The sequence below is a fragment of the Daphnia magna genome, unplaced genomic scaffold (assembly GCF_020631705.1).
Source record: "Daphnia magna isolate NIES unplaced genomic scaffold, ASM2063170v1.1 Dm_contigs259, whole genome shotgun sequence".
Taxonomy (NCBI): domain Eukaryota; kingdom Metazoa; phylum Arthropoda; class Branchiopoda; order Diplostraca; family Daphniidae; genus Daphnia; species Daphnia magna.
Window position 1 is genome coordinate 19,396 of NW_025533208.1, and position 72,089 is coordinate 91,484.

General features: G+C 33.7%; 1 pseudogene; it reads left to right on the forward strand.

Moving 5' to 3' along the window:
- Positions 1-40,204: 40,204 nt before the first annotated feature.
- On the forward strand, positions 40,205-41,200 carry LOC123468002 (annotated as a pseudogene).
- Positions 41,201-72,089: the final 30,889 nt, after the last annotated feature.

A 72,089-nucleotide genomic window follows, 5' to 3' on the forward strand; every position in this document is an offset into this window, starting at 1 on the left:
CATATAGAAGTAAAAACTCATGGTATAACAGTGTATTCACATTGAATACAAGTATATTTGATGCAGTATACATATAGAAGTAAAAACTCATGGTATAACAGTGTATTCACATTGAATACAAGTATATTTGATGCTGTTTACATATAGAAGTAAAAACTCATGGTATAACAGTGTATTCACATTGAATACAAGTATATTCCATGCAGTTTACATATAGAAGTAAAAACTCATGGTATAACAGTGTATTCACATTGAATACAAGTATATTTGATGCAGTATACATATAGAAGTAAAAACTCATGGTATAACAGTGTATTCACATTGAATACAAGTATATTTGATGCTGTTTACATATAGAAGTAAAAACTCTTGGTATAACAGTGTATTCACATTGAATACAAGTATATTTGATGCTGTTTACATATAGAAGTAAAAACTCATGGTATAACAGTGTATTCACATTGAATACAAGTATATTCCATGCAGTTTACATATAAAAGTAAAAACTCATGGTATAACAGTGTATTCACATTGAATACAAGTATATTCCATGCAGTTTACATATAGAAGTAAAAACTCATGGTATAACAGTGTATTCACATTGAATACAAGTATATTCCATGCAGTTTACATATAGAAGTAAAAACTCATGGTATAACAGTGTATTCACATTGAATACAAGTATATTTGATGCAGTATACATATAGAAGTAAAAACTCATGGTATAACAGTGTATTCACATTGAATACAAGTATATTTGATGCTGTTTACATATAGAAGTAAAAACTCATGGTATAACAGTGTATTCACATTGAATACAAGTATATTCCATGCAGTTTACATATAGAAGTAAAAACTCATGGTATAACAGTGTATTCACATTGAATACAAGTATATTCCATGCAGTTTACATATAGAAGTAAAAACTCATGGTATAACAGTGTATTCACATTGAATACAAGTATATTCCATGCAGTTTACATATAGAAGTAAAAACTCATGGTATAACAGTGTATTCACATTGAATACAAGTATATTCCATGCAGTTTACATATGGAAGTAAAAACTCATGGTATAACAGTGTATTCCCATTGAATACAAGTATATTCCATGCAGTTTACATAAGGAAGTAAAAACTCATGGTATAACAGTGTATTCACATTGAATACAAGTATGTTTGATGCTGTTTACATATAGAAGTAAAAACTCATGGTATAACAGTGTATTCACATTGAAAACAAGTATATTCCATGCAGTTTACCTATAGAAGTAAAAACTCATGGTATAACAGTGTATTCACATTGAATACAAGCATATTTGATGCAGTATACATATAGAAGTAAAAACTCATGGTATAACAGTGTATTCACATTGAATACAAGTATATTTGATGCAGTATACATATAGAAGTAAAAACTCATGGTATAACAGTGTATTCACATTGAATACAAGTATATTTGATGCTGTTTACATATAGAAGTAAAAACTCATGGTATAACAGTGTATTCACATTGAATACAAGTATATTCCATGCAGTTTACATATAGAAGTAAAAACTCATGGTATAACAGTGTATTCACATTGAATACAAGTATATTTGATGCAGTATACATATAGAAGTAAAAACTCATGGTATAACAGTGTATTCACATTGAATACAAGTATATTTGATGCTGTTTACATATAGAAGTAAAAATTCATGGTATAACAGTGTATTCACATTGAATACAAGTATATTTGATGCTGTTTACATATAGAAGTAAAAACTCATGGTATAACAGTGTATTCACATTGAATACAAGTATATTCCATGCAGTTTACATATAAAAGTAAAAACTCATGGTATAACAGTGTATTCACATTGAATACAAGTATATGCCAGGCAGTTTACATATAGAAGTAAAAACTCGTGGTATAACAGTGTATTCACATTGAATACAAGTATATTCCATGCAGTTTACATATAGAAGTAAAAACTCATGGTATAACAGTGTATTCACATTGAATACAAGTATATTTGATGCAGTATACATATAGAAGTAAAAACTCATGGTATAACAGTGTATTCACATTGAATACAAGTATATTTGATGCTGTTTACATATAGAAGTAAAAACTCATGGTATAACAGTGTATTCACATTGAATACAAGTATATTCCATGCAGTTTACATATAGAAGTAAAAACTCATGGTATAACAGTGTATTCACATTGAATACAAGTATATTCCATGCAGTTTACATATGGAAGTAAAAACTCATGGTATAACAGTGTATTCACATTGAATGCAAGTATGTTTGATGCTGTTTACATATAGAAGTAAAAACTCATTTTATAACAGTGTATTCACATTGAATACAAGTATATTGGATGCTGTTTACATATAGAAGTAAAAACTAATGGTATAACAGTGTATTCACATTGAATACAAGTATATTCCATGCAGTTTACATATTGAAGTAAAAACTCATGGTATAACAGTGTATTCACATTGAATACAAGTATATTCCATGCAGTTTACATAAGGAAGTAAAAACTCATGGTATAACAGTGTATTCACATTGAATACAAGTATATTTCATGCTGTTTACATATAGAAGTAAAAACTAATGGTATAACAGTGTATTCACATTGAATACAAGTATATTTGATGCTGTTTACATATAGAAGTAAAAACTCATGGTATAACAGTGTATTCACATTGAATACAAGTATATTCCATGCAGTTTACATATAGAAGTAAAAACTCATGGTATAACAGTGTATTCACATTGAATACAAGTATATTTGATGCTGTTTACATATAGAAATAAAAACTCATGGTATAACAGTGTATTCACATTGAATACAAGTATATTTGATGCTGTTTACATATAGAAGTAAAAACTCATGGTATAACAGTGTATTCACATTGAATACAAGTATATTCCATGCAGTTTACATATAGAAGTAAAAACTCATGATATAACAGTGTATTCACATTGAATACAAGTATATTTGATGCCGTTTACATATAGAAGTAAAAACTCATGGTATAACAGTGTATTCACATTGAATACAAGTATATTCCATGCAGTTTACATATAGAAGTAAAAACTCATGGTATAACAGTGTATTCACATTGAATACAAGTATATTTGATGCAGTTTACATATAGAAGTAAAAACTCATGGTATAACAGTGTATTCACATTGAATACAAGTATATTTGATGCTGTTTACATATAGAAGTAAAAACTCATGGTATAACAGTGTATTCACATTGAATACAAGTATATTCCATGCAGTTTACATATAGTAGTCATGTGTATTGTACGTATGTTTTAACAGTGTATTCACATTGAATACAAGTATATTTGATGCTGTTTACATATAGAAGTAAAAACTCATGGTATAACAGTGTATTCACATTGAATACAAGTATATTCCATGCAGTTTACATATAGAAGTAAAAACTCATGGTATAACAGTGTATTCACATTGAATACAAGTATATTTGATGCTGTTTACATATAGAAGTAAAAACTCATGGTATAACAGTGTATTCACATTGAATACAAGTATATTTGATGCTGTTTACATATAGAAGTAAAAACTCATGGTATAACAGTGTATTCACATTGAATACAAGTATATTTGATGCTGTTTACATATAGAAGTAAAAACTCATGGTATAACAGTGTATTCACATTGAATACAAGTATATTCCATGCAGTTTACATATAGAAGTAAAAACTCATGGTATAACAGTGTATTCACATTGAATACAAGTATATTTGATGCTGTTTACATATAGAACTAAAAACTCATGGTATAACAGTGTATTCACATTGAATACAAGTATATTCCATGCAGTTTACATATAGAAATAAAAACTCATGGTATAACAGTGTATTCACATTGAATACAAGTATATTCCATGCAGTTTACATATAGAAGTAAAAACTCATGGTATAACAGTGTATTCACATTGAATACAAGTATATTCCATGCAGTTTACATATAGAAGTAAAAACTCATGGTATAACAGTGTATTCACATTGAATACAAGTATATTCCATGCAGTTTACATATAGAAGTAAAAACTCATGGTATAACAGTGTATTCACATTGAATACAAGTATATTTGATGCTGTTTACATATAGAAGTAAAAACTCATGGTATAACAGTGTATTCACATTGAATACAAGTATATTTGATGCAGTATACATATAGAAGTAAAAACTCATGGTATAACAGTGTATTCACATTGAATACAAGTATATTCCATGCAGTTTACATATAGAAGTAAAAACTCATGGTATAACAGTGTATTCACATTGAATACAAGTATATTTGATGCTGTTTACATATAGAACTAAAAACTCATGGTATAACAGTGTATTTACATTGAATACAAGTATATTCCATGCAGTTTACATATAGAAGTAAAAACTCATGGTATAACAGTGTATTCACATTGAATACAAGTATATTCCCTGCAGTTTACATATAGAAGTAAAAACTCATGGTATAACAGTGTATTCACATTGAATACAAGTATATTTGATGCTGTTTACATATAGAAGTAAAAACTCATGGTATAACAGTGTATTCACATTGAATACAAGTATATTTGATGCTGTTTACATATAGAACTAAAAACTCATGGTATAACAGTGTATTCACATTGAATACAAGTATATTTGATGCTGTTTACATATAGAAGTAAAAACTCATGGTATAACAGTGTATTCACATTGAATACAAGTATATTTCATGCAGTTTACATATAGAAGTAAAAACTCATGGTATAACAGTGTATTCACATTGAATACAAGTATATTTGATGCTGTTTACATATAGAAGTAAAAACTCATGGTATAACAGTGTATTCACATTGAATACAAGTATATTCCATGCAGTTTACATATAGAAGTAAAAACTCATGGTATAACAGTGTATTCACATTGAATACAAGTATATTCAATGCAGTTTACATATAGAAGTAAAAACTCATAGTATAACAGTGTATTCACATTGAATACAAGTATATTCCATGCAGTTTACATATAGAAGTAAAAACTCATTATATAACAGTGTATTCACATTGAATACAAGTATATTTGATGCTGTTTACATATAGAAGTAAAAACTCATGGTATAACAGTGTATTCACATTGAATACAAGTATATTTGATGCTGTTTACATATAGAAGTAAAAACTCATGGTATAACAGTGTATTCACATTGAATACAAGTATATTCCATGCAGTTTACATATAGAAGTAAAAACTCATGGTATAACAGTGTATTCACATTGAATACAAGTATATTCCATGCAGTTTACATATAGAAGTAAAAACTCATGGTATAACAGTGTATTCACATTGAATACAAGTATATTCCATGCAGTTTACATATAGAAGTAAAAACTCATGGTATAACAGTGTATTCACATTGAATACAAGTATATTCCATGCAGTTTACATATAGAAGTAAAAACTCATGGTATAACAGTGTATTCACATTGAATACAAGTATATTTGATGCTGTTTACATATAGAACTAAAAACTCATGGTATAACAGTGTATTCACATTGAATACAAGTATATTCCATGCAGTTTACATATAGAAGTAAAAACTCATGGTATAACAGTGTATTCACATTGAATACAAGTATATTCCATGCAGTTTACATATAGAAGTAAAAACTCATGGTATAACAGTGTATTCACATTGAATACAAGTATATTAAATGCAGTTTACATATAGAAGTAAAAACTCATGGTATAACAGTGTATTCACATTGAATACAAGTATATTCCATGCAGTTTACATATAGAAGTAAAAACTCATGGTATAACAGTGTATTCACATTGAATACAAGTATATTCCATGCAGTTTACATATACAGTCATGCTTGGAAGTTTCTTTAGCAGGCTAATCGGTCTATATCCTTCTATTTCTTTTTGATGGAGGGGATACTTTGGTGCCTACCGTACCCCTTTATGCTATTCCTATTTCTCTTTCTTTGCAACCCGCGAAAAAAGTGCAAAATTAAAAGTAGGAAAATTGACTGAAACGTAGAGGAAGAGAAGAATGGAAAGAAAACGAGGTTATGGCAGGCATCATAGTATCCCTTCCGTCCAAACAAAATGAAAGGATATAGACCTATTTGCCTGCTAAAGAAACTTGCAAGCATGACTGTAGAAGTAAAAACTCATGGTATAACAGTGTATTCACATTGAATACAAGTATATTTGATGCTGTTTACATATAGAAGTAAAAACTCATGGTATAACAGTGTATTCACATTGAATACAAGTATATTTGATGCTGTTTACATATAGAAGTAAAAACTCATGGTATAACAGTGTATTCACATTGAATACAAGTATATTTGATGCTGTTTACATATAGAAGTAAAAACTCATGGTATAACAGTGTATTCACATTGAATACAAGTATATTCCATGCAGTTTACATATAGAAGTAAAAACTCATGGTATAACACTGTATTCACATTAAATACAAGTATATTCCATGCAGTTTACATATAGAAGTAAAAACTCATGGTATAACAGTGTATTCACATTGAATACAAGTATATTCCATGCAGTTTACATATAGAAGTAAAAACTCATGGTATAACAGTGTATTCACATTAAATACAAGTATATTCCATGCAGTTTACATATAGAAGTAAAAACTCATGGTATAACAGTGTATTCACATTGAATACAAGTATATTTGATGCAGTATACATATAGAAGTAAAAACTCATGGTATAACAGTGTATTCACATTGAATACAAGTATATTTGATGCTGTTTACATATAGAAGTAAAAACTCATGGTATAACAGTGTATTCACATTGAATACAAGTATATTCCATGGCAGTTTACATATAGAAGTAAAAACTCATGGTATAACAGTGTATTCACATTGAATACAAGTATATTTGATGCTGTTTACATATAGAAGTAAAAACTCATGGTATAAAAGTGTATTCACATTGAATACAAGTATATTTGATGCTGTTTACATATAGAACTAAAAACTCATGGTATAACAGTGTATTCACATTGAATACAAGTATATTTGATGCTGTTTACATATAGAAGTAAAAACTCATGGTATAACAGTGTATTCACATTGAATACAAGTATATTCCATGCAGTTTACATATAGAAGTCAAAACTCATGGTATAACAGTGTATTCACATTGAATACAAGTATATTTGATGCTGTTTACTTATAGAAATAAAAACTCATGGTAAAACAGTGTATTCACATTGAATACAAGTATATTCCATGCAGTTTACATATAGAAGTAAAAACTCATGGTATAACAGTGTATTCACATTGAATACAAGTATATTCAATGCAGTTTACATATAGAAGTAAAAACTCATGGTATAACAGTGTATTCACATTGAATACAAGTATATTCCATGCAGTTTACATATAGAAGTAAAAACTCATGGTATAACAGTGTATTCACATTGAATACAAGTATATTTGATGCTGTTTCCATATAGAAGTAAAAACTCATGGTATAACAGTGTATTCACATTGAATACAAGTATATTTGATGCTGTTTACATATAGAAGTAAAAACTCATGGTATAACAGTGTATTCACATTGAATACAAGTATATTCCATGCAGTTTACATATAGAAGTAAAAACTCATGGTATAACAGTGTATTCACATTGAATACAAGTATATTCCATGCAGTTTACATATAGAAGTAAAAACTCATGGTATAACAGTGTATTTACATTGAATACAAGTATATTCCATGCAGTTTACATATAGAAGTAAAAACTCATGGTATAACAGTGTATTTACATTGAATACAAGTATATTCCATGCAGTTTACGTATAGAAGTAAAAACTCATGGTATGACAGTGTATTCACATTGAATACAAGTATATTTGATGCTGTTTACATATAGAACTAAAAACTCATGGTATAACAGTGTATTCACATTGAATACAAGTATATTCCATGCAGTTTACATATAGAAGTAAAAACTCATGGTATAACAGTGTATTCACATTGAATACAAGTATATTCCATGGAGTTTACATATAGAAGTAAAAACTCATGGTATAACAGTGTATTCACATTGAATACAAGTATATTAAATGCAGTTTAAATATAGAAGTAAAAACTCATGGTATAACAGTGTATTTACATTGAATACAAGTATATTCCATGCAGTTTACATGTAGAAGTAAAAACTCATGGTATAACAGTGTATTTACATTGAATACAAGTATATTCCATGCAGTTTACATATACAGTCATGCTTGGAAGTTTCTTTAGCAGGCTAATCGGTCTATATCCTTCTATTTCTTTTTTATGGAGGGGATACTTTGGTGCCTACCGTACCCCTTTATGCTATTCCTATTTCTCTTTCTTTGCAACCCGCGAAAAAAGTGCAAAATTAAAAGTAGGAAAATTGACTGAAACGTAGAGGAAGAGAAGAATGGAAAGAAAACGAGGTTATGGCAGGCATCATAGTATCCCTTCCGTCCAAACAAAATGAAAGGATATAGACCCATTTGCCTGCTAAAGAAACTTGCAAGCATGACTGTAGAAGTAAAAACTCATGGTATAACAGTGTATTCACATTGAATACAAGTATATTTGATGCTGTTTACATATAGAAGTAAAAACTCATGGTATAACAGTGTATTCACATTGAATACAAGTATATTCCATGCAGTTTACATATAGAAGTAAAAACTCATGGTATAACAGTGTATTCACATTGAATACAAGTATATTCCATGCAGTTTACATATAGAAGTAAAAACTCATGGTATAACAGTGTATTTACATTGAATACAAGTATATTCCATGCAGTTTACATATAGAAGTGAAAACTCATGGTATAACAGTGTATTCACATTGAATACAAGTATATTCCATGCAGTTTACATATAGAAGTCAAAACTCATGGTATAACAGTGTATTCACATTGATTACAAGTATATTTGATGCTGTTTACATATAGAACTAAAAACTCATGGTATAACAGTGTATTCACATTGAATACAAGTATATTTGATGCTGTTTACATATAGAAGTAAAAACTCATGGTATAACAGTGTATTCACATTGAATACAAGTATATTTGATGCTGTTTACATATAGAAGTAAAAACTCATGGTATAACAGTGTATTCACATTGAATACAAGTATATTCCATGCAGTTTACATATAGAAGTAAAAACTCATGGTATAACACTGTATTTACATTAAATACAAGTATATTCCTTGCAGTTTACATATAGAAGTAAAAACTCATAATATAACAGTGTATTCACATTGAATACAAGTATATTCCATGCAGTTTACATATAGAAGTAAAAACTCATGGTATAACAGTGTATTCACATTGAATACAAGTATATTCAATGCAGTTTACATATAGAAGTAAAAACTCATGGTATAACAGTGTATTTACATTGAATACAAGTATATTCCATGCAGTTTACATATAGAAGTAAAAACTCATTGTATAACAGTGTATTCACATTGAATACAAGTATATTCAATGTAGTTTACATATAGCAGTAAAAACTCATGGTATAACAGTGTATTTACATTGAATACAAGTATATTCCATGCAGTTTACATATAGAAGTAAAAACTCATGGTATAACAGTGTATTCACATTGAATACAAGTATATTTGATTCTGTTTACATATAGAAGTAAAAACTCATGGTATAACAGTGTATTCACATTGAATACAAGTATATTTGATGCTGTTTACATATAGAAGTAAAAACTCATGGTATAACAGTGTATTCACATTGAATACAGGTATATCCCATGCAGTTTACATATAGAAGTAAAAACTCATGGTATAACAGTGTATTCACATTGAATACAAGTATATTCCATGGAGTTTACATATAGAAGTAAAAACTCATGGTATAACAGTGTATTTACATTGAATACAAGTATATTCCATGCAGTTTACATTTAGAAGTAAAAACTCATGGTATAACAGTTTATTTACATTGAATACAAGTATATTCCATGCAGTTTACATATAGAAGTAAAAACTCATGGTATAACAGTGTATTCACATTGAATACAAGTATATTTGATGCTGTTTACATATAGAAGTAAAAACTCATGGTATAACAGTGTATTCACATTGAATACAGGTATATTCCATGCAGTTTACATATAGAAGTAAAAACTCATGGTATAACAGTGTATTCACATTGAATACAAGTATATTCCATGGAGTTTACATATAGAAGTAAAAACTCATGGTATAACAGTGTATTTACATTGAATACAAGTATATTCCATGCAGTTTACATTTAGAAGTAAAAACTCATGGTATAACAGTTTATTTACATTGAATACAAGTATATTCCATGCAGTTTACATATAGAAGTAAAAACTCGTGGTATAACAGTGTATTCACATTGAATACAAGTATATTTGATGCAGTTTACACATAGAAGTAAAAACTCATGGTATAACAGTGTATTTACATTGAATACAGGTATATTCCATGCAGTTTACATGTAGAAGTAAAAACTCATGGTATAACAGTTTATTTACATTGAATACAAATATATTCCATGCAGTTTACATATAGAAGTAAAAATTCGTGGTATAACAGTGTATTCACATTGAATACAAGTATATTTCATGCTGTTTACATATAGAAGTAAAAACTCATGGTATAACAGTGTATTCACATTGAATACAAGTATATTTGATGCTGTTTACATATAGAAGTAAAAACTCATGGTATAACAGTGTATTCACATTGAATACAAGTATATTTGATGCTGTTTACATATAGAACTAAAAACTCATGGTATAACAGTGTATTCACATTGAATACAAGTATATTCCATGCAGTTTACATATAGAAGTCAAAACTCATGGTATAACAGTGTATTCACATTGAATACAAGTATATTTGATGCTGTTTACATATAGAAGTAAAAACTCATGGTATAACAGTGTATTCACATTGAATACAAGTATATTCCATGCAGTTTACATATAGAAGTAAAAACTCATGGTATAACAGTGTATTCACATTGAATACAAGTATATTCCATGCAGTTTACATATAGAAGTAAAAACTCATGGTATAACAGTGTATTCACATTGAATACAAGTATATTCCATGCAGTTTACATATAGAAGTAAAAACTCATGGTATAACAGTGTATTCACATTGAATACAAGTATATTTGATGCTGTTTACATATAGAACTAAAAACTCATGGTATAACAGTGTATTCACATTGAATACAAGTATATTCCATGCAGTTTACATATAGAAGTAAAAACTCATGGTATAACAGTGTATTCACATTGAATACAAGTATATTTAATGCTGTTTACATATAGAACTAAAAACTCATGGTATAACAGTGTATTCACATTGAATACAAGTATATTCCATGCAGTTTACATATAGAAGTAAAAACTCATGGTATAACAGTGTATTCACATTGAATACAAGTATATTCCATGCAGTTTACATATAGAAGTAAAAACTCATGGTATAACAGTGTATTCACATTGAATACAAGTATATTCCATGCAGTTTACATATAGAAGTAAAAACTCATGGTATAACAGTGTATTCACATTGAATACAAGTATATTCCATGCAGTTTACATATAGAAGTAAAAACTCATGGTATAACAGTGTATTCACATTGAATACAAGTATATTCCATGCAGTTTACATTTAGAAGGAAAAACTCATGGTATAACAGTGTATTCACATTGAATACAAGTATATTTGATGCTGTTTACATATAGAACTAAAAACTCATGGTATAACAGTGTATTCACATTGAATACAAGTATATTCCATGCAGTTTACATATAGAAGTAAAAACTCATGGTATAACAGTGTATTCACATTGAATACAAGTATATTCCATGCAGTTTACATATAGAAGTAAAAACTCATGGTATAACAGTGTATTCACATTGAATACAAGTATATTCAATGCAGTTTACATATAGAAGTAAAAACTCATGGTATAACAGTGTATTCACATTGAATACAAGTATATTCCATGCAGTTTACATATAGAAGTAAAAACTCATGGTATAACAGTGTATTCACATTGAATACAAGTATATTTGATGCTGTTTACATATAGAAGTAAAAACTCATGGTATAACAGTGTATTCACATTGAATACAAGTATATTTGATGCTGTTTACATATAGAAGTAAAAACTCATGGTATAACAGTGTATTCACATTGAATACAAGTATATTCCATGCAGTTTACATATAGAAGTAAAAACTCATGGTATAACAGTGTATTCACATTGAATACAAGTATATTCCATGCAGTTTACATATAGAAGTAAAAACTCATGGTATAACAGTGTATTCACATTGAATACAAGTATATTCCATGCAGTTTACATATAGAAGTAAAAACTCATGGTATAACAGTGTATTCACATTGAATACAAGTATATTCCATGCAGTTTACATATAGAAGTAAAAACTCATGGTATAACAGTGTATTCACATTGAATACAAGTATATTCCATGCTGTTTACATATAGAAGTAAAAACTCATGGTATAACAGTGTATTCACATTGAATACAAGTATATTTGATGCTGTTTACATATAGAAGTAAAAACTCATGGTATAACAGTGTATTCACATTGAATACAAGTATATTTGATGCTGTTTACATATAGAAGTAAAAACTCATGGTATAACAGTGTATTCACATTGAATACAAGTATATTCCATGCAGTTTACATATAGAAGTAAAAACTCATGGTATAACAGTGTATTCACATTGAATACAAGTATATTCCATGCAGTTTACATATAGAAGTAAAAACTCATGGTATAACAGTGTATTCACATTGAATACAAGTATATTCCATGCAGTTTACATATAGAAGTAAAAACTCATGGTATAACAGTGTATTCACATTGAATACAAGTATATTCCATGCAGTTTACATATAGAAGTAAAAACTCATGGTATAACAGTGTATTCACATTGAATACAAGTATATTTGATGCTGTTTACATATAGAAGTAAAAACTCATGGTATAACAGTGTATTCACATTGAATACAAGTATATTCCATGCAGTTAACATATAGAAGTAAAAACTCATGGTATAACAGTGTATTCACATTGAATACAAGTATATTCCATGCAGTTTACATATAGAAGTAAAAACTCATGGTATAACAGTGTATTCACATTGAATACAAGTATATTCCATGCAGTTTACATATAGAAGTAAAAACTCATGGTATAACAGTGTATTCACATTGAATACAAGTATATTCTATGCAGTTTACATATAGAAGTAAAAACTCATTGTATAACAGTGTATTCACATTGAATACAAGTATATTTCATGCAGTTTACATATAGAAGTAAAAACTCATGGTATAACAGTGTATTCACATTGAATACAAGTATATTTGATGCTGTTTACATATAGAAGTAAAAACTCATGGTATAACAGTGTATTCACATTGAATACAAGTATATTCTATGCAGTTTACATATAGAAGTAAAAACTCATGGTATAACAGTGTATTCACATTGAATACAAGTATATTTGATGCTGTTTACATATAGAACTAAAAACTCATGGTATAACAGTGTATTCACATTGAATACAAGTATATTCCATGCAGTTTACATATAGAAGTAAAAACTCATGGTATAACAGTGTATTTACATTCAATACAAGTATATTCCATGCAGTTTACATATAGAAGTGAAAACTCATGGTATAACAGTGTATTTACATTAAATACAAGTATATTCCATGCAGTTTACATATAGAAGTCAAAACTCATGGTATAACAGTGTATTCACATTGATTACAAGTATATTTGATGCTGTTTACATATAGAAGTAAAAACTCATGGTATAACAGTGTATTCACATTGAATACAAGTATATTCCATGCAGTTTACATCTAGAAGTAAAAACTCATGGTATAACAGTGTATTTACATTGAATACAGGTATATTCCATGCAGTTTACAGGTAGAAGTAAAAACTCATGGTATAACAGTTTATTTACATTGAATACAAGTATATTCCATGCAGTTTACATATAGAAGTAAAAACTCGTGGTATAACAGTGTATTCACATTGAATACAAGTATATTTCATGCTGTTTACATATAGAAGTAAAAACTCATGGTATAACAGTGTATTCACATTGAATACAAGTATATTTGATGCTGTTTACATATAGAAGTAAAAACTCATGGTATAACAGTGTATTCACATTGAATACAAGTATATTTCATGCAGTTTACATATAGAAGTAAAAACTCATGGTATAACAGTGTATTCACATTGAATAAAAGTATATTTTATGCTGTTTACATATAGAACTAAAAACTCATGGTATAACAGTGTATTCACATTGAATACAAGTATATTTCATGCTGTTTACATATAGAAGTAAAAACTCATGGTACAACAGTGTATTCACATTGAATACAAGTATATTCCATGCAGTTTACATATAGAAGTAAAAACTCATTGTATAACAGTGTATTTACATTGAATACAAGTATATTCCTTGCAGTTTACATATAGAAGTAAAAACTCATGGTATAACAGTGTATTCACATTGAATACAAGTATATTCCATGCAGTTTACATGTAGAAGTCAAAACTCATGGTATAACAGTGTATTCACATTGAATACAAGTATATTTGATGCTGTTTACATATAGAAGTAAAAACTAATGGTATAACAGTGTATTCACATTGAATACAAGTATATTCCATGCAGTTTACATATAGAAGTAAAAACTCATGGTATAACAGTGTATTCACATTGAATACAAGTATATTCTATGCAGTTTACTTATAGAAGTAAAAACTCATGGTATAACAGTGTATTTACATTGAATACAAGTATATTTCATGCAGTTTACATATAGAAGTAAAAACTCATGGTATAACAGTGTATTCACATTGAATACAAGTTTATTTGATGCTGTTTACATATAGATGTAAAAACTCATGGTATAACTGTGTATTCACATTGAATACAAGTATATTTGATGCTGTTTACATATAGAAGTAAAAACTCATGGTATTACAGTGTATTCACATTGCATACAAGTATATTCCATGCAGTTTACATATAGAAGTAAAAACTCATGGTATAACAGTGTATTCACATTGAAGAAAAGTATATTTGATGCTGTTTACATATAGAAGTATAAACTCATGGTATAACAGTGTATTCACATTGATTACAAGTATATTTGATGCTGTTTACATAAAGAAGTAAAAACTCATGGTATAACAGTGTATTCACATTGAATACAAGTATATTCCATGCAGTTAACATATAGAAGTAAAAACTCATGGTATAACAGTGTATTTACATTGAATACAAGTATATTCCATGCAGTTTACATATAGAAGTAAAAACTTATGGTATAACAGTGTATTCACATTGAATACAAGTTTATTTGATGCTGTTTACATATAGAAGTAAAAACTCATGGTATAACAGTGTATTCACATTGAATACAAGTATATTTGATGCTGTTTACATATAGAAGTAAAAACTCATGGTATAACAGTGTATTCACATTGAATACAAGTATATTCCATGCAGTTATATATAGAAGTAAAAACTCATGGTATAACAGTGTATTTACATTGAAAACAAGTATATTCCATGCAGTTTACATATAGAAGTGAAAACTCATGGTATAACAGTGTATTTACATTGAATACAAGTGTAACGAAGGCCTACAAATACATCTTATGACACCCGCATTCTTATAATATTATGTTTACTCTCCCTTGGTATATAATTATGTCTACATTTTACTCTCTTGCATTTACTCTTCTTTTGCATATTACTCGATTATTGTAATCCGCATAGTAACCATTTGTCATAGACATCTTAGCGTTGACCTAATTGAACACCTGCTGTCTGACTCACACGTGCGACGCATTATCACGCCACTAAACAAACTTCCGTGATTGGTCACACGTGCGACGCATTATCACGCCATTAAATAAACATCCGTTTGGTTGGTCGCACGCGCGACGCCAATCAAGCCATTAAACAAACACCTTCTGATTGGCTGCGCTCGCGACATAGCGACACGTCAACAGCATCACGCCACTTTGACGAGATGCGAGGTTTCTTGGTGAACTCAAAATCTAAGAAAGATCAGACAGCTAGCAGCTCGCTAAATGTTCAGTTGCCTTCTACAACACTAGTTCGACATTTAACTTGCCTTAGTGTTTTCTCTACAAGTGTTTCTCTGACTACCTGTTTCCGTAAGTGCCTATCTGAATTGTATCTCCAATCGTCTCCATTTTCGTGTCTGTTTTCCACCGTGTCCCGCTCTCGCTACGCCGAGCCACTTCGTATCGTTTTACCAACGTGCGCTCCCGTAACGCTCGCGCTACATCGGTAAGCTTCCAAATCGCCCTTATTCTATTGGTCGTTATGGTTTGGCTCGTTATTCCCTTTCTTGTCATATTGTATGTCCTTTCCCGTGTAATTCTTATGGCCTAGTCTAATAATACACTGTCATCATTGTGGGTAAACGTCTCCGAGTTCCGTGGTAATATATTTGTCTTAATCCGTAAAGTCATCCACCCGAGAGGGAGGAGACTTTACATAATGGTGGCAGCGCTTTTTGAACTCAACCACAATGAATGATGATGTTATTACTGGCGGGTCGAGAATTCCACGAACTCCCATACAACCCAGTGTGCCCCAAATTAACGTTCCCCGGCCGAGTGAGCCAACTGTAGCTAGATCACTTAATTTCGATAAGTGGCATGTTGAACCCCAAATTACACCTGATACATGTCCAGCTTGCACGACTCCCAAACCAATTTCTGAACCAGCTAGTGAACCCGCTTCTTCCGTTGTAAGTACACAACCATCTAGAGTTAGTTCTCAGTTAAGTAAGCTTAGGTCTAACGGTGCGTACGAAGCCGTAGCTCGTCTTGATCTTGTTTCCAGACGGAAACCCAGAGGTAGCTTGGCCTCTGGTACCGTTTCAGGGAAGCGTTCTCCCTCTATTTTTGCTAGAATTGCTGCGCGTATGTCTCCAGCTAAGTCTCCTCCAAAAGTTTCGCCTAAGTCAAGTTCAGTAGCAAAAACTGTGTTAGGGTTTTTCACGAGGAACTCCCCGAATGGAAAATCAACTGAACCTGAGCCTACGACATCTATTCAACAAAATCAAGAACAATCAACAGAAGATATTCCAGCCCAAAACGAGCCAGCTTCCGTACCTTATCCTTGCGATCAAGAGCCTGAAGGAGAGAGAAGCGGACTTCCAGTCGACCGATCCGAAGACCTGGGTACAGCTAATTTGGTTGATTCAAGACATCCGTCTATCGAACCACTATTTACCCGAAACGAATCCAACGACGGTGTGGACAGAACCAACGATTCTGCTGAGACATCTGACGTCGATCCTACAGGTGAAACTACACGCACAGGTGAAGAAAACAACCCAATCGGAAGCCCAAGCGTCCGTGCTGACATCGATCTTCATATCACATGCGAGACAATTCCTGATATTTCTGCTGAGTCAAATTCACTGCATCACGGAACTGCAAGGCGTGACACCACAGAAACACGAGACAGTCCTAGCCTCTTTTCAGAATTTTGGAACTTCAATCAGACACCGAGAAATACGCTACCTACATCTAACGTACGAAGTGAGAGAGTTATCCTCCCACTTGGAAGTGCAGCTACTGACCCATCTACAGTCGTTCCTGATAGACATCCGCAACTTAATCTTCTACCTGCGGGAGCTACGCCTGCCCGGGAAATTGGACAACTTCCCGGGAGCGGTCAACCCGAACAACGTGCAGCTGGCAGAGGAAATCAAACAAACACTCTCCCTAGTCAAGGTCCGATTGCAACGGTTCCTACCGTCCCATACGGCGGAGGACGTACCTCAACAACCCGCGGCCCAACAACCAGCACATCATCAAGAGGAGAGAACCCCTCAACCACCGATACCAGTGCGACACACCGTCCACCGCCCTATTCGCTTCGCCCGTCGTCGATGTTCGACCCAACGCCCACGCATACTGAGTACACCACCCAGGAGCGTCGCAGACGTTACAGCGAATCTCGATCGCCTACGAGCAGCGTTCCAGCACAGTCTCAGACTTCGCAACAGGGAAATTTAGGATTTCGATTGCCAGTTCAAAACAACAACATGGCCTACTGTACTTCCCCCACCAGAGCAGCAACAGTCAGAGATTTGGACGATTTTCAAAATAACCAGCATACTTTCTCCCGGTTACAATTACTTCCTCCTTTCACCGGAAGCCCTATTACTCGTTTTGACTCTTGGTTAGAATCATTTGAAAGTATAGTAGATGGGTCGGGATGGTCAGAAGAAAAAACGATTCAGATGTTACGTGCTAAATTAACGGACAGAGCTTTTTCCGTCATTCAGGCAATTTTAAAAGAACATCCGCATAATTATGAGTCAATTAAAGAAGCATTGCTTGACCATTTTCATGGCGATGAAAATGTTGATTTATATCTTCAAAAGTTTAACAAAGCCAAACGTAAGCCAGGTGAAAAAGTTGTCGATTACGCGCTACGTATACAGGAAATTTTTAAACGCGCGTATCCCGTAGGTCATTCCGAAAAATCGTTTGCAGTTATTCTCATGCAAAAATTTATTGAGGGATTAGACTCCAAATTGCAGACAAAAGTCAAATATAAGGAATTTAAAGATTTTAACGAACTGGTTGCAGCAACACGGGTGTATGCCCTCAGACTAGAAGCGTTGGAAACCGATCGCGAAAAACAGGAGTTTATTCGATCCATAGACGGGTCACAAGACACCAGCAGTGCAGAGTTAAAAGAAATTAAGCAGATGATAATAGACCAAAAGGAAGCTGTGAATAAGGCAGTTGCCAATATTCGCCACGGGGATAAACCTGTCGAAAAAAAGAAAACAGAAAGCGAAGAAATTAAAGACGTACTTAATGAGCTTATGCAAACCGTGAAAAAACTTCAACTAAATAAAAACGACGTCTCTTATCCGGCAAACGCAGCATACAGGAAGCAAGTTTCTTTTCAAACGCCTACTGTTAACCAGTATAGTAATGGTAGACCATTTCCGCCGCGCTTCCCTAACAATAGTGGCAATCGACAATTCTCAAACACACAGAATAGGCCTACAAACGCTACACCATCGTTTCCGAGATCATCTAACGACACCAACAATAGGCCTACACAGCTGTCGATAATTTGCAATTTTTGTGGCTATCGCGGTCATATTCAGGCAGATTGTCGCCGTTATCAACGTCAAGGACTAGAACAAGCTCAGCCGCCTATATGTTATTCTTGCCGGGACATCGGCCATAAATCTAATAATTGCCCTAAGTTCAGAAGCACCAATAGGCCTAACATACCAGGTTCCCCGCAAAACCAGGGAAACCAGTAGGAATCAACTGTAGCTTCGGGTCAGTTGATGAAGAGCCTCATTTTAAATCCCGGCAAGTCGCGAAATTAACAACCATTACGAATGAATCAACTCCAAGAATTCCATTAAAAATTTTCCAGGTCCCGTTACAAGCATTATTTGATACAGGCGCGTCTAAAAGTATTATTCACGAGAGATTATTTAAAAAGTTGCCCCCTAGAGGTCAGGTGATCTGCAGTCAGCTTGATTTCGATTTATATGATGTAGGGGAGAAAAAGTTACATACGTTGGGAAAAGTGACTTTGCCCGTTGGATACGGAGAGTCAATTTTACAACAAGAATTTATTATTACAAATGGGATTTCTGAAGATTGTATCCTTGGATGGGACGCAATTCAGAAACACGCATTTAAGCTTGATGGAGAAACGAAGAGCATTTATCTAGCTAGAGATGGGCAAGGCTCATCTTCTGTTTTTAGGGTACCGGAAATGGCAGTTACGACGGTCAAAAAGACGACGCTATCTCGTCAGACGTCGCTCGTAATTGTAGGCCAGCTAAAGGGTTCATTTCCGTATGTTTCCCCTAACACCGCATTTATATTTACACCAGTAGAAAATTTGCCGGCAGGAGTTTATATTGAAGAATTTATCGGAAAAGTATCGGGAGATGGAACGTATAATATTGTAGTTGAAAACCATTCGTTAAACCAAGTCAAAATCCCAAGAAACACCAAATTAGGCGTAATTGAAATTATTCATCATGTCATCGGAAAAATAGCTTTAGATCAACGAGAAGCTAAGCCTAACGAAATAACTGAGCCTATTGTAATTTCAGAAGTCGACACTGAATTTCAAGCACCGCTCTCTAAATTACTAAATGACTTCCACGACTTGTTTGCTTCAAAAGATTCCGAACTAGGGAATACTAACCTTATTAAACACACAATTGATACCCAAGGACGAGGCCCCATTCGACAACGCCCATATAGAGTAACAAATAACCAAAGGAAATTATTAGAAGACAAAGTGCAAGAAATGCTCCAAGCAAACGTAATTCGATATTCGCAGTCCCCATGGGCTTCACCCGTGGTATTAGTAGAGAAAAAGAATGGAGAAATAAGATTTTGCGTCGATTATAGGAAATTAAATGATATTACAAAGAAAGATTCTTTTCCCATGCCAAGAATTGACGAAACTTTAGATAAATTATACGGAAAAAAATTCTTCACAACTCTCGATTTAGCTTCCGGCTATTGGCAAATTCAAGTTCATGATCCAGATATTGAAAAAACCGCTTTTGTTGTAGAAAATAATCTTTACGAATTTAAAAGAATGGCATTCGGTTTGTGTAATGCACCAGCCACTTTTCAACGATTAATGAATTATGTACTAAAAGACGTCTTAGGAAGTAAAGCATTAGTATATTTGGATGATGTCATAATTTTTTCAGACACTTTTGAAAATCACTTACGAGATATCAGAGAAATTTTTACCCTATTAAAAGAAGCAAATTTAAAATTGAAACTTAACAAATGTCAGTTTATTAAACGTTCAGTAAATTATTTAGGTCATGTCATTTCAACGGACGGTATTAAACCCGATCCTGCTAAAATTGATAAGATAGGGAATTACAAAACGCCAACTTCTGTTGACGAAGTGAGATCATTTCTTGGGCTTGCTGGATATTATAGAAGATTTATTAAAAATTTCGGTTCAATAGCTAAGCCGTTAACTCGATTAACGCATAAAGATCTAAGTAGAAAACCTTTTGCCTGGGGAACGGAGGAACAGGTTGCCTTTGAGAAATTGCGCACTTCTCTGGTAACTCCTCCAGTCCTCGCTTATCCAAATTTTAACGAAAAATTTTTGCTTTTTACTGACGCATGCGATTATGGAATAGGAGCCGTGCTGTCTCAAATGCAGCATGGGCAAGAACATCCAATAGCCTACTCTAGTAGACAATTGACCAAGGCCGAAATGAAATACAGTACAACTGAAAAAGAAGCATTAGCCGTAATTGATGCAATTAAACATTTCCGACATTATCTCTTGGATAAACCCTTCGAAATTATTAGTGACCATCGTCCTTTGCAATGGCTGAAAAATCAGAAAGATAATAACGGTAGGTTAGGTAGATGGGCTATACTATTAGCTGCTACAAATTATGAATTAAAGTATAGGCCTGGACGTATTCATCAAAATGCTGATTGTTTATCACGATTGAAAGTAGCTAGTATTCAGCCGGTACCAAATAATATTAAGTTAATTTGTGAAAAACAGCTAGAAGACGACCTTTGTGTAGCCATTAGAAATTATTTAGAGAAAGGAGAGCTCAATGAGGAAAATAGCCAATCTAAACCTGAATGGGCTAAAGAAATTGAATATTTTGAAATTAGAGAAGGTACACTTTATCGCCACGAAGTGCCTTCCAAAAATAGTAAGCGTAACGAAATTTATTGTCAAGTAGTGTTACCCTTATCGCTCCGCCATTTAGTGCTAAAAGAATTACATGACGCACCGATGGGTGGACATTTAGCTTTTTATAAAACGTATTTGAAGGTCAAAAATCATTATTATTGGCCGACAATGAGAAAAGATATTTTAGAATATTGTCAAGCTTGTGAAACTTGTATAGCTAACACTTCTTCCACATATAGAGCACTTTTGCACCCCCATGAAATTGCTAAAGCCCCTTTCCAAGTAATAGGCATGGATTTTTTAGGCCCTATTACTCCCGCTTCGCCTAATGGAAATAGTTATATTTTAGTTATTACTGATTATTTTAGTCGCTGGGTGGAAGCAGTTGCTCTAAAAGACCAAACTGCCCAAACCACGGCAGAATGTGTATATAAAACAATAATTGTAAGACATGGTATGCCTAAAGCCATTATTTCCGATCGTGGAACGAATTTCACCTCGAAATTGTTCCGTTATTTTTGTAAGAAATTAAAAATTGACCAAAGATTGACAACGGCCTACAATCCCGCTAGTAATGGCGAGACAGAAAGGTTTAATCGGACACTAACCGCGATGTTAAGAAAAGAATTGAAAGACGGAGAACATTCAAATTGGGAAAATATGTTAGACGATGTTTTATTCGCTTATCGTAGTTCAGTTCACTCTTCGACACTTGAAACCCCTTATTATTTAGTTCACGGTAGAGACCCTAATCTTCCCATTAATGAATTTTTGGACGCTGTCCCTCAAACTTTTAAATCTGTATCCGACTATGTAGGAAATTTAGCTGATCGATTGCGCTATAGCTTTCAGCGAGTCCGTGAAGAAAGCGAGAAAGCACGGAATCGTCAGCGTGAACAATATAATAAACGTGCGAAAGAAAGAAAATATGTCGTAGGAGATAGAGTTTTATTAGATATTCGTGTAGTTAAAGAAGGTGACAGTAGGAAATTCACTTCGAAATATAAAGGTCCTTATAGAGTTGTAAAAGTACATACCAATAATACAGTAGATATAGCCGATAATTCCTATGTATGCCAACGTACCCACGTCAATCGTTTGAAACCTTTGTACGAAACAATGCTTTGGAAGACTGAAGATTGTCCATCCATTGAAAACTCATTGGATTTTGAAAATCGATTCCGCAAATCGATTGCGACTCAGACTACCGATATCTTCGAAAATGAAATCGGACCCGACAGTGACAATCCAGACGATACCTTTGACAGTGACGCCCTCCCATTTGACACTAATTTTCCGACTCAAGAAATTGATCAGCGAAAGTTAAGCCAAGAGAACGTCGCCGTTTCATCTCATCAAAATACAGAAAATCAGTTGCCATCCGCTGAAATATGCGCCGATGCTACAAGTCAGCGTCATTCCACTCCAATTTCCGATGACAACTCCACACGCGACACTAACGAGTCCGAAAATCCACCAACAGAGTCCAAGGACGATTTGTCAGTAGAAAAGCCGGAACACCAAAATGCTACCGGACGACGCCCGCAAAGAAATCGAAGAAAACCAATTCGCTTTACTGATGGAATGGTCGAATGACTTTATTGGACGGAAGCGGACGAGACATCCTCGTAATCACCATCCCCGGGGCAAGAGCTGGGATGCCAGCATCAACACCTGCCGTATCACCGTACGAACTTCAACACCAACCAGACATCGACCGCGATTCACCAGCGCCCAGCACTGATTCTCGGGAGTTCCTGCATTGGCGACACAGAAGGATCGACCTGCTGATCCGACGATGGCGCCGAGCAGCACTACCAGACGACGGGTCGTCGCAGGCCACCAACCGGCGGCCACAACAATGACATCGCCGTCGTGATCTTTTTTTTTGTTGTACCCTTTGTAGTTATTAAGTAGAAATACATTGGTTGTTTTATGACATCTCGAAAAAATATAATAAATAAAACATAAGAAGAGAGAGAGAGAAGTAAGTCTCTCCATTAGTAGTAAAAGAAAAAAAATAATAAAATAAAACAAATGAAAGGTATACCAAAGAAAAAAAAAGAAACAAAACGAAAAAAAAAAAAACAAACAAACAAACAAAGACAAATGAGAACAATAAATTCTTGAAAAAAAAAAACAAACAAACAAACAAACACAAAATTTCAAAGACAAAGAAAATAGAGGAAAAAAAAAAGAAAATATATTTCTCTAGACTATGTTACGATACCATAAAACAACCTTCGTGTCCAACAAGTATAAAATAATTTGTTATTTCTTCTTGCCTCTGTGTTCTTTTGAAATATTTGCATTTGAGTTGTTCCCTCTCTGAGTAGGCCCATAAATTGCAAAACTTCCCATATTTCACTCTGTACGATAGAAGTAGCAGACATTTATTTAAAAAAAAACTTGAAAGAAATAGTAGAATTTATTAGAAGTCCATCTGTTACTCTTATTCAGTAGCAATACAACATTGGAAATAGTAAAAAAGTAAAGTATTGAAAAAAAGGAAATAAGTAAAACCTTGATAGTAATGTATTCCATTTGAATTCAACAACTCCCACGTCTCTTAGAGATCCGTACACGAACGAAACAGCTAAAACTTTTTCTAAGTCCCACTGTATATCACTTCCCTTCTATGCTTTTCTATAGCTTTACTATCACTGCAAAGACTTTTCCCATATACACTACACAAAAAAAAAAAAAAAACGCCACCGCTAGCGCATTCCATTCTTACACACACAAATATTCCATTCTTACACACTCCAACATACGCTAAGTTTTTCACTTTCCCTTTCGTTTCCCTACTGTAGCTTCCCCGCCGCAGCAATATTGAAAATATTCTAAGTTCTTTTTTTTTGCCGAAGGCTACTTTCTCTACTCCCCCTATTCCATTTTTATTCCCCTCCGCTTCTTCCCCCCATTTGTACTTTTCCCCTGCATTGGACTTAGGAAAAAAAACGAGATATGCGCGTGACCTTCCACGGCAGTAAAATTTTCCACCGTAAAACTTTGAAACGTTTCTTTCTCGTCAGCATTTCCACATGATTCAATATTTTTCAATTCTTTCTTTTTGATAATTAAGCTCACTTTCCCCTCTTTCCAACGATATAAATTTATTCAAAAAATATTGTGTCCTTCTACCATAAAAAACTGTTATATTACGACACCCCCTATTTTTCTATTATTTTGCCGTGGCGTAGCCGATGAAAAGCCGACGGGAAATCGTTGACCTTTCAAAAGCCGTCAGAATTTTTTTGTTGTTGTTTTCTCTCTTTTACTTTGACGTTTACTTCCATTATTTCTTTTTCATATTTGATTATCTTAGCTAGTAAACCCACATGATGACTTAGACTAAGTTGGCCAGTATACTGTTCATTTTTGTTATGTCATTTACCATATATTTTTACATGTAGTAATGTCGTCAATGCCGTTACTATTGCTACTGCTGTGTCTCTACCTACGCGCACGCGCATTCCAAACAACCGTATGCGATTGCGCTGAACCGAAGAATATGGGAATTATTCAATTTCCTGATGCTGATTGCAAGCCGAAAATGAATTCCACGAGTGCTGTTCCAGTGAGATATGTTGTCTACAGTGATGAACGCGCCGCAGTGAAATTTCCGGGTTTTATTTGTGCCAAATGGAGAAATATTCACCGCGTGACTATGAACTTTTTCGGTCAAACAGTGATCGTGCCTGAGAAAATTCCTATAGACACAACGGCTTCTGAGTGCTATAAAATGATTAACACTAAAAAGTGTGAAGGTTATGAAATGACTCTTTCGGATGAGAAGTATGTATTTTCGCATGAACCTCGATCTGACGGTTACTGGATGCGAACCGTCGATTCGGAAATTCTGAATTGTGCGCTTGAACAAGTACAATTGTTTCAACAAATGGAAGATGAAGATTTTCCAACGCCGATCGGAAAAGCTTCCGCAACCGCCGGTACCTTGTCTCACAACCATCTAACTTTGTTTGGGATACGACATACACCCATAAGATTCAACACGAATTACGTACAGTTGAATCTGGAATCGGAAATCTTATGATGAAGACGACGAATGAAAAATATTTCCGCCTCTTGGACGATGACCGTCAACTAGATTTTCATTTGACTCTTCAACCACCTTGCGACCCCAATCATCGAAGTTGCAACAACCGAACAACGACTTTTAAAATCGTCGGCCAATCAAATTTAGTTTTGGTAACGTGGCCCTTCGTCGATAAATCTCTATCACTCACCGCCGAGTCGGCGTCCATCAAGGAGAAGGCCCAACCAAGCGTCTCTGTTGAAACCACCTCGCCATCTAGTGACCCCGATTTGGATAAATTGGCCAATAAACAGTATATTCAAGATCGTGCTATTGATCGTGATAATGAGTTAGCGCGTATGTTACAAACAATTGAGTGTGACGTTCGCAAAGCTAAAAATGAACGAGCAATCATCACCGCCCAATATAATGGTTGGCTCGCCGCTTCATTATTGAAATTACCTCGGTGTGCAAAATTGCAAGCTTTTGGACAAACCGCCGTAGTGATTCAGTGTAAAGCTGTGAATGCCACATTTGAAACCATAATCACACCATGTGGACCACAACCGAAATTTAACAGTTATACCATTAATCTCGATGGCTGGGAATTAGTGAAATTTTCCCCATGCTATTGGACGAATGGTTTCGTCAATTTCAACGATAAACCTTACGCCTTCCGCAACAACACTTGGAAAAGGATCGACCCGAATATTGTACTGCCGGAGCGTACATTGGCTCATTCCTTCCGCTATGAAGACGTGAAAGCCTTCGACTATGACCATCGCAGCAATCCAGCTTATAACGATAATTTACTCAACCACATGAACGTTGTAGCTGACATCGTTGCCGCCATGAATGAACAATCACCTGCTGATTTCCCATCGAATCATCGTCCTCATGCAGCTGATGTTCTACTGACAGCAGCAGGAGTCGAGAGATATACCAGCTGGTGGGAGGTCATCATAATCTCCTTGGTCGTCACCGTCATCTTCATCCTTGTCCTCATCGTCTTACGCATTTGTTGCTGTCTTGGCCTCTTCGGTATTTGCTGTCCTCCAATTAAAGAAGTTAAAACTTCTTACCACGAACATGAAATCTGATTACGGGACGTAATCTCACGCCGCCCGGAGCGATGTAACGAAGGCCTACAAATACATCTTATGACACCCGCATTCTTATAATATTATGTTTACTCTCCCTTGGTATATAATTATGTCTACATTTTACTCTCTTGCATTTACTCTTCTTTTGCATATTACTCGATTATTGTAATCCGCATAGTAACCATTTGTCATAGACATCTTAGCGTTGACCCAATTGAACACCTGCTGTCTGACTCACACGTGCGACGCATTATCACGCCACTAAACAAACTTCCGTGATTGGTCACACGTGCGACGCATTATCACGCCATTAAATAAACATCCGTTTGATTGGTCGCACGCGCGACGCCAATCAAGCCATTAAACAAACACCTTCTGATTGGCTGCGCTCGCGACATAGCGACACGTCAACAGCATCACGCCACTTTGACGAGATGCGAGGTTTCTTGGTGAACTCAAAATCTAAGAAAGATCAGACAGCTAGCAGCTCGCTAAATGTTCAGTTGCCTTCAACAACACTAGTTCGACACCTAACTTGCCTTAGTGTTTCCTCGTACAAGTGTTTCTCCGACTACCTGTTCCCGTAAGTGCCTATCTGAATTGTATTTCCAATCGTCTCCATTCTCGTGTCTGTTTTCCACCGTGTCCCGCTCTCGCTACGCCGAGCCACTTCGTATCGTTTTACCAACGTGCGCTCCCGTAACGCTCGCGCTACATCGGTAAGCTTCCAAATCGCCCTTATTCTATTGGTCGTTATGGTTTGGCTCGTTATTCCCTTTCTTGTCATATTGTATGTCCTTTCCCGTGTAATTCTTATGGCCTAGTCTAATAATACACTGTCATCATTGTGGGTAAACGTCTCCGAGTTCCGTGGTAATATATTTGTCTTAATCCGTAAAGTCATCCACCCGAGAGGGAGGATGCTTTACACAAGTATATTCCATGCAGTTTACATATAGAAGTCAAAACTCATGGTATAACAGTGTATTCACATTGATTACAAGTATATTTGATGCTGTTTACATATAGAAGTATAAACTCATGGTATAACAGTGTATTCACATTGAATACAAGAATATTCCATGCAGTTTACATCTAGAAGTAAAAACTCATGGTATAACAGTGTATTTACATTGAATACAGGTATATTCCATGCAGTTTACATATAGAAGTAAAAACTCATGGTATAACAGTTTATTTACATTGAATACAAGTATATTCCATGCAGTTTACATATAGAAGTAAAAACTCATAGTATAACAGTGTATTCACATTGAATACAAGTATATTTCATGCTGTTTACATATAGAAGTAAAAACTCATGGTATAACAGTGTATTCACATTGAATACAAGTATATTTGATGCTGTTTACATATAGAAGTATAAACTCATGGTATAACAGTGTATTCACATTGAATACAAGTATATTCCATGCAGTTTACATATAGAAGTAAAAACTCATGGTATAATAGTGTATTCACATTGAATAAAAGTATATTTGATGCTGTTTACATATGTACGTAGAACTAAAACCTCATGGTATAACAGTGTATTCACATTGAATACAAGTATATTCCATGCAGTTTACATATAGAAGTAAAAACTCATGGTATAACAGTGTATTCACATTGAATACAAGTATATTCCATGCAGTTTACATATAGAAGTAAAAACTCATGGTATAACAGTGTATTTATATTGAATATAAGTATATTCCATGCAGTTTACATATAGAAGTAAAAACTCATTGTATAACAGTGTATTTACATTGAATACAGATATATTCCATGCAGTTTACATATAGAAGTAAAAACTCATGGTATAACAGTGTATTCACATTGAATACAAGTATATTCCATGCAGTTTACATATAGAAGTAAAACCTCATTGTATAACAGTGTATTTATATTGAATATAAGTATATTTCATGCTATTTACATATAGAAGTAAAAACTCATGGTATAACAGTGTATTCACATTGAATACAAGTATATTTGATGCTGTTTACATATAGAAGTAAAAACTCATGGTATAACAGTGTATTCACATTGAATACAAGTATATTCCATGCAGTTTACATATAGAAGTAAAAACTCATGGTATAACAGTGTATTCACATTGAATAAAAGTATATTTTATGCTGTTTACATATAGAACTAAAAACTCATGGTATAACAGTGTATTCACATTGAATACAAGTATATTCCATGCAGTTTACATATAGAAGTAAAAACTCATGGTATAACAGTGTATTCACATTGAATACAAGTATATTCCATGCAGTTTACATATAGAAGTAAAAACTCATTGTATAACAGTGTATTTACATTGAATACAAGTATATTCCATGCAGTTTACATATAGAAGTAAAAACTCATGGTATAACAGTGTATTCACATTGAATACAAGTATATTCCATGCAGTTTACATGTAGAAGTCAAAACTCATGGTATAGACCTTTTTAAGATTCCTCGGTGTAAGCAGAGCGAAAAGTCGTTCGGCTAGTCGACTAGTGCGACCATGGCGGGGTAGCGTAACTAGCTGCAGCTTGGCTTGATTCTTCGAATCACCTTGTTGTTTGGCTCTATGTTACTGTAGTCTGCTAGTGTATTAAAAGATAAAAATGTCCGTTTTCAAGTTTCAGTTGTCTCAATTAGTGCTTTCTTTAGTTGAAGAGGACCGTGATTTGTATTATAAAACACTAGAGTTCCTGAAGTGCCACTGAATATCTCTATTATGAATATTATGAGATTAGGAATAATAATAATATTCCTATATCTCTATTATTCATCTATGAGATATATCTCATAGATATATATAGAGATATATATCTCTATACCACGTTTGACATACAACACAGAGTGCCAGACTACAGTAACATAGAGCCGAACAACAAGGTGATTCGAAGAATCAAGCCAAGTCTGCAGCTAGTTACGGCTATCCCCCATGGTCGCACTAGTCGACTACCATTTCGTCTGCTTACACCGAGGAACTTAAAAAGGTCTTATAACAGTGTATTCACATTGAATACAAGTATATTTGATGCTGTTTACATATAGAAGTAAAAACTCATGGTATAACAGTGTATTCACATTGAATGCAAGTATATTCCATGCAGTTTACATATAGAAGTAAAAACTCATGGTATAACAGTGTATTCACATTGAATACAAGTATATTCTATGCAGTTTACATATAGAAGTAAAAACTCATGGTATAACAGTGTATTTACATTGAATACAAGTATATTTCATGCAGTTTACATATAGAAGTAAAAACTCATGGTATAACAGTGTATTCACATTGAATACAAGTATATTTGATGCTGTTTACATATAGAAGTAAAAACTCATGGTATAACAGTGTATTCACATTGAATACAAGTATATTCCATGCAGTTTACATATAGAAGTAAAAACTCATGGTATAACAGTGTATTCACATTGAATAAAAGTATATTTGATGCTGTTTACATATAGAAGTATAAACTCATGGTATAACAGTGTATTCACATTGAATACAAGTATATTCCATGCAGTTTACATATAGAAGTAAAAACTCATTGTATAACAGTGTATTTACATTGAATACAAGTATATTCCATGCAGTTTACATATAGAAGTAAAAACTCATGGTATAACAGTGTATTCACATTGAATACAAGTATATTCCATGCAGTTTACATATAGAAGTCAAAACTCATGGTATAACAGTGTATTCACATTGAATACAAGTATATTTGATGCTGTTTACATATAGAAGTAAAAACTCATGGTATAACAGTGTATTCACATTGAATACAAGTATATTCCATGCAGTTTACATATAGAAGTAAAAACTCATGGTATAACAGTGTATTCACATTGAATACAAGTATATTCTATGCAGTTTACATATAGAAGTAAAAACTCATGGTATAACAGTGTATTTACATTGAATACAAGTATATTTCATGCAGTTTACATATAGAAGTAAAAACTCATGGTATAACAGTGTATTCACATTGAATACAAGTATATTTGATGCTGTTTACATATAGAAGTAAAAACTCATGGTATAACTGTGTATTCACATTGAATACAAGTATATTTGATGCTGTTTACATATAGAAGTAAAAACTCATGGTATAACAGTGTATTCACATTGCATACAAGTATATTCCATGCAGTTTACATATAGAAGTAAAAACTCATGGTATAACAGTGTATTCACATTGAATACAAGTATATTTGATGCTGTTTACATATAGAAGTATAAACTCATGGTATAACAGTGTATTCACATTAATACAAGAATATTCCATGCAGTTTACATCTAGAAGTAAAAACCCATGGTATAACAGTGTATTTACATTGAATACAGGTATATTCCATGCAGTTTACATGTAGAAGTAAAAACTCATGGTATAACAGTTTATTTACATTGAATACAAGTATGTTCCATGCAGTTTACATATAGAAGTAAAAACTCGTAGTATAACAGTGTATTCACATTGAATACAAGTATATTTCATGCTGTTTACATATAGAAGTAAAAACTCATGGTATAACAGTGTATTCACATTGAATACAAGTATATTTGATGCTGTTTACATATAGAAGTAAAAACTCATGGTATAACAGTGTATTCACATTGAATACAAGTATATTCCATGCAGTTTACATATAGAAGTAAAAACTCATGGTATAACAGTGTATTCACATTGAATAAAAGTATATTTGATGCTGTTTACATATAGAAGTATAAACTCATGGTATAACAGTGTATTCACATTGAATACAAGTATATTCCATGCAGTTTACATATAGAAGTAAAAACTCATGGTATAACAGTGTATTCACATTGAATAAAAGTATATTTGATGCTGTTTACATATGTACGTAGAACTAAAACCTCATGGTATAACAGTGTATTCACATTGAATACAAGTATATTCCATGCAGTTTACATATAGAAGTAAAAACTCATGGTATAACAGTGTATTCACATTGAATACAAGTATATTCCATGCAGTTTACATGTAGAAGTCAAAACTCATGGTATAACAGTGTATTCACATTGAATACAAGTATATTTGATGCTGTTTACATATAGAAGTAAAAACTCATGGTATAACAGTGTATTCACATTGCATACAAGTATATTCCATGCAGTTTACATATAGAAGTAAAAACTCATGGTATAACAGTGTATTCACATTGATTACAAGTATATTTGATGCTGTTTACATATAGAAGTATAAACTCATGGTATAACAGTGTATTCACATTGAATACAAGAATATTTCATGCTGTTTACATATAGAAGTAAAAACTCATGGTATAACAGTGTATTCACATTGAATACAAGTATATTTGATGCTGTTTACATATAGAAGTAAAAACTCATGGTATAACAGTGTATTCACATTGAATACAAGTATATTCCATGCAGTTTACATATAGAAGTAAAAACTCATGGTATAACAGTGTATTCACATTGAAGAAAAGTATATTTGATGCTGTTTACATATAGAAGTATAAACTCATGGTATAACAGTGTATTCACATTGAATACAAGTATATTCCATGCAGTTTACATATAGAAGTAAAAACTCATGGTATAACTGTGTATTCACATTGAATAAAAGTATATTTGATGCTGTTTACATATGTACGTAGAACTAAAAACTCATGGTATAACAGTGTATTCACATTGAATACAAGTATATTCCATGCAGTTTACATATAGAAGTAAAAACTCATGTTATAACAGTGTATTCACATTGAATACAAGTATATTCCATGCAGTTTACATATAGAAGTAAAAACTCATTGCATAACAGTGTATTTATATTGAATATAAGTATATGCCATGCAGTTTACATATATAAGTAAAAACTCATGGTATAACAGTGTATTCACATTGAATACAAGTATATTCCATGCAGTTTAAATGTAGAAGTCAAAACTCATGGTATAACAGTGTATTCACATTGAATACAAGTATATTTGATGCAGTTTACATATAGAAGTAAAAACTCATGGTATAACAGTGTATTCACATTGAATACAAGTATATTCCATGCAGTTTACATATAGAAGTAAAAACTCATGGTATAACAGTGTATTCACATTGAATACAAGTATATTCTATGCAGTTTACATATAGAAGTAAAAACTCATGGTATAACAGTGTATTTACATTGAATACAAGTATATTTCATGCAGTTTACATATAGAAGTAAAAACTCATGGTATAACAGTGTATTCACATTGAATACAAGTTTATTTGATGCTGTTTACATATAGAAGTAAAAACTCATGGTATAACTGTGTATTCACATTGAATACAAGTATATTTGATGCTGTTTACATATAGAAGTAAAAACTCATGGTATAACAGTGTATTCACATTGCATACAAGTATATTCCATGCAGTTTACATATAGAAGTAAAAACTCATGGTATAACAGTGTATTCACATTGAATACAAGTATATTCCATGCAGTTTACATGTAGAAGTCAAAACTCATGGTATAACTGTTGGGAATGTAATCGCCCAACAGACGACGACAACCCGATCCGGCCGCCGGACGACTGCACCCGCGCATTTGCGCGACTATTGTCTCAGGGGCCCCCGATAGGTGGTCCCAAACCCCCATTGTTTCCCCTCCTTTAATTGTTACACCCCCACTAAGTGACTGTAAATCTATCAGTGTAAATCGAATAGACGGTTGGACCAGACACAGTTCTTAGTGTCAATTTAATTCTCAACTTAAACTGTAAGTACGGTACGACACACCGCAAAAAGTATTTACAAAGTTTACATGGTCCTTCGAATCCTAAAAAAGTTAATTTAAGCCAGTGAAGAACTGTGTCCTTCCCATCCATCTCATTCAGAAATTTTAATTGTTAAGCTGTTTGGGGCCATTGCTAGAAAGGCCCCTCAAACGAGGGAAGTAACAATCCTTGAAGAAAAAAAATCTCTTTGAACAATTAGGTAAAGAGGGGCGGCCATTAACCACGCTTAAGTCACGTGTAAGCCTAAGGCTTCCACTACAGCACACAGTTAATAGCCACCGTTCTTTCTCTCTTTCTTTATTTTCTGGGATAGTAATCGCCTCTCACACAAAAAAAAAAAAAAACACTATCACGTCTCTCTAACTTGCCCCTTCTGATTATTGGCTATCTCGCCCTATTGTTATTTGGGATTGATAATAACAAGCTCTATCTGTTTCTCACCTGAATTATAGAGGAGTACCGTAAGGTCTCCAAACAAAAATCAAAATAGGCAAGAAGAGTCAGCGAATCAAAAGGGCGCAGTTGCGCCGAGACGGGCTTTTGCCCGCATGGGTGGAACCGCCCCGTCCTCCCCCGGCACGAGAGCGTATTCCGGACGAACAGTTGCCAGCAGGAGCCCTCGCTCCTAGTCTACAACCATTTTTGGAAATTGCCCGTAGACACATCACCGTCGAAGAACTAGTAGAAGCGACCCGCCCACGATACTACGGCGATATCCGCTACGCGCCTCCAGGAATTCCGGTGGGTTACCCTGCACCCGTGCCAGTGCCAGTACCTACACCACAACCCGTGCCAGTGCCAGTACCTGCACCACAACCCGTGCCAGTACCAGTACCTGCACCACAACCCGTGCCAGTGCCAGTACCTGCACCGCAACCCGTGACAGTACCTGCACCGCAACCCGTGCCAGTGCCAGTACCTGCACCGCAACCCGCGCCCGTACCAGTACCTGCACCGCAACTCGTGCCCGTGCCAGTACCCGCACCAGCATCAGAACCAGGACCCGCGCCCCAGGATCCAGCAGCTATAGCTGCTGGTCCAACCAAGCCGCTAGTTTGTAGGCCAGTTGAGGAGGAAGACGAACTACAACTTTGCTGGATAAGTTCGTGTGACTCGTCGGAAGAAGACGATACCTCCACGGAAGAGGACCAGAGCGGATACAACCAGTCAGTGGGAAGAGCAGCTTATCTCAGAGCAGACCAGACAAGACAATTACGTGGCAACTTCACCGGTCGACAGGGTCCGGGCTGGACTAGAAGAAACACCAGAGGAAGGGAACAGCGGTAATACCAGCATTGTATTCATTGGAGAGGGCAGCAAATGAAGACTGCTAAATACATCTGGTAAAATAAAAAATTGCAAACGCCGTCCATTCTTCTTTAAAAAAAAAAAAAGAATTTTTTCTAGTGTAAGGAGCCCGGGTAATCGGTGACTTCAAAAAAAAAAAGGTCTTCTCTCTCTCTTGTGTAGTGACCACCCCATGTGGCGCTACTAGTAAAAAAAAATCTTCTCTCTCTCTTGTGTAGTGACCACCGCATGTGGCGCTACTAGTTAAAAAAAAAAATCTTCTCTCTCTCTTGTGTAGTGACCACCGCATGTGGCGCTACTAGTTAAAAAAAAAAAAAAGAGAAGGTTTCTTGGTTAAAACTATTTACATTTTCTCCTTCCTACTAAACTCTCAATCTCAAAAGCTCCTTAGGAGCCACCTCTCTTAGGAAAATGGCTCCGACAACAAAAGGCTCGAGAACGGCCGTTAAGGGCCACATAACAATAACAATCAACCTAATCAATGGGTTGAAAACTGTGATGACGCAAGAAGAGCTCAGCAACCTAGAAGTCCTGGAAACTAAGCTTAAAGGATGCTACGAAACCTACAAAGGGTACTCAACAGCAATCCAAGACGAACTCAATGAAGCGGATGCAGCCCAGGCGGAATACGACGCCGAAACTGACATCACGTACCAAACACAAGATGAGGTATCAAATGCCAACGCAGTCATCAAGTTAAAACGTCAGGAATGGCTAAATATGTTAAAGAAAAAAGAAAAAGAGGAAGAAGAAAGAAAACAAGAAGAAAAAGAAAAAGAAAGAGACAAACGAATTCTAGCCCTCATCCAACAACAAGTGATGAATCAGGCAACCATAACCCGCGACATAATCACACAAGTGATTGCAGCCATACCTACGCCTCAAGCGCCAGTGGTTAACGTAACCGCAGCAGCTCCGCCACAATCGACACATTCGATGAGGCTGCCACAAAGGCAAATTAAACATTTCAAAGGGGACATTTTAGAATGTTCCACAACTGAGCTGGATTTGATTTAGCGCCGTTGGCGCTAAATCAAATCCAGCTCTACAGTTCAAACCAACTTTAACATCTAAAAGTGTTAAATTTAGACCTAATTGGATAGAATGTGAAAGGCCTTGTATATTTTGCGGGCAAATCCATTGGCCGACAAGATGTCCAAAAGACTTAGCGGAGAGAAAATCAATCATTAACAATTTAAAAAGATGCGTGAATTGTTTCGGAGGAAAGCACGAAGTCAAGGATTGCACATCCCCCCGGAACTGCAACAAATGTGGAGGGAGACACCATTCCGCCCTCTGCGACAAAGGAGACATCAGAGTCTCCAAACCATCAAAATCGGCAAGCATCGTGGCCAGCAATTCCATCTCGGCCACTACAGCCTGCGCAAGTACGTTCGGACAGTTAATGTTAAAAACGGCAACAGTGATTGTCAATGGACCAGACGGCAACGAAACTAGAGCAATTTTATTTGCTGACGACGGAAGTCATCGATCATGGGTGCTAAAATCGCTCTCATCACAACTCAAATTGAAAACAGTAGCGGTAGAAAATATCAGCACGAGAGTGTTCAAGAAAAAGGAAGCTAGCCAACCCGAAATGACAAAAACCGTTGAAATGCAAGTAAGGGGCACCTGGAAAGGCGCCCCAAAAATTACATTAATCGCTTTAGAATCAGACCACATTGCAGATACTGGCCCTTACATAGGATCCGAATTTGCAAGGAGCCTCTGGATCCAAAACGAAAAAATGGCTGACGACAGATTTGAAATGGCACATGGGGAAGAAGACCCAATTGGGATTCTGGTTGGAATGGACCAAATGTTCCAAATCATGTCAAATGAAGCAGCAATTCAGAGTCCGTGCGGACTACGCGCATTCAAAACGAAGCTGGGAAGAATGATAGCCGGTCCCTCACAAGAAACTAATTCTAAGACAGGCAATCAAATAATCCAGCACCTAATTTTAACATCTAATTATCCAGTGCCGCAGATAACGTCATCGTTCGCAACAAGCAGCCGAATCGAAAGGAAAGAAAGTCCAACCCAGTCGATCAGCACTCCAACGGGAAAGGAGACTGGAAAAACCAGCCTCCAAAATCCTCAACCAGGAACATCATTTTCAGATGCACCAACCGGATCCTGCGGAGAAACAGACACCAAACGGGTTGAACACGACGAAATAACGGCAACCAATTTCGACCTTTCCCACTTTTGGAAAATAGAAAATTTTGCGAACCTAGAAGGCGCTGAAGCAGTGGAGTCAGAGGATCGTTTCGACTCCTTCGACGAGAAAATAACAAGATGGCCAGACGGAAGATACTGTACGCCAATACCTTGGTCAACAGATAAATGGAGACTCCAGAAAAACCTACCGTTGTCCACGGGAAGAGTAGAAAGCACAATAAACAGATTGAGAAAAAATCCAGGAGACTTGGTGAATTATCACCAAGAGATCCAAAAACTGATCGATAGCAAATTCGTTGAAGAAGCAAATATGGACTACGACCAGCCCCATACTTACCTTCCACATCATCCGGTCTTCAGAGTCGACAAAACAACAACGAAAATAAGACCCGTTTTCGATGGAGCGGCAAAGATGAAATTTGGTCCTAGTCTAAACGACGTGCTGGAGACCGGACCGAACCTTAATCCCGATCTCCTATCGGTATTAATGCGATTTCGAAAGTGTAAGATCGCCTGGATTGCGGACATTGAAAAAGCCTTTCTCAACATCGCCCTACAGCCTGAAGACGCGGAGGCAATCAGGTTTTTATGGCCCAAGGATCCAGCAGTAGCTGGATCCCCGCTCAAAGCTTACAAGTGGAAAAGGGTGCCCTTCGGCCTTAGTCCTAGCCCCTTCCTGCTACGTGTAACCATAAACAAACATCTTAAATCACTAAAATCTCGTTTTCCAGAAACAATAGAGCAGCTGGAAAAGAATCTATACGTAGACGACTACCTTGGCGGAGCGAACGACGTGACAATCGCCAAACAAAGAGTCGATGAAACCGACGAGATTTTCAGCGACGCCCAACTCAACATGAGAAGCTGGGCAACGAACAGTGACGAGCTAAGACAACACTTGAAGGAGAAAGGGCTGTCGAACCAAGTCGTCGGCCTACTCTCCCCAGCGTTGGACGGACAACAAAAGGTGCTAGGAATCCGGTGGGACACCGGATCCGACTCCTTTCAATTCGACCCAACAGCTATAATTCAAGCAGTAGAGGAAGTAGGAACCGAGATCACAAAAAGGAAAATTCTTAGCATCTCGGCAAGGATTTTCGATCCAATCGGATTTTTAGCACCTACTGTCCTTCTATTAAAAATTATTTACCAGAAACTTTGGGAAAAGGAGATAGGTTGGGACCAAACTGCTCCAGCCGAAATCCAGAAATCATGGAAGCTGGTGATGACGAGCCTAATCGATTTCACCCAATTGAAAATTCCACGCTGGATCGGATTGTCAGAAATGATCATCTCCCATGAACTCCACGTTTTCGGAGACGCATCAGAAGCAGCGTACGGAGCCGTAGCATACGCACGACTTCAAAGGAGACACGAAGAACCGTACGTCATCCTACTAACGAGCAAGACCAGAGTTGCACCACTACCCAAGAAAAAAGTAACTTTACCTCGGTTAGAATTAATAAGCTCGCTTTTAGCCGTACGCCTAGGTGAAGTCGTCAAAACAGCAATGCAAATCCAGCATTGGAGGACAATTTACTGGTCGGACTCTTTAGTCTCACTAGGATGGATCAGAGGCGAACCAAACAAATGGAAGCCATTCGTTCGAAACCAAGTAGAAACGATAAGAAAGTTCTCTCAGCCCGAGTGGTGGAGACACTGTCCAGGTCTCCAAAATCCGGCCGATCTTGCCTTGCGGGGAGCGCCAGCGCCAACGCTGGTAACTTCAACTCTATGGTGGAACGGCCCGATCTGGCTCAAAGAAGATGAATCGGAATGGCCAGATTCCCCCAACACCCAAATTCCACAAACAATTCAATTTGAAATTGAATCAGAAGCAAGGAGTACGACGGTCAGCACGACAGCAGCCATCACAGCTCCAACAACCACCATTGAATGGAATTTGGACAGAATATCTACTTGGAATCGACTAGTAAGAAGAACGGCATGGATCGCACGATTCCTAAGAAGGAGTCAAGGGATATTAAGACCCCCTGGACAAGAATTTATGGAGTCAATAAAGGTATTCGAAAAGGTGATCCAAATTAACCGACTATCTAGAGAAGAATTGGATGAAGCGGAGCTGACTATTTATCGGCAGCTCCAACGGGAGCGATACCCCAAGGCATTTGAATCTCTGCAGCAGGACAACACAATCCAACCCAAGGAGAAAATCGCATCTCTTCTCCCAATCTGGGACCAAAGAGACAGACTCATCCGTGTACAAGGAAGAGTGTCACTTGCTTTAAGGGATCGAAATATCGAACCCCCAATTCTGCTTCATGCAAAACATTTAGTAATCTCCTTTCTAATTACAGACAAACACGAGTCTTTACTACATGCAGGAGTAAAAGGAACACTATCGGAACTAAAGGAGAAGTTCTGGATAGTGAAGGGACGGCAGCAAGTTAAAACCGCTTGGTTCGCTTGTGTTGAATGCCAAAAACTAACGTCACCACCGTTCCAAGAACTAGCAGCCCCACTTCCGTTAAATCGACTCCGCCAGGCGCAAGCATTCCATATTACAGGAGTGGATTTCGCTGGACATTTGTTTTACAAACCAGCCCCATCCAGAAGGAAAGCGAAAGCCCTGACATCAGTCCAGGATCCGACTTCAACAGACGATCCAAATAAAGAGCCAGCTGAGGATCTTCTCGCAGAAGAAGACGCTCCAAATGAAGCTCCGCTCGCAGGCGAAGAAACGCCAACAGAAGAGGATATCGAAATCCAAGATATTCCACCGACAACGACTAAAGCTAAGAAGATTAATCAGCTCAAAAGTTATGCTTGTCTTTTCACATGTGCTGTCACTCGTGCGATTCATCTGGAACTGATGCCGGACATGACCGCACGCTCCTTTCTATTTGCCCTCCGCAAATTTTCAGCTAGACGAGGACCCATATCGGTGATGTATTCCGACAACGCACAAACTTTCCGATGTGTCGACCGACATTTAAAACTACTCAACTCCGATCCGACTGTCCAGGATTATCTTGCCGCCAGGAAGACTCTCTGGATATATTCCGCCAGCCTAGCCCCCTGGTGGGGCGGGTTCTGGGAACGAATGGTGAGGAGCGTCAAGGATCTGCTTCGACGCTCCAACGGTCGAGCTTGTCTGGACTACATGGAATTGGAAGCAAGCTTAATTGAGATAGAAAGCGTGATTAACGCACGCCCGCTCAGCTATATCGGAGAAGGAGCCGATGATCCGCTTCCAATCACTCCTAACCAATTCCTCAACAATCGACGTTCTACTCGCGCGGACCCGGAGCCAGCTACTAATTTAATAGCTCCTACCTCAACTAGCACCAAGTTGTTAGAAATGGATAAGCTCAGAAGAAATTACGTGGCCGATATCTGCTCCAGATTTGTGGACGACTATTTACGTCAACTGGACAACTTTCACTCCAAGGGGAAGTCCGGAAGAAAAATCCGCCTAGGAGAAATCGTCGTAATCCACGACGAAAACTCCAAACGTTTAATGTGGCCGATAGGAGTAGTTAAGGAATTAATACCTAGCCGTGACGGACTTATTCGTTCCGTGATGCTTAAAATTCCCAACGGGAACATCATTAATCGAGCAATTCAGTCCCTTCACCCCACAGAACTAAGAGAAGATCGAGATGAGGACATCGAGATTGAAAATCCGGAGCCGACCCAGGAGCCGGATGAGGATCCAGCTCCACTCGTCCTAACACCGGAAATTGAGCCAGCGGTCAGAAATGTGGTACCGGCCGCCGGAGAGACGGACAACGTCGTCGGAGAAGTCGAGCCAGATGGTACGGGCTCTAGTGGGGAGTATGTTGGGAATGTAATCGCCCAACAGACGACGACAACCCGATCCGGCCGCCGGACGACTGCCTCCGCGCATTTGCGCGACTATTGTCTCAGGGGCCCCCGATAGGTGGCCCCAAACCCCCATTGTTTCCCCTCCTTTAATTGTTACACCCCCACTAAGTGACTGTAAATCTATCAGTGTAAATCGAATAGACGGTTGGACCAGACACAGTTCTTAGTGTCAATTTAATTCTCAACTTAAACTGTAAGTACGGTACGACACACCGCAAAAAGTATTTACAAAGTTTACAATAACAGTGTATTCACATTGAATACAAGTATATTTGATGCTGTTTACATATAGAAGTAAAAACTCATGGTATAACAGTGTATTCACATTGAATACAAGTATATTCCATGCAGTTTACATATAGAAGTAAAAACTCATGGTATGACAGTGTATTCACATTAAATACAAGTATATTCTATGCAGTTTACATATAGAAGTAAAAACTCATGGTATAACAGTGTATTTACATTGAATACAAGTATATTTCATGCAGTTTACATATAGAAGTAAAAACTCATGGTATAACAGTGTATTCACATTGAATACAACTTTATTTGATGCTGTTTACATATAGAAGTAAAAACTCATGGTATAACTGTGTATTCACATTGAATACAAGTATATTTGATGCTGTTTACATATAGAAGTAAAAACTCATGGTATAACAGTGTATTCACATTGCATACAAGTATATTCCATGCAGTTTACATATAGAAGTAAAAACTCATTTATAACAGTGTATTCACATTGATTACAAGTATATTTGATGCTGTTTACATATAGAAGTATAAACTCATGGTATAACAGTGTATTCACATTGAATACAAGAATATTCCATGCAGTTTACATCTAGAAGTAAAAACTCATGGTATAACAGTGTATTTACATTGAATACAGGTATACTCCATGCAGTTTACATGTAGAAGTAAAAACTCATGGTATAACAGTTTATTTACATTGAATACAAGTATATTCCATGCAGTTTACATATAGAAGTAAAAACTCGTGGTATAACAGTGTATTCACATTGAATACAAGTATATTTCATGCTGTTTACATATAGAAGTAAAAACTCATGGTATAACAGTGTATTCATATTGAATAAAAGTATATTTGATGCTGTTTACATATAGAAGTAAAAACTCATGGTATAACAGTGTATTCACATTGAATACAAGTATATTCCATGCAGTTTACATATAGAAGTAAAAACTCATGGTATAACAGTGTATTCACATTGAAGAAAAGTATATTTGATGCTGTTTACATATAGAAGTATAAACTCATGGTATAACAGTGTATTCACATTGAATACAAGTATATTCCATGCAGTTTACATATAGAAGTAAAAACTCATTGTATAACAGTGTATTCACATTGAATAAAAGTATATTTGATGCTGTTTACATATGTACGTAGAACTAAAAACTCATGGTATAACAGTGTATTCACATTGAATACAAGTATATTCCATGCAGTTTACATATAGAAGTAAAAACTCATGTTATAACAGTGTATTCACATTGAATACAAGAATATTCCATGCAGTTTACATATAGAAGTAAAAACTCATTGCATAACAGTGTATTTATATTGAATATAAGTATATTCCATGCAGTTTACATATAGAAGTAAAAACTCATGGTATAACAGTGTATTCACATTGAATACAAGTATATTCCATGCAGTTTACATGTAGAAGTCAAAACTCATGGTATAACAGTGTATTCACATTGAATACAAGTATATTTGATGCTGTTTACATATAGAAGTAAAAACTCATGGTATAACAGTGTATTCACATTGAATACAAGTATATTCCATGCAGTTTACATATAGAAGTAAAAACTCATGGTATAACAGTGTATTCACATTGAATACAAGTATATTCTATGCAGTTTACATATAGAAGTAAAAACTCATGGTATAACAGTGTATTTACATTGAATACAAGTATATTTCATGCAGTTTACATATAGAAGTAAAAACTCATGGTATAACAGTGTATTCACATTGAATACAAGTTTATTTGATGCTGTTTACATATAGAAGTAAAAACTCATGGTATAACTGTGTATTCACATTGAATACAAGTATATTTGATGCTGTTTACATATAGAAGTAAAAACTCATGGTATAACAGTGTATTCACATTGCATACAAGTATATTCCATGCAGTTTACATATAGAAGTAAAAACTCATGGTATAACATTGTATTCACATTGAAGAAAAGTATATTTGATGCTGTTTACATATAGAAGTATAAACTCATGGTATAACAGTGTATTCACATTGAATACAAGTATATTCCATGCAGTTTACATATAGAAGTAAAAACTCATGGTATAACAGTGTATTCACATTGAATACAAGTATATTCCATGCAGTTTACATATAGAAGTAAAAACTCATTGTATAACAGTGTATTTATATTGAATATAAGTATATTCCATGCAGTTTACATATAGAAGTAAAAACTCATGGTATAACAGTGTATTCACATTGAATACAAGTATATTCCATGCAGTTTACATATAGAAGTAAAAACTCATTGTATAACAGTGTATTTATATTGAATATAAGTATATTCCATGCAGTTTACATATAGAAGTAAAAACTCATGGTATAACAGTGTATTCACATTGAATACAAGTATATTCCATGCAGTTTACATGTAGAAGTCAAAACTCATTGTATAACAGTGTATTCACATTGAATACAAGTATATTTGATGCTGTTTACATATAGAAGTAAAAACTCATGGTATAACAGTGTATTCACATTGAATACAAGTATATTCCATGCAGTTTACATATAGAAGTAAAAACTCATGGTATAACAGTGTATTCACATTGAATACAAGTATATTCTATGCAGTTTACATATAGAAGTAAAAACTCATGGTATAACAGTGTATTTACATTGAATACAAGTATATTTCATGCAGTTTACATATAGAAGTAAAAACTCATGGTATAACAGTGTATTCACAATGAATACAATTTTATTTGATGCTGTTTACATATAGAAGTAAAAACTCATGGTATAACTGTGTATTCACATTGAATACAAGTAAATTTGATGCTGTTTACATATAGAAGTAAAAACTCATGGTATAACAGTGTATTCACATTGCATACAAGTATATTCCATGCAGTTTACATATAGAAGTAAAAACTCATGGTATAACAGTGTATTCACATTGATTTCAAGTATATTTGATGCTGTTTACATATAGAAGTATAAACTCATGGTATAACAGTGTATTCACATTGAATACAAGAATATTCCATGCAGTTTACATCTAGAAGTAAAAACTCATGGTATAACAGTCTATTTACATTGAATACAGGTATATTCCATGCAGTTTACATATAGAAGTAAAAACTCGTGGTATAACAGTGTATTCACATTGAATACAAGTATATTTCATGCTGTTTACATGTAGAAGTCAAAACTCATGGTATAACAGTGTATTCACATTGAATACAAGTATATTTGATGCTGTTTACATATAGAAGTAAAAACTCATGGTATAACAGTGTATTCACATTGAATACAAGTATATTCCATGCAGTTTACATATTGTTAAAGATGACTTGCAATCCAAACCTGTCCTCTCCCTGGATTCCCACACAGCCTCCAGCTAGATCTGTGAGATACTGTTTAGCCCCACTGAATGTAGGTCTGCTAGTCAGTGTTTCTAATGTCGTCCCTTTACTTCTGGACGTTTAGTCCTTGATGATTCTACATCCGTCAAGTGTGTGTTCTCTCATACGTAAGGTACGTCGCTTTAAACATGAATGTCTATCTCGCTTGATCATATACCTGACTGTGTGGATAATAAAGAGTTTTGGTGACTTTGAGAACTGTCATATATCTTAATAGGTTATGGGCCCAGGTCCACGCTGTCCTTGTGCTAATACGTCTTTCTTTCACTTACAGTCCAAGAAAAGTATTAATAAAAAAAAAAAATGGCGAATGTTGGTAATCCAGCCCTGGAAATGAGGAGTATCGCCAAGCTAAATGGAAAGAATTGGTCGTCATGGAGGTTTGGAGTCTCCCTGCTGCTGGAGAAAAATAGACTCCTGCGAGTGGTTCTGAGGCAGGAAATCAGACCAGCACAGGTAATGATCGTCCTAGCATTGTCTATGCGCTCACATGTTTCTTAACCTAAGAGAATATGGCTATTCTTCTCGAACACGTGAGATCAATGCACAAGAATATGGCTATTCTTTCAAACCTTAGAGAATATGGCTATTCTGCTTAAACACGTGAGATCAATGTACCAGAATATGGTTATTCTTTCAAACCTAAGAGAATATGGCTATTCTGCTTAAGCACGTGAGATAAGTCTACAAGAATATGGTTATTCTTTCAAACCTAAGAGAATATGGTTATTCTTCTTGAACACATTAGACAAATGTAAAAGAATATGTTGATTCTTTCCAAAAAAAACGTGATGAGCTTTTTCTCTGGTATGGAACTCAAAAAAAAAAAAAAAAAAAAAATGTGTTAAAGAAAAGTGTTCTCTGATTCTATAGGTTCTCGCCAATGAGGTTGTAACGAACCAGGCCCTTATCGATGCATGGGACACAAAAGATATTGAAGCAAGAACAATTATCTACTGCAACGAGGAACCGGATCTGCAAGTCCTCATTGAAGGATGCCTGACATCTGCTGCGATGTGGGATCGACTGCTTTTGCAGTTTGCTCAGGCAGCAGCCGCCAATGCAAATCTGCTTCTGGCAAAATTCTTCGACTACAAGTACGACAAAGATCACAGCGTACTGAGCCACGTCACAAGATTATCGAGCCTGGCTGAGGAACTCCGCAACCTCAATTCACCAGTGACCGATCAGCAGCTCATCATGCGAACGCTACACTCATTGCCGCCCAGTTATCGTCCGTTTCAGTCGTCCTGGCTGAGCGTCCCAGCTGCTGACCAGACTCTGGTGAACCTCACCACAAGACTCGTTGCCGAAGAGTCGATGAACAAGGCCATCAACAATGGAGAAATGGATCCCGCAGACGTGGCATTCTTTGCCGGGAAATCCAAACAAACATCCGCAGCGTCCAACTCAAACGAAGAAACGGCGATGTCGGCCCGAGGCGGATACAATGGACACAGACGAGGTGGAAGAGGATTTCGTGGCCGTGGATGGCGCTACCGAGGATACAAGCACGACTACGGAAATCGTCGACAGCATGGAGACAGCGGCTCAACCATCACATGCTTCTCGTGTGAACAAACTGGACACAAAGCTCACAACTGTCCACAAAAAAGAGATGAAGAAAGAAAACAACAAAGAAGCAACAATCACAACAAGAATCGCACGTCTTTCGGCTGTGTCTCGAGTTCAATGTGCCTCATCGCCAATCAACCGCACTGCTTCTACGCTGACTCCGCCGCATCCAATTACATGACCGATAAGCGTGAATTTTTTACCACCTTCAAGGAAATTCCCCCCGGTACCTGGAAGGTAACTGGCATTGGAGGTGTAGAGCTACACGCTGCTGGAAAAGGTAACGTTGATGTTATCTCCATGGTCAACGGCGAAGAAATCAGGGGCACATTTCATGACGTTCTATATGTGCCCAACCTAAGAGTCAACCTCTTCTCCGTGGGAACGGCCACACAATCTGGTGTAGAAGTAAACTTCAAGGGAACAGAGGTATTATTTCGCAAAGATGACATGACCATAATGGTTGGAGAAAGAGTCGGAGACTCCATTTATTCGCTACGGGTGACCCCAGCCAACTGCAAACAGGGAGAAGACGTTGCTGCCATCGCCTCGTCAACGGTTCCAATTCAGTTACTCCATCAGCGTTTCGCGCACACCAACTGCAGAGACCTCAGAAGAACAATCCAGCTCAAAGCTGTCAAAGACGTGAATCTTGATCCGAAGCAAATCAACACAACTGATCCGTGTGGTGGATGCCTGTACGGAAAGATGCATCGCTTGCCCTTCCCAACTGAAGGAAGAGGGAGAGCTGAAAAACTAGGCGACCTCATTCACGACGACCTAGGCATAGTAAGTGTCCCAACACCAGGAGGACACAGATATTACTCTCTACTCAAAGATGACTTCAGCGAGTTCACAGACGTCAAGCTGCTGAAGAAGAAAAATGAAGCCTTCACACACGCGATCGAGTTCTTTGAAAGAATTAAGACACAAACTGGTCGGCCTGTGAAAGTTTTTAGGACCAATCAAGGCACTGAGTATCGAGGGGAATGCTTCGAAAAATGGAAACGTGACTCAGGAATCATCCACCAGACAACCTGCAGGTACACCCCCCAACAAAATGGAGTAAGCGAAAGGTCCAACCGAACCCTGATGGAGGGAGTAAGAAGCGCACTCTATGATGTAAACAACAATCAAACACCTAACACAAGCAAGTCAGTTCAAGAGTTGTGGGGAGAATTCCTACTGGCAACAGTCTACGTGAAAAATCGAGTGGTGACAACTAAGAACAAAATCACACCCTACGAAAAGTTTTTTGGAAGAAAACCATCAGTCGGTCACTTCAGAGTCCTCGGGTGCGAAGCTAAGGTCCTAACTCCAGAAGAGGTACGAGTAAAAATCGACCCGACATGCGTAAGTGGCTGGTTTGTTGGCTACTGCGACAACATCAAAGGATGGCGAGTGTGGATTCCACAGCTAAGAAAAATTATAGTATCACGTGATGTTAAATTTAACGAAACTCGATTCATTGGTGATGAAATCACAGGCAATCTCACAGAACAAAAACACAACCCATGTGAACCATTCCGCGTCGTACTAGAAGCCATGAACGCCGAGCAACAACCACCACTGAACGAAGAAGAGACGGGTGCCGCACTGGAACAAGAAGAAGACGGTGCAAACGCCCAAATGGAGCACACTGCCAATGGTGAACAAGAAGAAGTGGATCAAGCTGAAACGACCCCTGGAGACAACACCCATGATGGCAGTCAACAAGAAATGACCCGCGCTGACACCGTGAGTCCAGAAAATCACCCAACAACAACGAACGTCCACGACTATCGTCGAACTAGGTCAGGCTGCATATACCTTAAATACCGAAAGTCAGTTGGCTTACCCGCATCGGCCTCAATACAGACCAGCACAACGGTTCACTCAGAACTAACCGTCGATGAACCTCAAAGCTATCGTGAAGCTCTGCAGTCGAAGTTCTCGAAGGAGTGGATGGCCGCGTTTAAGGAAGAATACGACGCCCAAATCGCCAACGAGTCATGGGTGTTAATACCTCCTTCCGAACTGCCCCCTGGAACGAAGCCAATAGGCCACAAATGGATCGGAAAATTCAAGCCGGGCTATGACAACGTTCCTTCAAGATTCAAAGGTCGTCTAACTGCAGTGGGATACAGTCAACGTCCAGGAATAGACTACGGTGACGTCTACGCTGCTGTCCCAAGACTCGAGTCGTTCCGAGTGTTTATCTCACTAGTCGCTAGTGAAGGATTGGACATGGTACAGATCGACATCAAAACGGCATTCCTAAACGCAGTACTTGACTGCCCGGTCTACATGACACAAACGGAAGGTTTTGTTACACCAGGCAAAGAAGACTGGCCCGTGTTACTGAACAAAGCACTCTACGGGACAAAGCAAGCACCGGTGCTCTGGGGGCGGACCTTTAAGAAAGCGGTGGAAAAAGCTGGCTTCAAAGCATTAAAATCTGATGGATGTGTGTACACCCAAACAACTGAAAATGGTTTCTCTATGCTCATCGTCTATGTTGACGACGTAATCTTCGCTACCGACAACAAAGCCTCTATCCAGCCGTTCATCAACTTCTTATCAAGCGAGTTCCAAATTCGCATTCTGCCGCCAACAAGATTTCTGGGACTCAACATGGAACGAGATAGGCTGAGTGGACAGATTTTCATCTCTCAACAACACACCATCCTCAACCTACTTGAAAAATTTGGAATGTCCAACTGCAATCCCGCATCAACTCCATCTGACCCCAACGCCCGACTAAGTGCTTTCATGGTCCCATCGAGTGAGGGAGAGAAGGTGGACATGGACAAGATACCATACAGCTCAGCCGTCGGGGCCTTGCTGTATCTTGCCAACGCAACACGCCCTGCCATATCGTATGCCGTCGGACAAACGGCAAAGTACTGCGCATCACCCCAACCAGCTCATTGGAAAGGAGTCAAACGAATCTTCAGGTACCTAAAAGGAACTTCCGATCTTGGACTTTGGCTAGGTGGCAGAGATGAAGCCGTGGTAGGCTACACCGACGCAGACTTTGGTGGCGACCTCGACAACAGGAAATCCACGTCCGGCAGCATCTTCTTTCTTCGAGGTGGACCGGTATCCTGGTCCAGTCGGAAGCAAACCTCCACAGCCACTTCCACCACTCACAGTGAATACAACGCCTTGTCAGACGCGGGGAAGAACGCCGTGTGGTTAGGACGGTTCCATGCCGAAATCAGCCCACCAAAACAAGGATCTCTCAGCGGAAAAACAGAACCACTCGCAGTACCAATCTACTGCGACAACCAAAGCGCTGTCAAGCTCGTCAAAAACCCCGAGTTCCACAGGAGAACCAAACACTTCGAAATCACGACCCACTTCATTCGAGAGCTGCAAGAGAAAGGCCGAGTGACAGTTGCTGAAGTCGAAGGACTGAACCAACTTGCTGACCTTTTCACAAAGCCACTGAAGGAAGACCGATTCATCAACCTACGTGAACGCATCGGTATGGGAATTCTTCCGAAAGAAGGTTTGAGGGAGAGTGTTAAAGATGACTTGCAATCCAAACCTGTCTTCTCCCTGGATTCCCACACAGCCTCCAGCTAGATCTGTGAGATACTGTTTAGCCCCACTGAATGTAGGTCTGCTAGTCAGTGTTTCTAATGTCGTCCCTTTACTTCTGGACGTTTAGTCCTTGATGATTATACATCCGTCAAGTGTGTATTCTCTCATACGTAAGGTACGTCGCTTTAAACATGAATGTCTATCTCGCTTGATCATATACCTGACTGTGTGGATGATAAAGAGTTTTGGTGACTTTGAGAACTGTCATATATCTTAATACATATAGAAGTAAAAACTCATGGTATAACAGTGTATTCACATTGAATACAAGTTTATTTGATGCTGTTTACATATAGAAGTAAAAACTCATGGTATAACTGTGTATTCACATTGAATACAAGTATATTTGATGCTGTTTACATATAGAAGTAAAAACTCATGGTATAACAGTGTATTAACATTGCATACAAGTATATTCCATGCAGTTTACATATAGAAGTAAAAACTCATGGTATAACAGTGTATTCACATTGAAGAAAAGTATATTTGATGCTGTTTACATATAGAAGTATAAACTCATGGTATAACAGTGTATTCACATTGAATACAAGTATATTCCATGCAGTTCACATATAGAAGTAAAAACTCATGGTATAACAGTGTATTCACATTGAATACAAGTATATTTGATGCTGTTTACATATAGAAGTAAAAACTCATGGTATAACAGTGTATTCACATTGAATACAAGTACATTCCATGCAGTTTACATATAGAAGTAAAAACTCATGGTATAACAGTGTATTCACATTGAATACAAGTATATTCCATGCAGTTTACATAAAGAAGTAAAAAGTCATTGTATAACAGTGTATTTACATTGAATATAAGTATATTCCATGCAGTTTACATATAGAAGTAAAAACTCATGGTATAACAGTGTATTCACATTGAATACAAGTATATTCCATGCAGTTTACATGTAGAAGTCAAAACTCATGGTATAACAGTGTATTCACATTGAATACAAGTATATTTGATGCTGTTTACATATAGAAGTAAAAACTCATGGTATAACAGTGTATTCACATTGAATACAAGTATATTCCATGCAGTTTACATATAAAAGTAAAAACTCATGGTATAACAGTGTATTCACATTGAATACAAGTATATTCTATGCAGTTTACATATAGAAGTAAAAACTTATGGTATAAAAGTGTATTTACATTGAATACAAGTATATTTCATGCAGTTTACATATAGAAGTAAAAACTCATGGTATAACAGTGTATTCACATTGAATACAAGTTTATTTGATGCTGTTTACATATAGAAGTAAAAACTCATGGTATAACTGTGTATTCACATTGAATACAAGTATATTTGATGCTGTTTACATATAGAAGTAAAAACTCATGGTATAACAGTGTATTCACATTGCATACAAGTATATTCCATGCAGTTTACATATAGAAGTAAAAACTCATGGTATAACAGTGTTTTCACATTGAATACAAGTATATTCCATGCAGTTTACATATAGAAGTAAAAACTCATTGTATAAAAGTGTATTTATATTGAATATAAGTATATTCCATGCAGTTTACATATAGAAGTAAAAACTCATGGTATAACAGTGTATTCACATTGAATACAAGTATATTCCATGCAGTTTACATGTAGAAGTCAAAACTCATGGTATAACAGTGTATTCACATTGAATACAAGTATATTTGATGCTGTTTACATATAGAACTAAAAACTCATGGTATAACAGTGTATTCACATTGAATACAAGTATATTCCATGCAGTTTACATATAAAAATAAAAACTCATGATATAACAGTGTATTCACATTGAATACAAGTATATTCTATGCAGTTTACATATAGAAGTAAAAACTCATGGTATAACAGTGTATTTACATTGAATACAAGTATATTTCATGCAGTTTACATATAGAAGTAAAAACACATGGTATAACAGTGTATTCACATTGAATACAAGTTTATTTGATGCTGTTTACATATAGAAGTAAAAACTCATGGTATAACAGTGTATTCACATTGCATACAAGTATATTCCATGCAGTTTACATATAGAAGTAAAAACTCATGGTATAACAGTGTTTTCACATTGAATACAAGTATATTCCATGCAGTTTACATATAGAAGTAAAAACTCATTGTATAAAAGTGTATTTATATTGAATATAAGTATATTCCATGCAGTTTACATATAGAAGTAAAAACTCATGGTATAACAGTGTATTCACATTGAATACAAGTATATTCCATGCAGTTTACATGTAGAAGTCAAAACTCATGGTATAACAGTGTATTCACATTGAATACAAGTATATTTGATGCTGTTTACATATAGAACTAAAAACTCATGGTATAACAGTGTATTCACATTGAATACAAGTATATTCCATGCAGTTTACATATAAAAATAAAAACTCATGATATAACAGTGTATTCACATTGAATACAAGTATATTCTATGCAGTTTACATATAGAAGTAAAAACTCATGGTATAACAGTGTATTTACATTGAATACAAGTATATTTCATGCAGTTTACATATAGAAGTAAAAACACATGGTATAACAGTGTATTCACATTGAATACAAGTTTATTTGATGCTGTTTACATATAGAAGTAAAAACTCATGGTATAACAGTGTATTCACATTGAATACAAGTTTATTTGATGCTGTTTACATATAGAAGTAAAAACTCATGGTATAACTGTGTATTCACATTGAATACAAGTATATTTGATGCTGTTTACATATAGAAGTAAAAACTCATGGTATAACAGTGTATTCACATTGCATACAAGTATATTCCATGCAGTTTACATATAGAAGTAAAAACTCATGGTATAACAGTGTATTCACATTGAAGAAAAGTATATTTGATGCTGTTTACATATAGAAGTATAAACTCATGGTATAACAGTGTATTCACATTGAATACAAGTATATTCCATGCAGTTCACATATAGAAGTAAAAACTCATGGTATAACAGTGTATTCACATTGAATACAAGTATATTTGATGCTGTTTACATATAGAAGTAAAAACTCATGGTATAACAGTGTATTCACATTGAATACAAGTACATTCCATGCAGTTTACATATAGAAGTAAAAACTCATGGTATAACAGTGTATTCACATTGAATACAAGTATATTCCATGCAGTTTACATAAAGAAGTAAAAAGTCATTGTATAACAGTGTATTTACATTGAATATAAGTATATTCTTTGCAGTTTACATATAGAAGTAAAAACTTATGGTATAAAAGTGTATTTACATTGAATACAAGTATATTTCATGCAGTTTACATATAGAAGTAAAAACTCATGGTATAACAGTGTATTCACATTGAATACAAGTTTATTTGATGCTGTTTACATATAGAAGTAAAAACTCATGGTATAACTGTGTATTCACATTGAATACAAGTATATTTGATGCTGTTTACATATAGAAGTAAAAACTCATGGTATAACAGTGTATTCACATTGCATACAAGTATATTCCATGCAGTTTACATATAGAAGTAAAAACTCATGGTATAACAGTGTTTTCACATTGAATACAAGTATATTCCATGCAGTTTACATATAGAAGTAAAAACTCATTGTATAACAGTGTATTTATATTGAATATAAGTATATTCCATGCAGTTTACATATAGAAGTAAAAACTCATGGTATAACAGTGTATTCACATTGAATACAAGTATATTCCATGCAGTTTACATGTAGAAGTCAAAACTCATGGTATAACAGTGTATTCACATTGAATACAAGTATATTTGATGCTGTTTACATATAGAACTAAAAACTCATGGTATAACAGTGTATTCACATTGAATACAAGTATATTCCATGCAGTTTACATATAAAAATAAAAACTCATGATATAACAGTGTATTCACATTGAATACAAGTATATTCTATGCAGTTTACATATAGAAGTAAAAACTCATGGTATAACAGTGTATTTACATTGAATACAAGTATATTTCATGCAGTTTACATATAGAAGTAAAAACACATGGTATAACAGTGTATTCACATTGAATACAAGTTTATTTGATGCTGTTTACATATAGAAGTAAAAACTCATGGTATAACTGTGTATTCACATTGAATACAAGTATATTTGATGCTGTTTACATATAGAAGTAAAAACTCATGGTATAACAGTGTATTCACATTGCATACAAGTATATTCCATGCAGTTTACATATAGAAGTAAAAACTCATGGTATAACAGTGTATTCACATTGAAGAAAAGTATATTTGATGCTGTTTACATATAGAAGTATAAACTCATGGTATAACAGTGTATTCACATTGAATACAAGTATATTCCATGCAGTTTACATATAGAAGTAAAAACTCATGGTATAACAGTGTATTTACACTGAATACAAGTATATTCCATGCAGTTTACATATAGAAGTAAAAACTCATGGTATAACAGTGTATTTACATTGAATACAAGTATATTCCATGCAGTTTACATATAGAAGTAAAATTTCATGGTATAACAGTGTATTTACATTGAATACAAGTATATTCCATGCAGTTTACATATAGAAGTAAAAACTCATGGTATAACAGTGTATTCACATTGAATACAAGTATATTTGATGCTGTTTACATATAGAACTAAAAACTCATGGTATAACAGTGTATTTACATTGAATACAAGTATATTCCATGCAGTTTCCATATAGAAGTAAAAACTCATGGTATAACAGTGTATTCACATAGAATATAAGTATATTCCATGCAGTTTACATATAGAAGTAAAAACTCAAGGTATAACAGTGTATTCACATTGAATAAAAGTATATTTGCTGCTGTTTACATATAGAAGTAAAAACTCATGGTATAACTGTGTATTCACATTGAATACAAGTATATTTGATGCTGTTTACATATAGAAGTAAAAACTCATGGTATAACAGTGTATTCACATTGCATATAAGTATATTCCATGCAGTTTACATATAGAAGTAAAAACTCATGGTATAACAGTGTATTCACATTGAAGAAAAGTATATTTGATGCTGTTTACATATAGAGCTAAAAACTCATGGTATAACAGTGTATTCACATTGAATACAAGTATATTTGATGCTGTTTACATATAGAACTAAAAACTCATGGTATAACAGTGTATTCACATTTAATACAAGTATATTCCATGCAGTTTACATATAGAAGTAAAAACTCATGGTATAACAGTGTATTCACATTGAATAAAAGTATATTTGATGCTGTTTACATATAGAAGTAAAAACTCATGGTATAACAGTGTATTCACATTGAATACAAGTATATTTGATGCTGTTTACATATAGAACTAAAAACTCATGGTATAACAGTGTATTCACATTGAATACAAGTATATTAGATGCTTTTTACATATAGAAGTAAAAACTCATGGTATAACAGTGTATTCACATTGAATACAAGTATATTTGATGCTGTTTACATATAGAAGTAAAAACTCATGGTATAACAGTGTATTCACATTGAATACAAGTATATTCCATGCAGTTTACATATAGAAATAAAAACTCATGGTATAACAGTGTATTTACATTGAATACAAGTATATTCCTTGCAGTTTACATATAGAAGTAAAAACTCATGGTATAACAGTGTATTCACATTGAATACAAGTATATTCCATGCAGTTTACATATAAAAGTAAAAACTCATGGTATAACAGTGTATTCACATTGAATACAAGTATATTTGATGCTGTTTACATATAGAAGTAAAAACTCATGGTATAACAGTGTATTCACATTGAATACAAGTATATTCCATGCAGTTTACATATAGAAGTAAAAACTCATGGTATAACAGTGTATTCACATTGAATACAAGTATATTTGATGCTGTTTACATATAGAACTAAAAACTCATGGTATAACAGTGTATTCACATTGAATACAAGTATATTCCATGCATTTTACATATAGAAGTAAAAACTCATGGTATAACAGTGTATTCACATTGAATACAAGTATATTCCATGCAGTTTACATATAGAAGTAAAAACTCATGGTATAACAGTGTATTCACATTGAATACAAGTATATTTCATGCTGTTTACATATAGAAGTAAAAACTCATGGTATAACAGTGTATTCACATTGAATACAAGTATATTTGATGCTGTTTACATATAGAAGTAAAAACTCATGGTATAACAGTGTATTCACATTGAATACAAGTATATTTGATGCTGTTTACATATAGAAGTAAAAACTCATGGTATAACAGTGTATTCACATTGAATACAAGTATATTCCATGCAGTTTACATATAGAAGTAAAAACTCATGGTATAACAGTGTATTCACATTGAATACAAGTATATTTGATGCTGTTTACATATAGAAGTAAAAACTCATGGTATAACAGTGTATTCACATTGAATACAAGTATATTCCATGCAGTTTACATATAGAAGTAAAAACTCATGGTATAACAGTGTATTCACATTGAATACAAGTATATTTGATGCTGTTTACATATAGAAGTAAAAACTCATGGTATAACAGTGTATTCACATTGAATACAAGTATATTCCATGCAGTTTACATATAGAAGTAAAAACTCATGGTATAACAGTGTATTCACATTGAATACAAGTATATTCCATGCAGTTTACATATAGAAGTAAAAACTCATGGTATAACAGTGTATTCACATTGAATACAAGTATATTCCATGCAGTTTACATATAGAAGTAAAAACTCATGGTATAACAGTGTATTCACATTGAATACAAGTATATTTCATGCAGTTTACATATAGAAGTAAAAACTCATGGTATAACAGTGTATTCACATTGAATACAAGTATATTTGATGCTGTTTACATATAGAAGTAAAAACTCATGGTATAACAGTGTATTCACATTGAATACAAGTATATTTGATGCTGTTTACATATAGAAGTAAAAACTCATGGTATAACAGTGTATTCACATTGAATACAAGTATATTCCATGCAGTTTACATATAGAAGTAAAAACTCATGGTATAACAGTGTATTCACATTGAATACAAGTATATTCCATGCAGTTTACATATAGAAGTAAAAACTCATGGTATAACAGTGTATTCACATTGAATACAAGTATATTCCATGCAGTTTACATATAGAAGTAAAAACTCATGGTATAACAGTGTATTCACATTGAATACAAGTATATTCCATGCAGTTTACATATAGAAGTAAAAACTCATGGTATAACAGTGTATTCACATTGAATACAAGTATATTTGATGCTGTTTACATATAGAACTAAAAACTCATGGTATAACAGTGTATTCACATTGAATACAAGTATATTCCATGCAGTTTACATATAGAAGTAAAAACTCATGGTATAACAGTGTATTCACATTGAATACAAGTATATTCGATGCAGTTTACATATAGAAGTAAAAACTCATGGTATAACAGTGTATTCACATTGAATACAAGTATATTTCATGCAGTTTACATATAGAAGTAAAAACTCATGGTATAACAGTGTATTCACATTGAATACAAGTATATTTGATGCTGTTTACATATAGAAGTAAAAACTCATGGTATAACAGTGTATTCACATTGAATACAAGTATATTTGATGCTGTTTACATATAGAAGTAAAAACTCATGGTATAACAGTGTATTCACATTGAATACAAGTATATTCCATGCAGTTTACATATAGAAGTAAAAACTCATGGTATAACAGTGTATTCACATTGAATACAAGTATATTTGATGCTGTTTACATATAGAAGTAAAAACTCATGGTATAACAGTGTATTCACATTGAATACAAGTATATTCCATGCAGTTTACATATAGAAGTAAAAACTCATGGTATAACAGTGTATTCACATTGAATACAAGTATATTCCATGCAGTTTACATATAGAAGTAAAAACTCATGGTATAACAGTGTATTCACATTGAATACAAGTATATTCCATGCAGTTTACATATAGAAGTAAAAACTCATGGTATAACAGTGTATTCACATTGAATACAAGTATATTCCATGCAGTTTACATATAGAAGTAAAAACTCATGGTATAACAGTGTATTCACATTGAATACAAGTATATTTGATGCTGTTTACATATAGAACTAAAAACTCATGGTATAACAGTGTATTCACATTGAATACAAGTATATTCCATGCAGTTTACATATAGAAGTAAAAACTCATGGTATAACAGTGTATTCACATTGAATACAAGTATATTCCATGCAGTTTACATATAGAAGTAAAAACTCAATGGTATAACAGTGTATTCACATTGAATACAAGTATATTTGATGCTGTTTACATATAGAAGTAAAAACTCATGGTATAACAGTGTATTCACATTGAATACAAGTATATTTGATGCTGTTTACATATAGAAGTAAAAACTCATGGTATAACAGTGTATTCACATTGAATACAAGTATATTCCATGCAGTTTACATATAGAAGTAAAAACTCATGGTATAACAGTGTATTCACATTGAATACAAGTATATTTGATGCTGTTTACATATAGAGCTAAAAACTCATGGTATAACAGTGTATTCACATTGAATACAAGTATATTTGATGCTGTTTACATATAGAAGTAAAAACTCATGGTATAACAGTGTATTCACATTGAATACAAGTATATTCCATGCAGTTTACATATAGAAGTAAAAACTCATGGTATAACAGTGTATTCACATTGAATACAAGTATATTCCATGCAGTTTACATATAGAAGTAAAAACTCATGGTATAACAGTGTATTCACATTGAATACAAGTATATTTCATGCAGTTTACATATAGAAGTAAAAACTCATGGTATAACAGTGTATTCACATTGAATACAAGTATATTTCGATGCTGTTTACATATAGAAGTAAAAACTCATGGTATAACAGTGTATTCACATTGAATACAAGTATATTTGATGCTGTTTACATATAGAAGTAAAAACTCATGGTATAACAGTGTATTCACATTGAATACAAGTATATTCCATGCAGTTTACATATAGAAGTAAAAACTCATGGTATAACAGTGTATTCACATTGAATACAAGTATATTTGATGCTGTTTACATATAGAAGTAAAAACTCATGGTATAACAGTGTATTCACATTGAATACAAGTATATTCCATGCAGTTTACATATAGAAGTAAAAACTCATGGTATAACAGTGTATTCACATTGAATACAAGTATATTTGATGCTGTTTACATATAGAAGTAAAAACTCATGGTATAACAGTGTATTCACATTGAATACAAGTATATTCCATGCAGTTTACATATAGAAGTAAAAACTCATGGTATAACAGTGTATTCACATTGAATACAAGTATATTCTGCATGCAGTTTACATATAGAAGTAAAAACTCATGGTATAACAGTGTATTCACATTGAATACAAGTATATTCCATGCAGTTTACATATAGAAGTAAAAACTCATGGTATAACAGTGTATTCACATTGAATACAAGTATATTTCATGCAGTTTACATATAGAAGTAAAAACTCATGGTATAACAGTGTATTCACATTGAATACAAGTATATTTGATGCTGTTTACATATAGAAGTAAAAACTCATGGTATAACAGTGTATTCACATTGAATACAAGTATATTTGATGCTGTTTACATATAGAAGTAAAAACTCATGGTATAACAGTGTATTCACATTGAATACAAGTATATTCCATGCAGTTTACATATAGAAGTAAAAACTCATGGTATAACAGTGTATTCACATTGAATACAAGTATATTCCATGCAGTTTACATATAGAAGTAAAAACTCATGGTATAACAGTGTATTCACATTGAATACAAGTATATTCCATGCAGTTTACATATAGAAGTAAAAACTCATGGTATAACAGTGTATTCACATTGAATACAAGTATATTTCATGCAGTTTACATATAGAAGTAAAAACTCATGGTATAACAGTGTATTCACATTGAATACAAGTATATTTGATGCTGTTTACATATAGAACTAAAAACTCATGGTATAACAGTGTATTCACATTGAATACAAGTATATTCCATGCAGTTTACATATAGAAGTAAAAACTCATGGTATAACAGTGTATTCACATTGAATACAAGTATATTCCTGATGCAGTTTACATATAGAAGTAAAAACTCATGGTATAACAGTGTATTCACATTGAATACAAGTATATTTGATGCAGTTTACATATAGAAGTAAAAACTCATGGTATAACAGTGTATTCACATTGAATACAAGTATATTTGATGCAGTTTACATATAGAAGTAAAAACTCATGGTATAACAGTGTATTCACATTGAATACAAGTATATTTGATGCTGTTTACATATAGAAGTAAAAACTCATGGTATAACAGTGTATTCACATTGAATACAAGTATATTCCATGCAGTTTACATATAGAGAAGTAAAAACTCATGGTATAACAGTGTATTCACATTGAATACAAGTATATTTGATGCTGTTTACATATAGAAGTAAAAACTCATGGTATAACAGTGTATTCACATTGAATACAAGTATATTCCATGCAGTTTACATATAGAAGTAAAAACTCATGGTATAACAGTGTATTCACATTGAATACAAGTATATTTCATGCAGTTTACATATAGAAGTAAAAACTCATGGTATAACAGTGTATTCACATTGAATACAAGTATATTCCATGCAGTTTACATATAGAAGTAAAAACTCATGGTATAACAGTGTATTCACATTGAATACAAGTATATTCCATGCAGTTTACATATAGAAGTAAAAACTCATGGTATAACAGTGTATTCACATTGAATACAAGTATATTTCGATGCTGTTTACATATAGAAGTAAAAACTCATGGTATAACAGTGTATTCACATTGAATACAAGTATATTCCATGCAGTTTACATATAGAAGTAAAAACTCATGGTATAACAGTGTATTCACATTGAATACAAGTATATTCCATGCAGTTTACATATAGAAGTAAAAACTCATGGTATAACAGTGTATTCACATTGAATACAAGTATATTTGATGCAGTTTACATATAGAAGTAAAAACTCATGGTATAACAGTGTATTCACATTGAATACAAGTATATTTGATGCTGTTTACATATAGAAGTAAAAACTCATGGTATAACAGTGTATTCACATTGAATACAAGTATATTCCATGCAGTTTACATATAGAAGGTAAAACTCATGGTATAACAGTGTATTCACATTGAATACAAGTATATTTGATGCTGTTTACATATAGAAGCTAAAAACTCATGGTATAACAGTGTATTCACATTGAATACAAGTATATTTGATGCAGTTTACATATAGAAGTAAAAACTCATGGTATAACAGTGTATTCACATTGAATACAAGTATATTCCATGCAGTTTACATATAGAAGTAAAAACTCATGGTATAACAGTGTATTCACATTGAATACAAGTATATTTGATGCTGTTTACATATAGAAGTAAAAACTCATGGTATAACAGTGTATTCACATTGAATACAAGTATATTTGATGCAGTTTACATATAGAAGTAAAAACTCATGGTATAACAGTGTATTCACATTGAATACAAGTATATTTGATGCAGTTTACATATAGAAGTAAAAACTCATGGTATAACAGTGTATTCACATTGAATACAAGTATATTTCGATGCAGTTTACATATAGAAGTAAAAACTCATGGTATAACAGTGTATTCACATTGAATACAAGTATATTTGATGCAGTTTACATATAGAAGTAAAAACTCATGGTATAACAGTGTATTCACATTGAATACAAGTATATTCCATGCAGTTTACATATAGAAGTAAAAACTCATGGTATAACAGTGTATTCACATTGAATACAAGTATATTCCATGCAGTTTACATATAGAAGTAAAAACTCATGGTATAACAGTGTATTCACATTGAATACAAGTATATTTGATGCTGTTTACATATAGAAGTAAAAACTCATGGTATAACAGTGTATTCACATTGAATACAAGTATATTCCATGCAGTTTACATATAGAAGTAAAAACTCATGGTATAACAGTGTATTCACATTGAATACAAGTATATTTGATGCTGTTTACATATAGAAGTAAAAACTCATGGTATAACAGTGTATTCACATTGAATACAAGTATATTCCATGCAGTTTACATATAGAAGTAAAAACTCATGGTATAACAGTGTATTCACACATTTGAATACAAGTATATTCTGATGCTAGTTTACATATAGAAGTAAAAACTCATGGTATAACAGTGTATTCACATTGAATACAAGTATATTTCATGCAGTTTACATATAGAAGTAAAAACTCATGGTATAACAGTGTATTCACATTGAATACAAGTATATATTCGATGCAGTTTACATATAGAAGTAAAAACTCATGGGTATAAGTAACAGTGTTCTCACATTGAATACAAGTATATTTTCGATGCAGTTTACATATAGAAGTAAAAACTCATGGTATAACAGTGTATTCACATTGAATACAAGTATATTCCATGCAGTTTACATATAGAAGTAAAAACTCATGGTATAACAGTGTATTCACATTGAATACAAGTATATTTGATGCAGTTTACATATAGAAGTAAAAACTCATGGTATAACAGTGTATTCACATTGAATACAAGTATATTCCATGCAGTTTACATATAGAAGTAAAAACTCATGGTATAACAGTGTATTCACATTGAATACAAGTATATTTGATGCAGTTTACATATAGAAGTAAAAACTCATGGTATAACAGTGTATTCACATTGAATACAAGTATATTCCATGCAGTTTACATATAGAAGTAAAAACTCATGGTATAACAGTGTATTCACATTGAATACAAGTATATTTGATGCGCTGTTTACATATAGAAGTAAAAACTCATGGTATAACAGTGTATTCACATTGAATACAAGTATATTCCATGCATGCTTTACATATAGAAGTAAAAACTCATGGTATAACAGTGTATTCACATTGAATACAAGTATATTCCATGCAGTTTACATATAGAAGTAAAAACTCATGGTATAACAGTGTATTCACATTGAATACAAGTATATTTGATGCAGTTTACATATAGAAGTAAAAACTCATGGTATAACAGTGTATTCACATTGAATACAAGTATATTTGATGCAGTTTACATATAGAAGTAAAAACTCATGGTATAACAGTGTATTCACATTGAATACAAGTATATTCCATGCAGTTTACATATAGAAGTAAAAACTCATGGTATAACAGTGTATTCACATTGAATACAAGTATATTTGATGCAGTTTACATATAGAAGTAAAAACTCATGGTATAACAGTGTATTCACATTGAATACAAGTATATTCCATGCAGTTTACATATAGAAGTAAAAACTCATGGTATAACAAGTGTATTCACATTGAATACAAGTATATTCCATGCAGTTTACATATAGAAGTAAAAACTCATGGTATAACAGTGTATTCACATTGAATACAAGTATATTTGATGCTGTTTACATATAGAAGTAAAAACTCATGGTATAACAGTGTATTCACATTGAATACAAGTATATTCCATGCAGTTTACATATAGAAGTAAAAACTCATGGTATAACAGTGTATTCACATTGAATACAAGTATATTCCATGGAGGTTTACATATAGAAGTAAAAACTCATGGTATAACAGTGTATTCACATTGAATACAAGTATATTTCGATGCAGTTTACATATAGAAGTAAAAACTCATGGTATAAACAGTGTATTCACATTGAATACAAGTATATTTGATGCAGTTTACATATAGAAGTAAAAACTCATGGTATAACAGTGTATTCACATTGAATACAAGTATATTTGATGCAGTTTACATATAGAAGTAAAAACTCATGGTATAACAGTGTATTCACATTGAATACAAGTATATTTCCTGATGCAGTTTACATATAGAAATAGAAGTAAAAACTCATGGTATAACAGTGTATTCACATTGAATACAAGTATATTCCATGCAGTTTACATATAGAAGTAAAAACTCATGGTATAACAGTGTATTCACATTGAATACAAGTATATTTGATGCTATTTATACATATAGAAGTAAAAACTCATGGTATAACAGTGTATTCACATTGAATACAAGTATATTTCCATGCTAGTTTACATATAGAAGTTAAAACTCATGGTATAACAGTGTATTCACATTGAATACAAGTATATTTGATGCAGTTTACATATAGAAGTAAAAACTCATGGTATAACAGTGTATTCACATTGAATACAAGTATATTCGATGCAGTTTATATATAGAAGTAAAAACTCATGGTATAACAGTGTATTCACATTGAATACAAGTATATTCGATGCAGTTTACATATAGAAGTAAAAACTCATGGTATAACAGTGTATTCACATTGAATACAAGTATATTTGATGCAGTTTACATATAGAAGTAAAAACTCATGGTATAACAGTGTATTCACATTGAATACAAGTATATTCCATGTGCAGTTTACATATAGAAGTAAAAACTCATGGTATAACAGTGTATTCACATTGAATACAAGTATATTCCTGCATGCTGCTTACATATAGAAGTAAAAACTCATGGTATAACAGTGTATTCACATTGAATACAAGTATATTCCATGCAGTTTACATATAGAAGTAAAAACTCATGGTATAACAGTGTATTCACATTGAATACAAGTATATTTGATGCAGTTTACATATAGAAGTAAAAACTCATGGTATAACAGTGTATTCACATTGAATACAAGTATATTTGATGCAGTTTACATATAGAAGTAAAAACTCATGGTATAACAGTGTATTCACATTGAATACAAGTATATTCCATGCAGTTTACATATAGAAGCTAAAAACTCATGGTATAACAGTGTATTCACATTGAATACAAGTATATTCCATGCAGTTTACATATAGAAGTAAAAACTCATGGTATAAACAGTGTATTCACATTGAATACAAGTATATTTGATGCAGTTTATATATAGAAGTAATAAAACTCATGGTATAACAGTGTATTCACATTGAATACAAGTATATTTGATGCTGTTTTACATATAGAAGTAAAAACTCATGGTATAACAGTGTATTCACATTGAATACAAGTATATTCCTGATGCAGTTTACATATAGAAGTAAAAACTCATGGTATAACAGTGTATTCACATTGAATACAAGTATATTCCATGCAGTTTACATAGAAATAGAAGTAAAACTCATGGTATAACAGTGTATTCACATTGAATACAAGTATATTTGATGCTGTTTACATATAGAAGTAAAAACTCATGGTATAACAGTGTATTCACATTGAATACAAGTATATTCCATGATGCTGTTTACAATATAGAAGTAAAAACTCATGGTATAACAGTGTATTCACATTGAATACAAGTATATTTGATGCAGTTTACATATAGAAGTAAAAACTCATGGTATAACAGTGTATTCACATTGAATACAAGTATATTTGATGCTGTTTACATATAGAAGTAAAAACTCATGGTATAACAGTGTATTCACATTGAATACAAGTATATTCCATGCAGTTTACATATAGAAGTAAAAACTCATGGTATAACAGTGTATTCACATTGAATACAAGTATATTCCATGTGCAGTTTACATATAGAAGTAAAAACTCATGGTATAACAGTGTATTCACATTGAATACAAGTATATTCCATGCAGTTTACATATAGAAGTAAAAACTCATGGTATAACAGTGGTATTCACATTGAATACAAGTATATTTGATGCTGTTTACATATAGAAGTAAAACTCATGGTATAACAGTGTATTCACATTGAATACAAGTATATTCCATGCAGTTTACATATAGAAGTCAAAAACTCATGGTATAACAGTGTATTCACATTGAATACAAGTATATTCCATGCAGTTTACATATAGAAGTAAAAACTCATGGTATAACAGTGTATTCACATTGAATACAAGTATATTCCATGCAGTTTACATATAGAAGTAAAAACTCATGGTATAACAGTGTATTCACATTGAATACAAGTATATTCCATGCAGTTTACATATAGAAGTAAAAACTCATGGTATAACAGTGTATTCACATTGAATACAAGTATATTCCATGCAGTTTACATATAATAGAAGTAAAACTCATGGTATAACAGTGTATTCACATTGAATACAAGTATATTCCATGCTTTACTATATATAGAAGTAAAAACTCATGGTATAACAGTGTATTCACATTGAATACAAGTATATTCCATGATGCTGTTTACATATAGAAGTAAGTAAAACTCATGGTATAACAGTGTATTCACATTGAATACAAGTATATTTGATGCTGTTTATATATAGAAGTAAAACCATCATGGTATAACAGTGTATTCACATTGAATACAAGTATATTCCATGCAGTTTACATATAGAAGTAAAAACTCATGGTATAACAGTGTATTCACATTGAATACAAGTATATTCCATGCAGTTTACTTAATATAGAAGTAAAAACTCATGGTATAACAGTGTATTCACATTGAATACAAGTATATTTGATGCAGTTTACATATAGAAGTAAAAACTCATGGTATAACAGTGTATTCACATTGAATACAAGTATATTTGATGCTAGTTTACATATAGAAGTAAAAACTCATGGTATAACAGTGTATTCACATTGAATACAAGTATATTTGATGCAGTTTACATATAGAAGTAAAAACTCATGGTATAACAGTGTATTCACATTGAATACAAGTATATTTGATGCAGTTTACATATAGAAGTAAAAACTCATGGTATAACAGTGTATTCACATTGAATACAAGTATATTCGATGCAGTTTACATATAGAAGTAAAAACTCATGGTATAACAGTGTATTCACATTGAATACAAGTATATTCCATGAAGCTTTACATATAGAAGTAAAAACTCATGGTATAACAGTGTATTCACATTGAATACAAGTATATATTCGATGCTGTTTACATATAGAAGTAAAAACTCATGGTATAACAGTGTATTCACATTGAATACAAGTATATTCGATGCAGTTTACATATAGAAGTAAAAACTCATGGTATAACAGTGTATTCACATTGAATACAAGTATATTCCATGCAGTTTACATATAGAAGTAAAAACTCATGGTATAACAGTGTATTCACATTGAATACAAGTATATTCCATGCAGTTTACATATAGAAGTAAAAACTCATGGTATAACAGTGTATTCACATTGAATACAAGTATATTCCATGCAGTTTACATATAGAAGTAAAAACTCATGGTATAACAGTGTATTCACATTGAATACAAGTATATTCTGATGCTGTTTACATATAGAAGTAAAAACTCATGGTATAACAGTGTATTCACATTGAATACAAGTATATTCCATGAAGTTTCTTTTCATATAGAAGTAAAAACTCATGGTATAACAGTGTATTCACATTGAATACAAGTATATTCCATGCAGTTTACATATAGAAGTAAAAACTCATGGTATAACAGTGTATTCACATTGAATACAAGTATATTCGATGCAGTTTACATATAGAAGTAAAAACTCATGGTATAACAGTGTATTCACATTGAATACAAGTATATTCCATGCAGTTTACATATAGAAGTAAAAACTCATGGTATAAACAGTGTATTCACATTGAATACAAGTATATTTGATGCAGTTTATATATAGAAGTAAAAACTCATGGTATAACAGTGTATTCACATTGAATACAAGTATATTTGATGCAGTTTATATATAGAAGTAAAAACTCATGGTATAACAGTGTATTCACATTGAATACAAGTATATTCCATGCAGTTTACATATAGAAGTAAAAACTCATGGTATAACAGTGTATTCACATTGAATACAAGTATATTTGATGCTGTTTACATATAGAAGTAAAAACTCATGGTATAACAGTGTATTCACATTGAATACAAGTATATTCCATGCAGTTTACATATAGAAGTAAAAACTCATGGTATAACAGTGTATTCACATTGAATACAAGTATATTTGATGCTGAGTTTACATATAGAAGTAAAAACTCATGGTATAACAGTGTATTCACATTGAATACAAGTATATTTCATGCAGTTTACATATAGAAGTAAAAACTCATGGTATAACAGTGTATTCACATTGAATACAAGTATATTTGATGCAGTTTACATATAGAAGTAAAAACTCATGGTATAACAGTGTATTCACATTGAATACAAGTATATTCGATGCAGTTTACATATAGAAGTAAAATCTCATGGTATAACAGTGTATTCACATTGAATACAAGTATATTCGATGCAGTTTACATATAGAAGTAAAAACTCATGGTATAAAAGTGTATTCACATTGAATACAAGTATATTCCATGCAGTTTACATATAGAAGTAAAAACTCATGGTATAACAGTGTATTCACATTGAATACAAGTATATTCCATGCAGTTTACATATAGAAGTAAAAACTCATGGTATAACAGTGTATTCACATTGAATACAAGTATATTCCATGCAGTTTACATATAGAAGTAAAAACTCATGGTATAACAGTGTATTCACATTGAATACAAGTATATTTGATGCTGTTTACATATAGAAGTAAAAACTCATGGTATAACAGTGTATTCACATTGAATACAAGTATATTCCATGCAGTTTACATATAGAAGTAAAAACTCATGGTATAACAGTGTATTCACATTGAATACAAGTATATTTGATGCTGTTTACATATAGAAGTAAAAACTCATGGTATAACAGTGTATTCACATTGAATACAAGTATATTCGATGCAGTTTACATATAGAAGTAAAAACTCATGGTATAACAGTGTATTCACATTGAATACAAGTATATTCCATGCAGTTTACATATAGAAGTAAAAACTCATGGTATAACAGTGTATTCACATTGAATACAAGTATATTCGATGCAGTTTACATATAGAAGTAAAAACTCATGGTATAACAGTGTATTCACATTGAATACAAGTATATTCCATGCAGTTTATATATAGAAGTAAAAACTCATGGTATAACAGTGTATTCACATTGAATACAAGTATATTTGATGCAGTTTACATATAGAAGTAAAAACTCATGGTATAACAGTGTATTCACATTGAATACAAGTATATTTCGATGCAGTTTACATATAGAAGTAAAAACTCATGAGGTATAACAGTGTATTCACATTGAATACAAGTATATTTGATGCAGTTTACATATAGAAGTAAAAACTCATGGTATAACAGTGTATTCACATTGAATACAAGTATATTTGATGCTGTTTACATATAGAAGTAAAAACTCATGGTATAACAGTGTATTCACATTGAATACAAGTATATTCCATGCAGTTTATATATAGAAGTAAAAACTCATGGTATAACAGTGTATTCACATTGAATACAAGTATATTCCATGCAGTTTACATATAGAAGTAAAAACTCATGGTATAACAGTGTATTCACATTGAATACAAGTATATTTGATGCAGTTTACATATAGAAGTAAAAACTCATGGTATAACAGTGTATTCACATTGAATACAAGTATATTTTCCATGCAGTTTACATATAGAAGTAAAAACTCATGAGTATAACAGTGTATTCACATTGAATACAAGTATATTCCATGCAGTTTACATATAGAAGTAAAAACTCATGGTATAACAGTGTATTCACATTGAATACAAGTATATTTGATGCTGTTTACATATAGAAGTAAAAACTCATGGTATAACAGTGTATTCACATTGAATACAAGTATATTCCATGCAGTTTACATATAGAAGTAAAAACTCATGGTATAACAGTGTATTCACATTGAATACAAGTATATTTGATGCAGTTTACATATAGAAGTAAAAACTCATGGTATAACAGTGTATTCACATTGAATACAAGTATATTCGATGCAGTTTACATATAGAAGTAAAAACTCATGGTATAACAGTGTATTCACATTGAATACAAGTATATTCGATGCAGTTTACATATAGAAGTAAAAACTCATGGTATAACAGTGTATTCACATTGAATACAAGTATATTCCATGCAGTTTACATATAGAAGTAAAAACTCATGGTATAACAGTGTATTCACATTGAATACAAGTATATTCCATGCAGTTTACATAATAGAAGTAAAAACTCATGGTATAACAGTGTATTCACATTGAATACAAGTATATTTGATGCAGTTTATCATATAGAAGTAAAAACTCATGGTATAACAGTGTATTCACATTGAATACAAGTATATTTGATGCAGTTTACATATAGAAGTAAAAACTCATGGTATAACAGTGTATTCACATTGAATACAAGTATATTTGATGCAGTTTACATATAGAAGTAAAAACTCATGGTATAACAGTGTATTCACATTGAATACAAGTATATTTGATGCAGTTTACATATAGAAGTAAAAACTCATGGTATAACAGTGTATTCACATTGAATACAAGTATATTCCATGCAGTTTACATATAGAAGTAAAAACTCATGGTATAACAGTGTATTCACATTGAATACAAGTATATTTGATGCAGTTTTACATATAGAAGTAAAAACTCATGGTATAACAGTGTATTCACATTGAATACAAGTATATTCCATGATGCTGTTTACATATAGAAGTAAAAACTCATGGTATAACAGTGTATTCACATTGAATACAAGTATATTCCATGCAGTTTACATATAGAAGTAAAAACTCATGGTATAACAGTGTATTCACATTGAATACAAGTATATTCCATTTGAAGCTGTTCACATATAGAAGTAAAAACTCATGGTATAACAGTGTATTCACATTGAATACAAGTATATTCCATGCAGTTTACATATAGAAGTAAAAACTCATGGTATAACAGTGTATTCACATTGAATACAAGTATATTCCATGCAGTTTACATATAGAAGTAAAAACTCATGGTATAACAGTGTATTCACATTGAATACAAGTATATTTTGATGCAGTTTATCATATAGAAGTAAAAACTCATGGTATAACAGTGTATTCACATTGAATACAAGTATATTTGATGCAGTTTACATATAGAAGTAAAAACTCATGGTATAAAAGTGTATTCACATTGAATACAAGTATATTTGATGCAGTTTACATATAGAAGTAAAAACTCATGGTATAACAGTGTATTCACATTGAATACAAGTATATTTGATGCAGTTTACATATAGAAGTAAAAACTCATGGTATAACAGTGTATTCACATTGAATACAAGTATATTCCATGCAGTTTATATATAGAAGTAAAAACTCATGGTATAACAGTGTATTCACATTGAATACAAGTATATTTGATGCAGTTTACATATAGAAGTAAAAACTCATGGTATAACAGTGTATTCACATTGAATACAAGTATATTTGATGCAGTTTACATATAGAAGTAAAAACTCATGGTATAACAGTGTATTCACATTGAATACAAGTATATTCCATGCAGTTTACATATAGAAGTAAAAACTCATGGTATAACAGTGTATTCACATTGAATACAAGTATATTCCATGCAGTTTACATATAGAAGTAAAAACTCATGGTATAACAGTGTATTCACATTGAATACAAGTATATTCCATGCAGTTTACATATAGAAGTAAAAACTCATGGTATAACAGTGTATTCACATTGAATACAAGTATATTCCATGCAGTTTACATATAGAAGTAAAAACTCATGGTATAACAGTGTATTCACATTGAATACAAGTATATTTGATGGCTGTTTATCATATAGAAGTAAAAACTCATGGTATAACAGTGTATTCACATTGAATACAAGTATATTTGATGCAGTTTACATATAGAAGTTAAAACTCATGGTATAACAGTGTATTCACATTGAATACAAGTATATTTGATGCAGTTTACATATAGAAGTAAAAACTCATGGTATAACAGTGTATTCACATTGAATACAAGTATATTTGATGCTGTTTACATATAGAAGTAAAAACCCCATGGTATAACAGTGTATTCACATTGAATACAAGTATATTCCATGCAGTTTACATATAG